This window comes from Nelumbo nucifera, chromosome 1 (assembly GCF_055504915.1).
Source record: "Nelumbo nucifera cultivar China Antique chromosome 1, China Antique-T2T, whole genome shotgun sequence".
Classification (NCBI taxonomy): Eukaryota; Viridiplantae; Streptophyta; class Magnoliopsida; order Proteales; family Nelumbonaceae; genus Nelumbo; species Nelumbo nucifera.
In genome coordinates this window covers 101,396,008-101,468,096 of record NC_142649.1, presented here as the reverse complement: position 1 = coordinate 101,468,096, position 72,089 = coordinate 101,396,008, and the positions used below count along the sequence as shown (strand labels likewise).

General features: G+C 40.9%; 2 protein-coding genes across 2 annotated transcripts in view; both read right to left on the bottom strand.

Moving 5' to 3' along the window:
- The window catches only part of LOC104611962 (dof zinc finger protein DOF5.7-like), a 1,819-nt gene extending 405 nt beyond the window's left edge, over positions 1 to 1,414 (bottom strand). Inside the window, exons 1-2 of the mRNA XM_088896490.1 lie at positions 1,270 to 1,414; positions 1 to 1,158 (exon numbers count right to left, since the gene is read on the bottom strand). The exon at positions 1 to 1,158 is cut by the window's left edge and continues 405 nt beyond it. Coding sequence (XP_088752616.1) covers positions 1 to 975 — 975 coding nt within the window. The 5' untranslated portion in view covers positions 976 to 1,158; positions 1,270 to 1,414. The remainder of the gene's footprint in view (positions 1,159 to 1,269) is intronic.
- Positions 1,415 to 16,128: 14,714 nt separating this feature from the next.
- LOC104611964 (E3 ubiquitin-protein ligase UPL2-like) lies at positions 16,129 to 47,619 on the bottom strand. Its single transcript, XM_010279270.3, has 17 exons — positions 47,422 to 47,619; positions 47,166 to 47,288; positions 31,328 to 31,423; positions 31,042 to 31,245; positions 24,325 to 30,856; positions 23,146 to 24,230; positions 22,752 to 23,057; positions 22,465 to 22,672; positions 21,819 to 22,093; positions 21,413 to 21,711; positions 18,152 to 19,259; positions 17,923 to 18,069; positions 17,749 to 17,829; positions 17,436 to 17,661; positions 17,215 to 17,354; positions 16,520 to 16,626; positions 16,129 to 16,441 (listed from the first exon to the last, which is right to left on the bottom strand). The coding sequence occupies exons 2-17, from the start codon at positions 47,259 to 47,261 to the stop codon at positions 16,339 to 16,341; spliced, it is 11,013 nt and encodes a 3,670-aa protein (XP_010277572.1). The 5' UTR covers positions 47,262 to 47,288; positions 47,422 to 47,619; the 3' UTR covers positions 16,129 to 16,338.
- Between the last annotated feature and the right edge of the window lie 24,470 nt (positions 47,620 to 72,089).

Genomic DNA, 72,089 nt, shown 5'->3' with positions numbered 1-72,089 from the left:
ATTGTTACTGTTGGCGGTGGTGGTTGGGGTGTAAGAGTTGTCAAAGAACCATTCGGTTGCTGTGATACCAGTGCCACTGACATCGTTCTTTGTTGGAGTGGTAACGCCCGAAACCTCCGATTTGGAGATACCCAGGTTCTGAAACGAAATGGGTTGTGGTTTCTGTACCTGATTTTCGAGTAGAGTTGCAGGAGGAGAAGAAACAACATCACTGTCTTTCTGATTCTCTCCACCAAAAAGCATGGCTAACCTCTGCTGCTGCAACCTCCAGTGCAAATCTTGATTGATATAACTCAAAGACTCGATCGAAGATGCCAGGCTACTGTGAACATTCATGGAACCCATCTCCTGAATGCCCCCACTGAGCTTAAAACTTCCACTCTCTCCTTGTCTACCGAGTGAAGGAATATGGTAATTAAACCCCATTAAAGGCCCTGAGGTTGCAGCCGCCCCGTCGATATCGAAACAAGAAGAATTGGTAGCCGTTGCAGTTGCAGCAATGGTAGATGGCATATGATCTCCATATGATAGAAACTGATTATTAAAAACACTACCTGCTGTTGAAGAATGGAGTCTAGAGAAAGGGAGACCACCACAGAGCTGAAACTCCGTGGATGGAGAGAGCCCATGAAAGAACTTCAGCCCACCTATATCGGACGACGGTGCACCGGAGTCCTTCGGGTCGCCAGAGAGTCTTGAACTCGATTTCCCCCTCTTATTTTTCCGGCAACCACCCCCTATCGGAACGTTGCGCAAGGCGCCTCCTTTGGTCCAGTACCTTCTACATGTCTTACAGAAGTGCCTTGGCTGTGTGAGACTGTAATTGTTGTAGTAGCAAAATTTGGTATTAGACGAATCGCATCGTGGGCATTTCAACGGCTGCTCGGGTGGCCTTAATGATGCGGTCTTGCGCCCTCCGTTCTGGCTCTCGTCGTCTGTCGCTTGCTTTGCCGGAATATTATCTGAAGACATCATGTCTGCCACCGCTATCGGGAGAGGGAGGAGGACCAAGTGATGACAGGGAAACAAAGGCCAAGAGATGGGTGGTGGGTGGTTGTTTGCTGATCTGTTCAATTTCCCCTTGGAGAAGCAAAGAGACCCAATTCATTGGTTTCATGCATGGAGTTGAGAGACAAAGAGCAGTTTTCTGCTTGTGATCTTCATCAAAGAGGGGGACTCGATCAGGAATGGAAAAAATAAATTTGTCTTGAGATGGATATATTACTTGGATTTGATAGAATAAATAAACATGGAGAAGAGAGAGTTTACCAGGAAAAACAAGTCTATATATATATAGACTATGAGAGAGAGAGAGATCTGATCCTGAACTGGTAGACTGGCGAGATCCAGAACCAGAATGACAACAAAACAAAAGCAGATTAGGTGGAAGTATGGGTAGGTGTTTGATGAGGGGCGATATGGGTATGTGATGGACCATAAACATAAATACATAAATGCATGCATGCACCTCTTCTATGCAACTATGGAACAAGGAACACATAAGATATTAACTAATTAATTAATTAATTAAAATAAATCATCAAAACAATTATATTTATAACTTCACATGTAGATGTCATTGGGTTGTTGGGACCGCTGCTGCTTCATGTTTTGAACTGATTAACACTAAACTCTCCTTATTTTCTTTTAAATTTAAAAGGGTAAATTTTATAAATAGTATATTTGATATAAAAACACTTGTTTTATCAACATATAAACTCTTCACTATTTTATTGTTATTTTCATTGAGGTTATATTATAACAACAAAGTCCTAAGTTATTATATTTGATATAAAAACACTTGTTTTATCAACATATAAACCTTGATTATTATAATTAAGGTTTTTAAAATCAGAGCAGACAAGGAACTGTTTTGGATCTGGTTCTCATGTCAAACGGTCCGATTATTCAGATCAAACGGATGTCCTGTTCTGAAAAGAATTAAAAAGAAAAAAATGGTCAAAAACCATTGTTTGAATTGACGGTTTGACCACTCAAATCAACAATTCATTGACCAAATCAATAATTTTCGGACAAAAAGCAGATTTAAGGTGAAATAATCCGGTTCTTGATTTTTTTGATCCAGCCTTCTAATCCTGTTTGGTTTTGAAAACACTGATTATGATAAATAATTATAGAGTCCAAATCTATTCCTCATAGAGTGCTCTTCACACCAACCTTACAATGCCTCCCAACTGCCCGTCAGAAACATCTTTCATGCTTTATGTTGTTATTTATATATAAGAAGATTTTCCTAAATACACGGTGAGATAGATAGGGCTGTGAGGTTGGTGTAAAATAACAACTCCCAATTGATAATTATAGATGTCAAATATAATCGAGTCCGAAAATAATAAAATTAGGGTGGTGGAGGGGAGCCATGGATCCCCACAATCCTCATTTATATCATACTTTTATTTTGGTCCTCGTCCATATTTATTAACTTTTGACCCTTCTTAAGAAAAAAAAAAAACTGACTCCACCACTTATTGATTAGACCCAATTATTCTAATTAATTAATAATTGATTTTATCTTATGGATTAGACCCTCTCTCTCAAACCCCACCAGACCCAAATGAAAAGAGTAGAATGGTATTTAAGGCTGAATTTGGAAGGAATATAAATACAAATATGTAGAGTAAAATATCTTATATTTTATACTATTTTTTATGTACTTATACAATACAAATTTGTATTTGTATTCTTTCTAAACTGAGCCTAAGCGATTAAGTTGAAGAGAGGAAGGTTGAACTAGCATTTCATTATTCTCGTGGCCAAGTTTTACATGTGGACATGAATAAATGCTTTCAGGGATGTAACGTATGGGGCCATACGTGGATGGATTCATGTACGAGTGGCTGCATGGCTGTCGTTGGACGGATATTAGATTGCAAGCAAATCAGGACAGCCATTGACAGATAGTGGAAAAGGGGTAGGAAAAGAGAGAGGCAACAGCGGCTGTGGGGCTGCCAGTGGTTGCAGCCTTGTCCATTTCTTCCCCCTCGTTAAGTCACTTTTAACAGATCAAAAAGAAATTTTGAAAAAAAAAAGAAAAGAAAAGAAAGCTAGCCCACCTCACTCAAAAGCCTCAAATTTAAACAATCTCACATGTACGTGTGAAAACTGAAAAGCAGTACTCTTATCTCTGCTTTGTTTTTTTTGACATTGGCCAACGGATTTTACATGTATAGTGCATCCAAAATTGTAAGAAAGAATTCCCTTATGTATATAACTAATTAGAATGGGTTGATGTGGTTATTCATTCACCATTAATAATCTGCCCAAATTGATGAGGTTATGGAAGAAGGAAAGTAGCGTAGGAATTGGCCCCAGCAACTATACATCTGGGGTCTAGAGATTGGATATGTTCTTATGGTACCGGCATTCTCACACTTAAAACCCAAGATTTTTCCATTCATAAAATCTATGATATCAAAAAGACATGATATGACAAGAGTTTTGATCAATTAAAACATGAATTTTGATAAATATCACTTGATTGGTTAAAATATTTATGATACTGGTTGATTGATTATAAGTTTTTCGGACATCATGTATTTTCAATATTACAATCGAACCATTTTCCATTATTTACACCAAGTAATAATGGCCTTTTGTTTCTTCATAGGTATTAAGAGAAGGGTTTTTTTTTTTTTTTTTTTTTCTGCAGGAATGCCTCTTCCTGGCCAATTGTGCATCATATTTGTTAGAACCATGAGGATCACTCCTAAGAATCTAAAAAATAAGTAATCCCACCTTTTCACAGTGCATGTTAATGCCACTTCATCCAACATTCAAAAATCAAATATTTACTTCCCCGGCAGAAGTGAATTTTTTTTTTTTTTTTTTTTTTTATGCAGGAGCGAGGGGATAGAGGTGTTACCATAGAGATATGATTAGCTGAACTCAATAACTGTTCAGCAGCATGTGGAACCAATAATAATACTCAACACCAGTCATAAAATACATGGGGCCATAACTACCATTCAACCTCAGTGTAGGTCTCATGTATTTCGGATTAGCTGAACACTATGGTTGTTCAGCAGGCTGTGGAACCAATGATGAGGTTCCACGTTAGTAATAAATTCATGGGCCCCATGTATTTTATTACTGCGTAAAACCTTATCATGGGTTCCACAGCCCACTAAACAGCCAAAACATTCAGCTAAACCTTACTCTTTTTCCACTGGGTGGGGCATTATTATTGGTACTACGGCCTACTACACGGCCAAAGCATTCAGCTAATCCAAATCCGTTACCATGTCCTATGTTCCCTGTTGTGCCATCTATCTCCTCTCTCACAAGAATGCTTTCCAACCTCCAAGTCTACATCTATTCTTTTTTAACAATGTATAAACCTATCCCCTAAACTCTACCAAGCATATCTAATTTGCCATTATTGAACTCGTGGCCAGCTGATCTGGACATTGACAAAAACACCCTTCAACACTCATAGACAAACAAGCCCTATTAATTGTATGAAAAAAGAAAGAAGAAAAACTTAGCTAGTTTGTAGCTATGTTCAACAAGGCCTACCTTGGCCATGGTAAAAAAAAAAAAAAAATCGCCCATTAACATACACATATAGCACATATATTGATGTAAAATGTCCCAAATTTTAAATGAAAAATACGTGAATAATTTGGATTTTGAAAAACATGGGACCAATATGGCATACATGGATGGATTCACTATATTTTCCTTTGGGAAGCAAGAGGTATTACTTATTTATTTTAACTGGAAAATTTACTCAATGGGGGAGACGTAAATACCTTATCCCACCCTAAAAACCTATATAAGCTGTATGCCTTAAAACTTAAAATATATTATATATATACAAAATATACCAAAGAATCCTAAAAAAAAAAAAGGAACCATCTGAATATCTGATCCAAAGAAAGGGATAGTTGTAGTATTTATTTATTTGTTGTCATTTCTATTGGCGAGAGGAAAGAGACCCATAATATAATGTAGACAGTTCCAGAATATAATAAACAACTAAAAACAAAGGGGATACTACAAACGATTGGGTAGTGATGAAATCGACATGGATTATATAGACCTCGGCAGAAAGAACTAGATTACAATTATGCAAGAATAAGGTTTCCTAAATCGGATCAATAGGATAAAGGACAGGATTCGCCATGTCTTCATCCTCAGTTCTTCTTTACCTCTGTAGCCCATAATTCAATTCCTTGAGTTACATGTGGGAGTGCCAGTTGGATTCGACTTGGTCTAATCCGATCCAGACCAGGTCCAGTCCAATTCAATGAATATTTTAGATCATTTTAGTCCGGTTCAATTTAATGTCTAGATTGTTCAATTTATTTTAATTTGGTTTGGTTCTAATTCATTGATACCTATATTCTTATCTTTTATTAATAGACTATATATTGGTTCAATCCAATCCAATCTAAATTTATTACAGATGGATCAGGTCCAATCCAATCCTATAAATATTTTGAACCATTAATTAAATCTGGACTGATCTAATTCATCCAAATTGATTTTGGTTTGGATGGAGTCCAATCCAAAACTGTTCCATTGACACCTCTAGTTACATAATAATATTATCTTGAATACTTAGGAAGAGAAGGTGTGTCAATCTATATATAATTGAAATTTTCCCACCAGAAAATTTTATACTGAACGGGTGACTGTGAATTGAGGATCCCTTGTGGCCCCAACCATTTTGCTTTGTGGGGGATTCTTCTATAGACGTGTAATGTGGGCTGTGCTGGCAAGATAAATTTATACTGAAGGGGTGGTGTGAATGAGGATCCCTTGTGGCCCCTATCATTTTGCCTCGTGGACGATTCTTCTATAGATGTATAATATGGGCTGTGCCGGCAAGAAAAAATTATACTGAACGGGTGGCTGTGAATTGAGGATCCCTTGCTGCCCCGACCATTTTTCCTTGTGGACGATTCTTCTATAGAGGTTTGCAGCCCGCCCGCCCACACTATAGCAGGTTGTGCTGAGCCAGCATACGGGCCTAGGTGGGTTGTGTCTGCCTTGCCTGAAATCCTTTAAAAGGGGAGAATACATTTCCGCCCCATAATGTCCCACAGCACATTCCCGTCATGTATTCCGATGATGTGCTAGGTCAAAAGGGAAGTTCAGCATGGCCCGTGGCACAAGCCCAGGCATGCCCGTGTTGTGCTAGGTTATGGGCAACACAATTAGTTTTTTAGAAAATTTGACAAAAAATAAATTAATAAAATAAACAAGAATTTGAAAAAAAAATCTTAAAATTCCATTCCATATGAATTTCAATGCACATAATTGTTTATATATGAAATAATAAAATAAAATAAAATAAAATTACAATAAAATTGGAAAAAAAAATAATATAGTAAAATTGAAAATAAAAATTTATATGCATGTGTATATGATATATATATATATATATATAATTATTAAATATATAAAAATAATATATTAATATATGCAGGCGGTATCGGACTGTGCCAGCACAGCCCACTTTTTTGTATTGTGTCGTGTTGAACCATGGGCCTCAAAACCCAAAAGCCTGGCATAGCATGGGGGTTTGGGTCGGGTCTGGCATGGCCCAGCCCGTGGGTGGCCGGACCCACTTTACAGGTCTATTCTTCTATTAATTAGATTTTTTTTTTTAATTATCTTTTTCTGTAGATGACCTAGCTAGCAGACGACCTATATCATAAAGAAAAGATGGCTAGTTTTAGCAAAGAAGTCTAAACAAACCAAATATTTTATTTGCCAAAGATGATTTAAGCTGGAAAAGATGGTTTGGTAGTCATCTTATCATTTGGGTAATCTTCATTCATGGAGCAAATTTCAGCTTAAATACTCTTGCCACATGGCAAACTTTGGGCTCTCTCTTAAATAGAGTAGTGTTGTTAAGAGCATTTAATTTGTATAAATAAGGGCATTTATGCTGGAGCTCTCACCTCTACACACGCACACACACAGAACCCCATATATGCCACCAACCCTAATACAATGTTCTTCTTGCTCAGTTCTAGCTCCACTCATGCTCTCTAGGAGTGGATATGAGCTGAGTTTTTCACAAGCTATTCGAGTTGGGTTTGTGAAATCTTAATTCGGCTCAGTTTAAATTGAGGTTTTAGTTGAGTTCGAGTTTAATATATAGGTTTGTTTGCTAATTAAGTCAAGATCAAGCCTAATGAAATTTGGCTCATGCTTCATGAATCTAATCAAGCTTATATTATAAATAATATATTTTATCTTTTATATGTACAAATTTATTATATATAAATATGATATTTTACATGTATATATATATTTTTTATTTTTTATATAAATCTTGGCTCACTATTGACCTCAAACCAAGTCGAGCTCAAACATGTAAGCTTTTGAGTTATTTCTACCGATTTGAGCTTGAATAGCTAAATATTCAACTTGACTCGATTTGAATCCATTCTTAGTGCTTTCACCTGTCTGATCTATTTGTTGTTGGGGCTAGGTATTAAGGTGGGGCCTCCTTAATTGCAACACATATATGCATGGGCCGGCTGGGCATGATTGTTTTATTAGGGAGCCTAGATTTGCTTTCACACTTCTATATATCAGAAGCAAGGTTTAAAATTTCAACACAATGTATTTGATATCATATTGTATCAATGGGTGAATGATATACAAAATACAAGCCTGCTGGCTTTTTCAAGGGATAGGCAGGCCTAAGGTCTACTTCTTAACCTATTTTTATAAAAAATAACTAAAAAAGCCTTACATTAAGTGAAAGTACGCATATACCCCTTCCAACATAATAGGGTGTATCAATACTTTGAACCTTGATCGATTGCAGGTTATGTAACTAATCCCCATATGTATAGAACATGGAATATGGGCATATTCAATAGTGATTTGTTAGACACTACAATACACAGCAGTGCGTGCATCAAATCCCAAAGTGGTTATTCTTACTTCTTAGGGGCGTTTTTCTTTTGGATTTAGAGAGGGAGGGGGGGGGGGGGGGAAGTTGGTCAATGGGATTTTGGTTTCCATTGATCAAGAATCCCATGTTCATTTTTCAGATTTATGTGGGACCAAAGAAAGTTTATTTTCTTGAGTAAGTGATTAAGTAATACCCATGTCCAAGTGGATACATAACTTTCCCACTTAGGGGGAAAGTTGATAATACTTGAATGAGACAAAAATACCCCTTTTAATAATAGATTTTTATGACTAAAATAGTCATTATCTTATTTATCTAGGACATAAAAGAACATAGGTATTGTATTTTCCCGATAAATAACTTACCAAAAAATGAACGAGGCCTCAGGGTTGAAAATGATCCATAACCTAGTGGCAACTATGACACAAAGCATGCTGATTTCATCCTAGTACTGCACTTACATTGTATCATGCTCTCCCATGTGATCTATCTTTTTAGGTCCTTTTCACCACCCACCATCCATTTCATCCAAGGTCCAGAGCCTTTGGACGAAGGACTATGTTTGGGCAAGTGTAGGTGCAGAGCTTTTGTCACAAACGACTTTGTTTGGTCAAGTGCTCTCACCAACAAAATTTCAAATCTTTTGACAGCTTTTGACGGAAATTTGATATAAAAAAAGGTTGGCAGTGGCAGATATAAACTAATGGGAGTAAGTGAATTTGTGGCTCATCTACAAGTAGAAGGTCCACTATCCATTGATTACATGAAAAGTGACAAGATAGAGTGCACTTACCTCAAACCTAGTTTGTAAGTACTTGTGTATTTAATTTCAAGAATAGACAAATATAATATAGTTCATTTGGCCAAAATTAAGGAAAAAAATTTAGATACAGGGGGCGTAACACGGGCCACATAGTATTTTAAAAATCGATCTGTAAATGGAATCGCTTTAAGTGGTCCACTGGTTTTGATATCGGATCGATCGATTGATCATATTAAAATTAATTAAAAATATAAAATCAATAAAAATAAAAAAAAAATTATAAAAAAAACTGAAATTTTGTAGGAAAAGAACTATATATGTTTTTAAAATTATATATATATATATATTATGTTAAATAAAAATAAATGTGAAATAAGAATTATTTTTAGTAGTGATAAAAATGCAAAAAAAAAAAAAAAAAAACAGAAGAAAAAACAATTAATATCTCACTCATGACCTTTTAACCAGGTCAAATGATTCAATAGTTTTGCAGATTGGGTCACTGTCACTGGATTATTGGTTTTCCTACACAAATAATTTGATGGTGCAACAGATGTAAAATTCTAGCTGAGTGATGGGCCAATCAAACTGACCTGCTGGTTCAACCATATATTGTATACACAAAGTCCATGTTAGATTCAACCAACACATACAAACACAATTAGATTAGTCAAGCTGGATTTGGTTGATTTACTGACCACAATACATTGTTGGCCACGTTCATCTAGTCATCCTCCAATCATAATATCAATGATATAAAGTTCTAGATTGAACGTAGCCAACAATGTGTTATGGTCATCAGACCCCAATTTGGCTGGTCTATGCTTCTCAAGGCCCTGACCCTAACCCAATCCAGTTTTAAATCGGGTTGACATTTTATGACCGACTTACAACGTATGGTTGAAACAAACCAACTTGAATTTTATACTCTTTGTCAATTTTAAATTGGCCTAATCCAAGTTGTTTTCTATATTACATAGGAGCAAAGTTCTAAATATTGAGGTATCAGCTTGTATCTGTGCCTTTTTTATGTTTTATTTTCTTTTTAAACTGGTTTAGCGGGGTTAATTTAAGTGTTGACTACCCTCTGAATCATGGCCTGACCCGATATAATTCCTATAGGGGCCTTGCATAGTGTGGCAGTGTTTTGAACGTATTTGTGATTGAACCAAGCTAGATACGAGGGAAACACCCATATATGAATACTTATTCTACACCCTTTCTCATCCCTCTAGGGTTTGTAGTTAATTCTCAAGATCCAACTCCTTTAAGATGTGATCATAAATTTGAAGGAAAAAAAAAAGATTACTTTGGTTAAGTAAACAAAATACTATTTACATATAAGTTTTGGGCTCTATTTGTTTCAATTTTGCATCCATTTGTTTGTAGATCATGGTTTGCATTCCTAATTGCTACAAACAAAAGTTGTACTTTTTTTCTGTGTTTGGTTGCAGTGCAATTTTATTTGCACCAGTACAAATGCATGAGGGTGCAAATGTAAAAAATGTAAATTCTTGTTTAATTTTGTTTTGGATTTTATGTCTAAAATTTGAAACAAAAATAGGTTAGAATTTACACTCAAATCATTTACACTATCGTAGTTTTACATCAATACAAATTTATTTGCATTGCAACCAATGATACATATTTTGTATCTCAAAAACTAATACAAAATTTACACCACCTTCTTTCCAACTCAATTTTCTCTCATATAAAATGGGGACCGTATCTTCCTATTTATGCCACTCCAAAACAAATAACTCCCCCCACCCATTTGGTATATATAAAGCAGAACCACAACATTTTACTTTATTTATACTATTTTATATATTACAAACAAATAAGACAAAACTAAATAAAACATCAATTGGTAGGATCTCTGAGATCTGGGATCAAATCAGCCACATGAAGCAAAAAAAGGGGGAGGGTTGGCTATGATGCCGGGAAATACATGATACCAAAAAATATTGTAATCAAACAATCCGCATCATAAAAGTAGTAATCAATCAAATAGGTTTTCATCAAAATTCATGTTTTATGTGGCATCATAGATTTCAAAAAAAAAAAAAAAAAAATTAAGTGAAACAAAAGTTAAAGTAGAATTTACACTCAAACTATTATTTGCATTCACATGCATTTATACTAATTAGATATGTTCACGGATTGGGCTTTGAACCTGACTTTACATTGTATGAGTTTAAATTTCGAATTGGGTTTATTAAAATTTTGACAAAAGCCAAACCTAAGCCCGGACCATGAACAGACCTAATACCAATGCAAATGAAATCTGCACTAAACAAATGTACTGAGCCTAGAGCAAAGATCGAGTGAAAGGCCCAACCCCCAAGTGATGATGGTTGGATTGGTTAAAAATCACGCGGGAGCGAGAAACTGCAGCGGCGTAACAGAGAAGGCGGGGCTCGTGAGACTCAGAGAGGGAAGGGGGAGGCTGGATTCCCGTGAAACCAAGACACCGAACACCAAATCCTTCCTGAGGCATACGCCTGTCACGTGACCCCAACCATCTATTCAAACCCAACGCAAGTGGGACCGACGACATCTTACATGGATACCAATCCCACGATTTCAAAGCGGTGCCGTAACTACATACTCACGGGATTTGAGATGATGTTGATTGTTGATGTTGAACCAATAGTTGATTTGATTTTTTGGATCATTTACTAAATGCCCCCTAGAATTACCAGAATTTACCTTATAATCTTTCGTTTTTTAAAGGGATTATAGCCTAACCTCAATAAAAATAATACTTTTAATATAATTTTTAGAATATGTTAATTTTTTTAAAAATATATCAAATAAGGACAAAAACAATGTTCATTTTCTTCCTCTTCCAAATCACTTCCGCCCTAGCACAGCCCTTCAAACCTCAATGACCACCATCCTCCAGTGCCGCCTCTAACAACGCCTGCACCCATCTCTGGCAACGCTATCGGCCACCTTATGTTGTCTTATTGGCATTGCCAAAGGTGGGCAGTGGCAGCGGTGACGTTGGTGAATGGTAGTCATTGATATTTGCAAGGTTGGGGCGGAGGTGGAGGCGGCACCAACGATGCTGGTGGATGGTATTCATTGAGATTCGTAGGGTTGGGGTGGATGGTATTAATTTATGTTTTTTTAATTTGATTTAAGATATTAAATGAGATTTTATTAGTAAACAATAACCCACTTTATTTGGTATTTATTATTTATCTAATAAATCTATTTTGAGTTATTTATTTTTAAAAGTTAAATTAGGTTGCTTCATAAAAGTTAAATCAAGTTTGTAATTAATAAAGTATTTTCTTTTTGAAAAAAAAAAATCATTTAAAACAAATGTGGGTTTATGGTAATCTTTTAATGGGTTCCACCCAAAGTTCAAAGTATCGAGACAGGTTGATATGTCGTTAGGGTGTATCGACCTGTATCGGTATGTTGTTTCTAGGTTTTATTTTTTTATTTTTTTAAACCAGTTCAGAGGGGTCGGTTTAAGGCCCGACTACCCTCTGAACTAGTGTTTGACTCGATACAACCCCTGGAAGGGCGTATCGGGAAGCCATCGGCACGATACATATCGGTCGATACGGGCCGATACGTATCAATACTCCAAACCTTCGTCCCACCATTTGTATTTAATAGACTAGATAAACATGTGTTAAGCTAATAAGTAATTATTATTGAGAATGTTTAGGAGTGAAACTACCCACTTTATGAATCCTATTTCTTGAATTAATAGGATGTCATGTGTATAAATGGTGGTGAAAATTTTCAGAATTTATCACATGTCTAGCTTTTTATAAAATGAGAAAACCACTTATCTAAATAGTGACAGTGGATTATGGGCTTTAATAGCAACTTCTCCGAAAATATCTTATATCTAATTACAGAATGTAACACGATAGGGGACTGTATTCTAAAGACCTTACATTAATATATATTATATTATCTTCAAGAGACATCGTTGCAGTGTCAACAGGTCCCGTCAGTATGGGCGTGCCCCAACCCGAATCAGACCCGAACCCCAAGAAGTACACGATTTGCTGATCTAGTGGCGTAGGCTCCTGAAGCAGCCAGCCAGTAGTAGTACACGATTCGCTGCTCTGGTACGTGTTGGGAGCAGGAGAGCAGAAGAGAGACGTAGGAGACAGCAACAGATCCAGACAGAGAGAAGAAAAACGCTACTGCTACTACTAACTCTACAAGGACAGAGGACTGAAGGAGTAGTGGGTGGGGTTGGGTAGTGGGTAGGTTAGTGTTGGTTGTATAACGATATATCGCTGTCAGGTGAATATCGTCGTTTGGGACTTTGGGTGGGGGAGGTGGTGGGGGAGGTGTGGCCTTCTTGGCCTGATAGAGTCTGAACCCACTCTCTCTGCCAATAATTGAATTAATGGCATTGATTTATGTCGTTGCTTCTGCTCCTGCAACTGCAACTGCAACTCATCTGCTCGAGCTTTTTTTGCTGTCTGCGTCGTCTTCCTTTAAAATAGATGCAATGCAGCACAGGTATTAGAAGAAACGTATACCAGAGAGAGAGAGAGAAGTTGTGTACGATAATCGTGCTTTATGTGTACGAAGAAAAGCTCGCTCTTCTAAGAAGGTTATTCTCGTCATTTTGGCTCCTCTCTGGTCGCTGTCTACTACGTACACATACATACGGTACTCTATGCTCTCTCTCTAAACCCCTCTCTGGTTCTTCTGGGTTTTTCGTTCGTACGTGATAGCGCCTCTCTCTCTTTATTACTTCAATATCCACCTGCACTCCTTTCTTTTTTTTCTAGTGAGATTGCCCCCACCCAAATCCCTATGTCTGGTGTTATATTTGCATCCCAGGCTTCCCCACACAAAGTGGGTCTCTGTCCTACTCGTTTCACCTACTTTAAAAGATTATATTTACGGTATTGAGTGATTTGCAGAAGATTATATTTGAAGAGTTGTACAGAAAGAATTTAAATTTGAATGGAGACATACACACCCAGAACCTCTAATGAATGTCATATTGGTTTTGTCCTTAATACACTTCCTGAACCCACAAGTCACCCTGGTCAGCTAGCCAGGATCGTCGGCACACAGAACACTGGCCACAGCCCATCGTACAGTCCTGGGTCTCGTCTGGGATCACCGACCAAGGTAGTTGGGTGGTGTGGATCCCTCATAACTTACGAGGTGTTCCCTGTTTCATATGGAAAGCGTAAGGTAAGGCCCATCATTAACAATTTAACATTAGATGAGTTCTAAGTTCTAACACAAATTGAAGAAACTTTTCAGATATGGTTTACAGTTTACTGACATGTGGCTGGCTGCCCAAGAGTTGTATGTAACAGAGATTTCTCTGTGTACACCATGCACTACTCTGACAGCAAAAACAGAGGGTTGGCCTCACGTTTCAGGCTAATTTACCAGCCACCGAAACACCAAGGTTTGCACTTTTCAGGGTCCTTAGCCCTAACGCCTTACGGGTCATTTTGTCGAGGATCATTTGGCCCCGTCAACATCCAAAATGACTGATTTGTTTTCTCTCTGCTCGTCCTTTTCTATTTGCTATTGGTGCGATGTTGAATCGAGATCGAGAGAGAGAGAGAAAAAAAAACTTCGGCTGTTCACGTCCGATGGTCTGTACTGCCCTGCCCACACAGGCTCCCTCCATGTGACACCATAGTTCCCACAGCCATGCCTTCGCTCTTGTAACCGTTGCATTGCATGAAGGAGTTGGGATCTCCTACCAACAGAACACGTTCCAACCATTTACTAATTTCATCTAACACCATACATCTCACCATGAGACCCGCCCTGAAATGTGATGTGTGGACCGTGCGGTGTCAGATCATGTTTGTAGGGGTTGGAACGTGTTATGTTGATAGGAGATTAATTCGGACTGCATGAAGAACTGACGTGTCTACGTTTGACAGCCTGAGCTCTATACACAGGCATCTCTCCTGTCCTGTGTGCACATTAGTTCACTGTTCGTATAAGACTCAACGCAGTAATAATGGTGATGGCATGGCTTTGTGGCTTAGTGTCACGGGGAGAGAGCCTGTGCTTGTAGACTGAGCCTGTCGGGTTTGGTATTCCCTATTTATTTATTTGGGTCGGGTCGGACTTGGGTTAAAGCAAATTCATACCAAATCTGACCCGTTGACAATTTGACATCACATCTTATTCAATATTTTAAAAACCAATTCAGAAACGAAACGGTTTTGGCCATCGGTTTCTGGGTCAGTGATTTAACTGTCCGGATCAAACGGTTTAAACACTTTAACAGATATATCATCTTACCACTTAGATTGAAATGATAAAATGCATCTAAATATCATGAGAAATAATTTGAGATGAGAGTGTGATTTGTGAAGTCGGCTGAGAGAATTTAGAAGAGAAAGAAGACAGAAGAAGAAGAAAAAAGTCACTTGCAGCAGCGACAGCGACAGCGATGGCGGTAACGAATAACAGCGGCAACGGTGGCGGCGACCTACAGCAGCGATGGCGGCAATGAAAATAGATCTGAAATTTCTCTTAGAAGTCTCTCTCTCAGATCTCTCATCTAGATTGCTCTCCCAAATCTCTAAACCTGAGATCTCTCAAATCTCTTTCACATATCTCTCATCTGATCTCTCTCTAATAGATCTCAGATCTGAGAGATCTTCTCTTTTCATTCTTGTTGTCATAAGTAATAAACCACGAACTATTTCCCAGGTCAAACGATTCAACAGTCAAATTGTTCAGGTCAACGGTTTGTTGACCAATTCAACAATTTTTTACTAAGGACCAGGTTTGGGATAAAGTGGAACCGGTCACTTAAACGGTTTCCGGTCTAATCGGTCCGACTGTCTGGGTCATCGACAGTTCTATTCCATATTTTGTCTTCAAATGTTGCTTTCAATTAAACAGCTAATAAATATGCATGCTTTTAAGCTTTAAGCAAATTCAACTTCTTGAAATCATGAATCCAAAATCATAAATTAATATGCATAAACAGACCCATAAAAATAGTTACAAATTAATAAATATAAAAAATAAATTATTACATTATCTATACACGAACCATTATTGTTGACCATTGAAAATAAATGTAAAATAATTAATAAATAAAAAATAAAATTAATCAATTGAAACAAAAATGTTAACTCATTTTATCTTAATATGCCAGCTAATGACACTATATGGCATTTTATAAATAATTAAATGTATATATATCCAATAACATATTATTTATTTTAAACGCAATGATTAATTAGTAATTGCAAAAAAGAATATTAATTCAATGAAAAATGTAGAAGATCCTAGGCGCAAATAGCAGGCAATTCATATTTTTAATTACTAAATAACTATTCTATATTTTTTTATTCACGTTTTATTAACCATCCTAGAAGAGTTAATTTTGATATTTCATATAAATGAAGGGGTTCGCGCAGCAAGTACAAGAGTCAACAAAATCTTTTAAAAATATGAGATTGGAAGCGAAAGATCAGAGTGGATCGATCAAGAGAAAGATGAATTGGCAAATACAAAACTGCCACAGCATTTTTCCCAATAAACAAAAAATAAGAATACTGTACAGTAAATTAGCATACATCAATTCTAATTCTCTTTTCTCACTTGCCTATTTTACCTTTCCTTTTCCTTTTCTTTTGCCCTTTAAACACAATTATCTACATGACTAATACTTCGATACCGTATGTTTTCAACCAAACCCAAAACCCTCGTTAGCTTCATGAATCGCAAGGAGCAGCTTCTCCTCCAGATGTTGTTTAGATGGATACTCTGGTAGATCCAATTGATTGAAGCTGCAATTTTCATAGAACAAGAGATGTATGAGAGAGAGATAGAGAGAGAACCAAGAATAATATATGCAAAAAAGGTACCATGTATGAGCAGAAGGCAAGTGATCAGGAGTCCCATAAGCTTTATGAATCTGAAATCTCTGTGAACCTGAAATTCCTTGCAATGCACTGAAACCTTCCAAAGGTACCTGCAGGGATAGGTGAGAGGAGCATGTCAAGACAACAAGTTTCAAGGTCGCCATAGAAGTCTTCCTCTGTAGTCTTCTTGAATTTTATGCCTTGATTTCTATTTTATATGCTATCACCCAATCATGGGCCATCACATATATGTAAAGCAAATCCATGTATTGAATAAAATAAAAGCATAATCCTTTAAATAATTGAATATAAAGACAAAAAAATAAAGTTCTAAAATGTCTTTGTGGTTGTCAATTGTTTTGTCATCCTAGTCAACACATAGTCAACTGAATAGTGATGTGGTCAGCTTGGCCCTCAAGTAGTTGGCGACTAGTTGGCACTGATAAAACTGCATGCCTACGGGAAACAAGTTCTGATGTGAATAGAGGAATTTCTTTTTGAAGAGATTCTCAAGTTGTTGGCTCAATGCAATCCCATTCAGAATCAACAGCTTGTTCAGATGGATTCCAATAAATAACAACAATAACAATCACGGATAATCTTTTGCTATGTATCAATTATGAGTTAATCGTTCAAATTTCTTCAGTTTCAAAAGGTCAATAGATAAAAAATGCAGAGGTCAATGACAAAAAAGGTACCTTTGAGGTGCCGGTCACAAATTGCAAGAGACGAGCTTTATCCTCCTTGCTGAAACCTTGCACAACCTCCCAAAACCACTGAATAACAGGAGATGCAGCACTGTATCCAGAATACTCGGTATTCGCCCTCAAGTCATCCACTGGAAGAGAATTATGTATGAAATTTAGTTAAAAGATGGTTTCATTTTAATGTCATCAAAAAAATAACTCAGGTAACTCACAGTCAATATCCGGAAGCCCGCTTATCAATAGCTCCAGTTCTTTATCATTGAAGATAGATACCAAATCCCGAGGAATCAACTCAGTGAAACCTTCTAAAAATGCATTTATTTGAGGACGAATAGCAGTGGTTAACCGATGTTCAGCAACAAGATCAACGTATTCATGCTTATTTTCCTCGGTGACTCTAATGTTCCGGCCACCGGGGATCAGCTCATAGTCAGTTACCTGAATTTCATACCAATTATAAGTTTGACCAATAAAGTATCTTATTCCTAGTTTATATAATGGAAAAATGACAAGAATTATAATTACCTCTGCCCTTTCATACAATATCAACTTCTCTTCATCAGCATCAATGCTAAAAGTAAGGTCCAAAATGTCACTTATGTCATTCTGCAAAGGACAAATAATAAATTGAGAATGATATTTGACAGACAATCCCCCCCCCCCCTCTCTCTCTCTCTCTTTCTCTCTCTGGCAACATACCTCAAGCATCCACTTCAGATTTTTGAAGTAAGCAGGATCTATAGCCTCTATATCATGATAGCTGACTTTAACCCCCAAGATATGCTTGTAGAAAGACCGAGTGAAATGAACATCCAGAAGCTGTCCATCAAACAGTGCTTTTCCAACCTTAAGGAAAAGAAATGGATTAAGTAAATTGTAAGCATGTCATCAAGCATTCAAAACAATTAGAAATAGCGAAGGCACATACCAGCCGTCCAACAAATTTGAAGTATGACAGATGTTCTGTTTGGTAAACAGAGTTTGGATTTGGTTGAAATGTTGATTCATTGCCCACTGTTGTGAAAAGCAGTGCCCCCTTGTCAAATATAACCCTAGACAACAACTGATACCATTCTCTTGTAAGTCCACCAGCATCAATTCCTTCCTCCCCTTGGAAGTGAACAGTCAATCTTCCCTTCAGATCATGAGTTGAACGCATGCGCAATTGGTTATAGGAATCTTCAAGAATATATGCTCTTCGCACTGAAATTCTCAGAGGACTATGATGATGATCATGTTGGTGCTTTATTTTTGAGCGGAAGTGAGCACACTTGTTATCAAAATCAATAAACCGTGGAACCTTAAGCATCAGAGAGAATGACTTCTCAAGCAACCCTGGGTTTTGCCTGATGAAGGCATTTAAGAGTTTCCTGTGCTTTTCTGAGAACTTCACAAAAGCAATTTGTTTCTCATCAACTTTTGTAAGGGAACCTGAAGTCTTCTGTTGGCCAACAGTAGTTGCATCTTCAATATCAGTTGCAACTATGCTGAAGTCTTGACCTGTGCCTGACTGCCCAGGGTGTAACTTCTCACATGTCACAAAGAAAGATTCTATGTATGGTAAAATGTTCTGGGTACCTGCTGGAAGTGGAGGCATTACACTTGGGGTTGATGTTAAATTTCGAGATTCAGTGAAGTCAAGTGCAGAATCAGAGTAACTTTCGATTTTGCTTATGCAAGTGCTCAATTCCTGCCACAAGGGTTCCAAAGCAGTATTTATCGCTAACACCTGAGAAAACGCATCTTCATTCTCTCTTTCAGGTGCGAGTTGGTGATCTTTCTCTTTCTCATTCAATGAGGCAACTAGGGAGCTTAATGCCTGCAAAACCCTCAGGATTGCAGTTCCATCAGTAGAGTTCGTACTCATGAATGCTTTATCTGCTTCTCCAAATATGTGCAGCTCATCCATTGCAGATCTGGTCAATTTTTTAACAGAATCTGCTAACTTGGTAATAAATAGATGGCAATGAGTTGGAGTAATAGCCACCAACTTTTTCAGTACCTCAGCCACAAGAACATAAGCTTTGTCAGACAAGCTGCAGATTGAAAAATGGGGACAAAAACTAAGATAAGAAACAGCAATGGAAAATAATTAAGTTGCAAAGTTAAAAATAGATATCCTCGAAAGAATAATAAGGATGTAGATCACCAATGAAAATCAAGAAATAATAGTAGATTAATATATCTGTTACAGGTGCCTATCTGAGTAATATATGAAGTTATAACAACTATTGGGGGATTAAACTTGTGAGCCACAATATGAAACTTTGGGAGAGAATAATTGAGCAACGATTACAACATGAAACAAGTATATCAGAGAACTCATTTGGATTTATGCCAAAGAGATCAACCATGGAAGCCATCTTTCCTTTGCTATTATTGATAGAAAGGGGTTCTAAATAGGTATATAAACCTAAGTAAGAATATGTACAAGGGTGCAACAACCACTGTTAGAACATCTACGGGAGACACATCAGGTTTTACAGTTGCAACGGGTCTTCATCAATGTCCAGCACTTAGCCCTTATTTATTTGCACTGATCATAGATGAATTGATTATAACAAATTCAGGAGGTCCAATGGTGTATGTTGTTTGTTGATCACATTGCTTTAATTGGTGAAATTAATGAAGGATTCGATGCAAAATTAAGCTTATAGACAAATGCCTTAGAATCAAGAGGTTTTAAAATAACCAGGACTAAACCAAAATGTATGATATGTAAATTTAATAATAATAGAAGTGAAAATCTTGGAGACCAAGAGATAACTCAATGTGACCCTTTCTAGTACCTTGGTTCAATACTTCGATAATTCATAATAAGGGACAAATTGAGGAGGGTGCTGCCCACAGAATGAGAGCAGGATGGGCAAACTGGAGGGGGTGCATCCGGAGCTTTATCTAATAGGTGAAAGACAACTAGATTAAAAGGAAATATCTGTAAAACAGTTGCAAGGCCAGCTATGCTGTATGGAGAAAAGTGTTGAGAAGTCAAGAAACAATATGTCCAAAAAATAGGTGTGGCACAAATGCATATGCTGAGATTGATGAGTGGAAAGACTAGAAGGGATAGAATAAAAAATGAAGTCATTTGAAAGAAACTTGGAGTAGCTCCAATAGGTGATAAAATGAGAGAAAGTAGCCTAAGATGGTTTGCACACATGCATAGAGGACCACCAACATCACCTTACGAAGAAGTAATTTATGTAGCCAATCCCATATAGTTGGGATAAGGTTTGGATGATGATGACGAGGTGCCTACCTAGGGAGTGCAATACAGAGGGGGCAGCAAGAGATTGAAGAATGTGTATTCAGTTTAAAATATTACAAATAAGAACCCCTTGAAAAATGAAGACAAGCCATGCAATACAGCACATACACAAAGAATGAAAACGCCAATAACATCAAACAATGCAACTAACACGCAAAGGCAGCTTAAGAATAGATACATGTTATCCAAAGTTTTGGCATGGTGAGACTAAGATGGAGAAACATTGACCAAAAAACAAAAGCTAGAATTGGGAAGTTATTACTATCCCTCCCAAAGGCTCCCTTATTCTCACTTTTCAGGGGAAGGGAGGCCAGTTCACCTCATGGTTTTTGAGTTTCATATGCCCTTTACTTCCATTTCTTTCTTCAATCTATTGTATTGGTTCAAATGTCCAATACTAAGAATGCAACATATTGTTGTCAGTGCACAAAAGATCATAATAATCACAGAAGAAATCAACTGGAACTAAATAATGGATGGGGTATATTTTCTGCATTCTTGATTCTGCTACATGTCAGAATGTGCCAAGCCATGCTAAAAAAAATTAATAACAGGACCTTGACAGTATTTCTCTGTTTCCTCAGACAACAAACTGACTAGTACTGTCCTTCATGTTCAGAAGATAGTAGTCAACCAATGGGTCATCAGGCATTACCAAAGCAACCCAAAATCAGTAAAATTCAAACCTCCCTAACCCACCCACCCCTCCCAGGAAAGAATAAAAGAATATCTGGTTGGCTTTATGCAATAATTACAGAAGTATGTAGGCAGTCACAAAATAAGCAGTTTATCAAATTCAGTTACTGATTATGGTTAGAAATAAATAAAATAAATAAAAAAACAACCAACCAACCAAACACTAAAGATTGGTAATAAATAAAATAGCAACTTAATGAGGAATTTCAGTTCCCTCTATCTTACCCCTCGCGTGCAAGCAGAGAACATAAAAGTCGAAGTTCTGCTTGTGGCAGTTTCACTAGTACAGCTTGAGAACCAAATTCATTATTTACACCAGAAGATGCTGGTTTAGAGCATTCAACAGTATTGGATGATTTAACATCTCCGGTAGAAGAAGACCCACCAGCTGCAGTATTTGTTTCAGCATCTGGAATGGCAGTCTGAGGACCAGATTGTTGTTTGGAAGAGGATAATGCAGGTTTACTGGATAAGCTAGAAGTGCTTTCAGCATTATCAATAATAACCTCTAATAGACTTAACAACTGGAGCAGGAAACAAAAAACAACACCAGCAAATTAGTTAGTATTTCAACAGCAATTTCATTAAGTGACTCAAGTTCTAATCTAGATTCTAGAACTAGAAGTAATACCTGTTCAAGATGAGCTATACTCCTCAGATAGAGTGGCTGATTCAACAGACTCAAAAGCAATACAATAGAATAATCCCCTCCCTGCTGTGTCTTTCTTTCAAATTCCTCATCAATAATCATAACAGCCTTTCCACGATCCTGATCAGAACTTGTCAACTTTTGTATGGATGGCCGTGCAAGCTCAAACTGAAGCAAAAGCTTTGCCACATAGGGATGGTTCTGAGCCAAGTATGTCAAGGTTTCTAGAATACGCCGGGACACAAGAGGAGGAACTCCTATAAAGTAAGAGATACAGCAAGCTAGTAAGCATCTCATATATTGTCAACAACTGTTCCCAAACATTAAAATCCAATCAAGAAAAAAAAAGCCCCTCCAGTTTATACATGAACAAATTTGTCCAAGTTTTATCCATGTAGTAGAACCTTTCTAATAACCATACATATGACAAATAGTTGGTGTCTCTTTTATCTGTCTTAGGTGTCATTCTTGTCTATGTAAAGACCGAAAAAGTATTGAGAATTGTGATCATTATCATAGATTATAAAATGTTCATTATCATAAGACACAAGAACTGATATCAAGCTTATTAGATTATAAAATGTTCATTAGCACTTGAAGCCACATGAAAGGTTGAAATAAACCTTACCATCCAAAAACTGAGGACGAGAGTACATGACATAATTCTGACAAGCATACAGTCGATATGATGTTTCTGGAACACTATTTAAATTATTGACTGGCTTCTGAGAGTCCAGCATAAGAATGTCCATCAAGAGTTGCACCATAGTGGTTCTAGTTTCATGGTGAGAACATAGGTTCAGGAGAAGCCTCTGTAGTTGGCCCTTATAGAGTGGCTGGAAAAGCATAATCATCAATATGTTGGTTATATAGAAGCACATACTAAAAGGCTATTTTCACTTTCCAATTAAGTACCTGAACCACACGAAGCAGTCGAATCATGGCTTTAAGAGCTTCTTTATCTACCAGAGGAGCCCCATCTGCTTCTAGTAACTTACCTCCAACAGATCTGCGTGATGCAACTCCAATACCAGATCTGTCCAAGGTGGATCCAACAGCTTCACCCTGTCTAGAAGATTCACCTCTCCGGCTCCTTGGATACATGCCGAATAGTGTACGACTGTGATAACGATGTGAAAGTCTTTCACGTAGCATGTTTGCTTCCGCAATAAGAGCAGGTGATAAGTGGGCTAGAATAGAATCAGAAGATGTTAAAAGTACCTGACAATGAAAAACATTTAACATCTATGAAGTTGAAAAAAAGAGCTTTCTAAAAGACCAAAATAACAAGTCATAGTAAATTGGCAACCTCCTCACGTAAATCCGAGGGGAATGTAGCAATTATTGAGACAGCATCCATTTCAACAGGTTGGCCTTCCAGTTCCTGTGATTGATGAAGTCTTTGAGCTTGTTGTTGTGCTAGAACTTCTGCACGGATATCTGGGGGAAGAGCTGCAAGGAATTCAGGATCAATATCTCCAACAGATTGAGGTTCAGAATTTGAAGGTTGTACAGCTTGACCCTGTTGAGCTGAGAGAACTTCAGCACGCAAATCCTCAGGAAGAGCATCCAAGAATGCAGGATCAATTGCTCCTGAATCAGATGCCACATTGACTTGCTGCTCCTCATCTGGACTACTCTGATCTTCTCCTTGGCTGGGATTTTCTGAGACTTCACTAACACTCTGAAGAGATGCATCTCTATTACTAACTACCATGGTATTTCCTGATGACATATTTGTTCTTCTCGTTCGAGTTGGCTGCAGATCACCTAAAGGTAACCTATCAGTGGAAGTTTGCCTTTCACCTCCATCATCATGACCATCAGCACTTCCAATTTCAACCTCCAGACAACGTAGGCTTTCCCCTAAGGTTGCTCCACTTCCACCACTTTCCTGGCTCACTGCTTCAACATCCCTTATGACTGCATCACTGTGTTCATACTGTATGTCAACAACTTGAGATTGAGTAACTGATGCCTCTGTTACTTGGAAACTGTCAGTCACTGGTCTGACATCAGCATTGCCACTGCCATTTGTAGCAACAGGAGCAATAGAAATGCTTCCATTGTTTACATTGCTTTCTAAAGGTGTTTCAAGCCTTACTCCTGATTCTTGTAACTGACTGGCCTCCCCTTTACCTTGAGGTTCTGCTGTAGTTGTATGTTGATCAGAAGGTTTCTCAGGGATTGGTCGTCTCAGCCGAGAAACAAGTAACTCCTCAAGACCTTGGGGTATTGCAGATGCAGTTGATCCACTATGATGTTGGTTATCGTCTACCCACATATTGAAACGGTGTCCATGTCGTCCATTCCTCAATGACCGGAAAATTGTATCTAACTGTGATGAAGTATTCTCTAAGGTTCTCTCTGAGAAGAGGGCATCACCCACATTTTCTGGAAAATTTTTTATGCAAAATAATTAGAAATTAGGAGAAAATAATAGATATCAAAATGGAGAATAACACATCAATCCATCAAAAGTATTCACCTGATTGCCTGACAGGTGTTGGATGCAGTGTAGAAGCAGGTTCAATCAGGAGAGGATGCTGAGAAGGAACCCCATGGTCACTAGTCCTTCCTAAAAGATTGTAAATAGACGTTGTACGCCCATGCCGCCGAGAGCCAAAAACTTCAACAGGCATCACACGGAGGGTATCATTGGCAAAACTGTTTTCTCTACCGAAAACCTCAATATGGTCGAAAACATTTATTCCATTGATACCCTCCTCCAGCCTAAGAATAACTCCCTCCTCATCATCCTCATCATCTTCATCCTCTTCTTCTAACACATCTTCATCAAAATCATCCTCATCAATTTCATGATCATCCTGATCTGTATCAGGATGAGACATGTGATGAACTTCATCTTCCTCCAGATCATTATGTTCATCATCTTCATCTTCATCCTCATCTCCATCATCTCCAGACATCTCCTCATCCTCATCTTCATCAACAAGATTGTCTTGCACATTGTGAGGAATGTCAAACCTTATCCCCACCGATTCCAGACTATTTTCAAGAGTCCCAGCTTCCCCAGAAGTTTCATGCATAAAATCATCTTCAGTTCCAGGACCATCAAGATCACGGTCATGCTCCATATCATCCGTAACTGACTCTGAACTGCCAAGTGTTTGGGCTGATGTAAAAGGACCAACGTTGTTAGCAGCAACTTCAATGTGGTTGGGCTGGGACATGGTTTCCAATGATTGTAACTGATCATCACCATTATCTACTCTTCTGGCTGGGTTTTGATCAGATGGCTTCTGTGAGTGCTCACCCTTCCCAGAATTAAGACCAGCAGAGTTGACATGTTCCTTGGTTACTGACTCAAGAGCCTTGACAATTCCAGTAACAACCTTAGGTGCATCAGCATGATCCAGGTCCAAGACTCGAAGCATTCCAGTCATGGATTGGATTAGCCCAACATCTATAAAGGTTGCTGAGGCTTCTGCCAAAATACTTGAACCACTAGGAGATCGAGCAGCTAGAACATCATTGAGCAGATCGACAAAAGCATGAATATTGCTACTAGGTGGCCTAAAAGCATTAGATGAAACAACAAAGTCGTTGAAGACATTACTGATCTCAGTAAACACCCTTCTCCGCCCTTCAACAGAACGAATGCAAGCTGCCACCAAAAACTGGCTAGCCCTGGTGGCTAGTTTCTGCCTCCAGTCACTATCTGATTTTTTTTCCTTCCTGTAGCTACCAGCATTCGGAAGAAACTTGTGAAGAATGTGATGAAACATTCCATCACTATAGTTTCCAGTGGAAACTCTTTGAGGAGGGGCTCTGGAGCTACTAATCTCAGCATCTCTCTTAAGGAGAATATGTACAGATGAGGAATATGTCAAGTGTATCTCAGTCAACAGCTTTAAAATGAAAACAGTCTTTGCAAGAGATGCAGAAGCTTCCTGACTATTAGTTTCACTCTCTTCAGAAGCAGTAGCAATTGCTTTTCCTTTCCCTTTAGTCACAACATCATCAACGTCCATGTCGGTTAACGATGACCCCTCTATCACACCATCTTTTACAGGAGGCACAAAAGTCGTAATAGAATCCAAGAGAAGCTCAATAACATTTGTAAAACTGTGTGCTGTTTTTCTATGAGATTTGACATTCTTAGAATTTGAATCTGCAATTTTTCCATGCCCACTCCCAGGGGCCATTGGGCTCATATCACCTGTTGCATTCTTTCCATCAGCCATTTGTTGCTTTTCTTTCTCTGATGCTCTCTCTTTCTCCTTATCCTTGCCCTTGTCTTTGTCACGGTCTTTTAACAGGACAATGTATGGCCTTTCACCTACCATCTCAATTTGGCATACAGACTGAGCAGCTTGGACAAAAACCACTGGATCTCTAGAAATGACAGAAGCCAAAGTTTGAAGAAAGTTGCGTGGAGTAATTCTCCCATTGGAATGTCTATTGCTGGCAGCTACTAGGCTGTGGCGAATCTCAGACTCCATTGCTTGCTGTAGAGTTTGAGGATCTTCAAGAATATGGCGGATTATAGTAGCAGCAACAGTATCAAATCCAGAAAACAAAGAACCTGTTGGTAAAGACAACAATGAAGGTACACCTCCAGCATCAAGGAAATTCACTGCCATAGAGTGAGTTCTGGTAAGTGTAGCACAAAGCTGAAGAACAATGTGCATTGTATCAGAAGGAAGCTGGCTCTTGATACATCTACATGCGATGTCAATAAGCCGCTTCTGAGCATGTTCATCCATATAGTTTGGAGATCCTCCCAATGCAGACTGCAAGTTGTTTGGCTTCTCCTCATCAACCATAACAGAACTTTGTAGGCGACTGAGATTGTCCTTCAATTGCTCAGGAATCTCAGAACACAATTTTGGATCTACCTGCAACAGTCGATCAATTGCAAGAAAAGCTGCTGTCACCCACTTTGGCACATCAGATTTACCCCTATCATGTGAACTAGGGTCCCACTGAAAAAGCAAATCCAAAGCAACCTTTGCCAGCCCATTTTGGGAGGCAATTTCTCGAGCTATCACATCTTCATGAAGAATTAATGCAAGAACATGAAAAAGAGCAGATAGCAAAGCAGAATTTCCACTGTCAGAAACAGAAAAGCCAAGCTTCACATGGTCAATGATAAAGGAGATAACTTTGGGCCTGCATTGACCATCATTTTTGGAACATATCATCACAAGTAAGTCTCTAACTGGAAAGGCTAAAGGTTCCCTCATCTGCAGAAGCCTGGTACACGTTGCTAACAACTCCTCAACAGGAGGAAGCTGGATTGTTTCTTCTTGATCTATATTATTTGCATCAGCAGCAACATCTTCCTTTGTTGATGTGTCAGAATTCCCCAAGGACATAGCAAGTGCACGTGCCAGTTCATCATCTTCTTGGACATCCTCTGGATGTGAAAATAACCACTCCATTGCCATCTCCACACTATTTGTTCCTACTTGTCTTAAAGCTTCTTCTGCCCTAGACCTGGAAAAGCCCATCTCCACAATTGTTGAAATAGCTGATTCATTAGGAGGAGAACCAGTAATGCGAGCTCCAGAGTTTCCATTAACACTTTTCACCTCAACTCCAGAGTAAATGTGCCGCATGATAGAGATAATTGTTGTAACAAACTCACAATTGCAGTCAGAAAACTGAGGATGAGTCCAAACAGGAAGCACCGTTTTCAGTACCATGGACTGGAGGACCTTTACAAATGTCTCAGCATCTCGTGGAAGAGGAACATTCACAATCATGAGAGGTTGGGTAAGCAAATGCTTTGTAGAAGCAGATAAGATAAGGGATGATGTCACCAAATGGTCCATAAATGAACCATAGCTGGCCAAGGGGCCATATATCCATGAATCACCTGTTTCTTCCTTCATACCTTGTTTTAAATTCCCATCATCAGTATCCATTGGAGATGCTGGAGGTTTATTAACAGCAAAAAGCAATTGACTTGTAGCTTCAAAAGTGGTCAATACTGCTTGAAAAACCCCATGGCCATAAAAACAGTTGACCAAAATAGGGTTGCAGGAATCTGGCCTATCAAGCATAATACCATCAATGAACTCAATCACCTTGCCGAGATAGCGACATTTTGTTGATATAGACACTTCTGATCTACAAGAATCTGCATGCCCCTCAAAGTTCAAGTGCTCTAATACAATAGACGCAAAAGTTGAAACTACAGATTTTGAAGCAGGGGAAACAGTCGGTGAATCATCCCGTCGACGAGAAGGAAGCAACATTGCTTTTCCCAATTCCAGAAATAGATGGCTGATGTGGAAAGAAAGTGATCTTACCATATCACAGCAGGATGAATGATAGGATCTCTGGTTATCACCTTCCATTTTTCTAGCAGAATCTGAAGAACCAGTGCGCTGCAGTTGATGACCAGAACCAAGACGCAGACTAGATGGTCCATCCATACTAAATCTCTGCTGAACACCGGTAGCACGACCAAGATCACGGTACAGGCTTATAAGATCAAAAAACTGAGACTCAATACTCCACCCTGACATCCTTCTTCTCAGTAGTGGATCAAGAAATTGTCTAAATGAGTTAAATCTTTGGTCTTCAGTTTCATTTGAGTTCACATCTAATTTCTGTGAGTCAGTAGTAGAACCAGAACCGGCATCCTGTGTCTCGACTTTTGCATCTTCAAGCAAAGCAATTTGCCATAGAACCTCCTGGTGGACATGTCCAATATCTTCCAGGACATCCTTGCTTCCATTTCCAAATTCCGTAAGCAATGCATTTACCCAACGGTTATCCTTAGAAGCAGCAAGAAATAGAAGAAATTCAATAACAAAAAGTTCAGAAAAGATCCCCCCATCTGGTGAAATCCTGGGGTCCAACAAAAATGAACCAGAAACCAAACTAAATCCAGTTAAAGCCCTCTTCAGATGGTCCCTCAATGAAGAACAAAAGGCATGTGCCAGCACAGAAGAGTGACTCTGTGTGAAACCCTTAAAAACCACAGTGCTATGCAAAGCAATAGACATTCCTTCAGATGATTGAGCAACACTAGGTCGTAAAAGAAGTTTCATCAGAGCATCAATCCCCTTCTTTTCCACAAACAACCTACAAGTTTCAGAGTTTTCCATAGTTCTATGAACCAGTACCATCACATGAAAGATGCATAACTGAACAAATCGTTCATTAGTAATACCATCAGCAGCTGAATCCATTGCACTAACCAAACATGCATGCCCATCATGTTCTTTCTCTTCAGAATCAGTGTCCATTGCAGTAATCCCATCTTTGCTTGATGATCCTGGGAATATATCATCTCCTAATGAAGCAACTTTATTAATAATCTCAATTATTATATCAACACCAGTGCTTCTCAACGAAGAAACATGTCGCAGAAGCTCCTCTACAGCATTTGCCAGAGGCACAACACCTTCATTCATTGCTACCACATATTTCCTGGTGGTGAAAATGCGCACAAGGAACTGTAAAGCCATAGTTTCTTTCACTGCCTCTAGGCCTTTGGCATTAAGACAGATGGCACCAAGACCACTAGGAACACATGTAAGAGCTTTTGAAGAAGGAAGTACTCCAGTTACTACTGAAGATAAAAATGCCTCTGGAAGACCCAATTCATGCAAAGAATTGAAACAAGTTGGGTCCTTGTGGATAATTTCACTCATAACAGTCACTGCTGAGAAATATATATCACCTCCAAATCTCTCTACATTTCCAAATATCAATGACAAAGAGGCAGGCAATGAACTATCATGGGTGTTTTGAGACCTTGAAGAGTTTGCAGGAGCATAAGTAGCAGACCCAAGTGCCTTCAGTAAAGCCTTGATGAGCCGCTTCTGGGAGTACAACTGATCATCATCATATCTTGAGAGATCACAACTAACCATCGAATTGTCATCTGCACCACTCAGACCTATGACCCTATGCACTTCTGTTTGTAATCTCTGAGACAGGAGTTCCACACCACCAAGATCTTTGAACAGGGAAACAGCTGCATTACTGTAATCCATGAGCTTTTGTAGAGTTTTTACAGAACAACATACAAGATGCATATGAGTAACATTTACATCCTGTAGCAGAGGTAAGAGTGTAGGAACCATCCCTGATCCTCTTATAGAATTCCCAGAACTTGAAGAAGATATAACATGAAGATGGTAGAACTGTAGAAGTGCTTCAACAAAAGAAAGAGATGAAGGATCATTGGAATTATTCAATGTCAAGACAGCTTTCTGGAGTACATTCAGAAGAATCATTCGACTCCCCCCGGCAGAAATGATGCTTGATCCACTCAATATCCTTGCTCGCTCATGAGATGATGAATATGCAGCTAATTGTGCCCCCAATGCAAGCATTGCAAGTGTTCTAATAGTTCCAGAAATAGATTCCTCAGACTGCACAATCCTGATTAACTCATTAGTATACTCTGGCTCATTTGAGAAAAAAGATACAAGTTCATCATGAGCATCATTGGACTGAACAAGCACAATGAATGCAAGAAGAGAAATCCTGCTGTACAGCCTGCAGGTTCTAGGAGAACGAAAAGCCCGGGCATATCTAATTCGAGTCAGCAAAGAGAACTTGTGTTTTGGAGGCACACCAAATTGATCAATACACTGTTTCAGAAGGAGCAAATCATCCTCCTTCCGCAGATGCAAATCTGGGATGTTTATTACTTGCATGTTCAAGGATTTTGTCCTGGAACTGCTTTCCTCAGCACTCCAGGCATTTACCCCATGAAATTCATAATATAGGGTTGAACCTAAACGATAGTGAGACTTGTCAGATTCATTGTCTGTGTCAGATGGGAATAAACTCAGTCCTTCATCTTGGATCCTCTCATTTTCCATAATACATGAATAAAGACCAAGGCCTTCTACTTTGCTTCCCCACCCCTGTGCTAGAGCCAAGAGATAGCTGTTTATTGAACCACATCCAATCAACTTCCCACTCATATGTAACTTTGAGGGATTAATTTTCACTAAAGCAGAAAGGGTCTCTAGTGTAGGTATTACAATCTCAGGATCTGTTGATGCAAGAAGGTGCTTGAAATGCTGACAAGAACGAAAATATATATAAACTAATATCAGACAAAACACAAAATCATATTTAACAAAAAAAAACAAAACAGCACTTGACTCTTGCAATAAATCTCTAAGAGCAAATGCCAAATGCAGTCACAAAGGACTCTATAGATAGCAGAAAAGAAAGACCACTTATTTGTCATTTTCCACCATACCTCAAGACCATCAAATGAACTCTTGTTATGGCAGTTCTCTAATATTATTTGCATCACTCTCAAAATTTGCAGGACTGCATGCTTTGGAAATGGACCATCTTCCTCTGAAATATTATCCAATAAGAGATCTTTCCTACAGGAGATATATGTCTTGAAATATGTATCAAAATGTAGAAAAAGTGGTCTCCAATGGTTAAAGTTTCCCTGAAAGCAACCTCACAAAAAAGTGAGAAAGGAATAAGAACAAAGGCAATTGATAAGCATGGTAACAGTGGTATGTCATCACCTTATTGTATTCCCAGTGAAATCCTGAAAGAGGTATAGCTATATCATGTAATGGACTGTTGATCACCTTGTCAATGAATGCTTTAATTTTAGGTGGCTGCAGTTAACCATACAGTAGTTAGTACTTAGTACTATCTCTTCATTTAATTAAAAACAGATTGAGCATTTTTTCAAAAGGTAAAAACAGATTGAGCATTTTTTCAATAGGTAAAAACAGATTGAGGAATAATTCTTAGAAAACAAAGCAACAAAGTTTGTTGAAAACACTCCAGGTAGTTTGTTGGCATATCTAAGTTATGAAAACACTCCAGGTACTACATAGCCATATACACATGCAAATCAACTAATGCAAGCAATGATACATTTTCAAACATTGCATATCAGAAACCTCAGTTCCGCTCAATGTGTTTAGATGGACAACAATTTCCCTATCCAAGTAATCTTGATTGTGACTCATATAGGGCTGTTTGGAGTTTAAAACACATCTAATTTTTCTGCTCAAATATTTTATATCCACGAGGCCAAAGGTATGTATCTTATCCCTCCAGACTAAGATATGAACTTAAAACTGCATCACCCTTGTATATTAAAAAAAAAAAAGATTCCATACATCCTACTCACTCAGCAAGTAGTAACAACAGAAGATTTTTTCCTGGACTTGAAATTGTTCAACATGATAAAGTTTCCATGTATCATGTAAGTAGGACCATTTTCCAATTACTGTTCCTACTATCTGGGGTCTTGACATGTAGACTGGCATGGACCTAATATCTGGATTTTTTTTCTTTTGCACAAAGTGGCCACTCTCAGACTCAAACCTGCATTCTTGTTAACCTGATAAAAATAGCCCCCTATTTCCATGCATCATGTAATGAAAAAAAAATGAAACACAATCATGGAATGTAGTAACTTCCAAGTTCCAACATATTTTTTTGATAAATATTGTATGACTATTACTATAGTAATGTAAAGAGGGTGAGAGGCCCACATAAAATGTATATCAATAAGAATTCCAACAATTTTAGTGCGTCCAGTTGAAGGTTTTAAAAAAATATTCTTGAAGCAAGGCATAGCTGATACATTCCACAATGCAAGCATGAAGGAAATGAAAAGACATATGAACATGGGCATAATTAGAGGTGGAAATTGGATGGGTTTGGGCGGGTTCGATTTGGGTTGAGCTTCAACCCACCCATCAACCTGGTGACCCGTTAATGACCCATTTAGAGAAAAATAAATGGGTACCCGTCTTGACCCAACCCAATCCATCCAACCCATTAATTTTTCAAGTCATTAAAACACAAAAGAAATTCAGAAATTATGGAAAATTAAATAAAATGCAAGGAAAATTTACAGGAAAACATAGCAAAATTTATAGAAAAACGTAGAAAAATGGAAAAAATGAAAATTGTAGAAATAATACATAAATTATAGAAAAATATAAAGAATGCACAAAAAACAACAGAAATTACAGAAAAATATTTAAAAAACATTGAAAAACTAAAATTATAGAAAAATAACAGAAATTTCTGGAAAATATGACAAAATTATACAAACACAAAAAACTGAAGATAAATAACAGAAATTAAAAAAAAAACATTATAAAGTAGAGATTACAAAAAAATAATAACAGGAATTGTGCAAGAACATATAAAAAATTAGAGAAAAACATAAAAAATGTAAAAAACAACAGAAATTGAGTGATTTAAAAAAAAAAACATAGAAAATGAAAAATCTCAGTGGTGTCATTGATGATGGTGGTATTGATTATCGACTCCTCTACTACTTGCAATCAACATGTGCGACCTGAATCAAGCAAAGATCAACGTTTTGGTGTTGCCATGTCAAGTTCTTCAAACAGAGACAAAATCAACAATGAGGATTAGATTTTCTGCTTCTACCGCAACTGACCGATGTGGTTGAACTATGCTGCTTTGATGTGCTCTTTGATGGCAACTTCGCAAGTTTGATTCAATCGCCTCTACTCTATTTGATTGGAAAGAGGTCGGTTGAGTGATGAAGAAAATAGAGAGGCGGAAGGGATGTAAGTAGGCGTGATCATGGGCCGGGCCGAGCTGGGCTTAGCACCAATGATAAGGACTTTATGCTAGGCCCGGTCCGCACCCCAGGCCTAGATTGCAAGCCCAAGCCCAAGCCCAAGCCCAGCCCTACACGGACCCATTCCAGGCATACAGGCTTTCCGGGCCTAATTGTTAATGGCTTTGGGCCCATGACATCAAATAAATGAAGTTTTAATTATTTAATTTTTTTTAAACTAAATAACATGTAAATGTAATGCATGCAAAAAATACACAAAGCAAAGTTAAATTGGGCTTTACTAGGCTTTAGGACTATGGTTTGAAAAATAAGGCATGGGCCTCATTTAATTGCTAGGCTTGATTTGGCTTGGGTTACCTATCCTTTTATAGATGAAGGTAAGGCCTTCATTTCCATTCTTGAGCAATGTGGGACCTATAACAACACTAAATAGTTAGTGCAACCATTAAGTGTTTTCCCAAGTCCCACATTGCTTATGGAATGAGAATGAAGGCTTTGCCTTTATCTATAATATAAGGGCTTGCTTAGGAGGACAGTTCTCATACTTGAATTGATTCAAGTGTTGACACATGTGTTGACACGTTTCAATTCATAAATATTTATTTATATGTTAAAATAAAACTATATAAAATACAATACATATATTATAATATATAAAAAAAAGTATATTGCAGGCCGGACCTAGGTCGGGCTTGAAGTATTAGGCCCAAGCCTGGCCCTGAATTTTCTGGGTTTGATGCGGGCCCAGGCTCGAGCTGGGTCTGCACACAAAATTTGGGTCCAAGCCTGAAAATTTGCAGGCTAGGCCAGGCCAAGAATGATCACCCCTAGATGTAAGAGAGAGGTGAAGAGAAATGAAAAGAAGAGAAAATAGAGGGTGAGAAAGAAAAAGGGGTGGCACTTAGCTATTTGCTTTAATTCTTTTGGGCTAGAAAGAGAGAATACAAATCAAAAAGAATTTCATTCTTTTTTAATTTCCAAGGTTACCTATACCATTAAAGTTTTCTTTCTTAGGTTACCCAACCCGCTAATGACTCAGATTAAATGCATACAACCCAACCTATCAATTAATGGTTGGGTTGGGTGGGTTAACGGGTTCGGTTGATAAATTGCCACCCCTAGGCATAATCAAGGGCTCAAGGCATAAATAATTGAGGTGTGGGCCTCAAAGGCTCAAACTAAGCACATTCTTTTTTATTGGTAGGTTTGAAGATTGCAAATATGTAAATTAACCCTGGTTGACATTGTATAATACAGAATAACAGAAACATCAATTAATAGACAAACGCATGCTTACATAACGCACATTTCACCCTCTTTTCCTGTCTAGGCTATCTGGAATGGTCCAATGCCCCCTAAGATTACAACTTTCTGCTGAAAGGTCATGCTTATGCATAAGAAAGTCACCACTTATGGGATCCTTTTGAAGAGGAGGCCTTAACTAATACCTGACGTTGCATATTTGTTTCATGTGTAGGGAAATCTGTGAAAACACTGACCAGCTACCCTTCATTTCTGGTATTTGGCACCGTTACTTTTCTTTGTTCAGTGGCAGGTGGGTCAACCTTGGGGATATTAATATCTTGTTCAGTACCTTTCTTCTATTTTTTGTTGTGTGAGAAGAAATAAATGCAAGAATGTTTAAGTGGAAGATGCAACCAAAAGAAGCCATCATTGAAAGCATCTTTATTATGGTGGCTCATTGGTGAAATCTAGGGATGTCTTCATTCCACTGCTGTTGCTTGTTACTCTTCAACCTTCCTGGCAGTCAGTCCCAAACCCTACTACATTAAAATTAAATGTTGACGGATGCAGTTTTGGTAACCTAGGCATTTCAGATGTTGGTTGTATTTTCAGAAATAGTAACGGACAGATGTCAACACTATATTCAGGACTTGAAGGTTCTGTCAATTCCTTAAGGGAAGGACCATTGGTGGTTTAGCAAGGACTGAAGTTGGCAAAATACTTAAGTTTCAGAAACATGCTGATAGGTCCCTACTCCTACTGGTTTGTTGGTGAGCTGGTTCGAGGGAGCTCGCCCTCCTGAAACAGACAAAGGTAGAAGACGAGAGGAAGAAGAGGGAGAGAGAGAGAGAGAATGAGAGAGAGAGATAACGAGAGAGAATAATGGCTGATTCATTCATGCCTTCTGCGCAATACATGATTGGCCTTTATAATGCATGGCCGTACAACTTATAATATCTCATAACAAACTCTAAGCATGCCTGGCTCTACTCTATACGCGGGCGATGCGTGTACACATAGATAAGTGGGGGAGTGACTCTCGTGAGGTTCTGGGTTTTCGGTTGGGCCCGATGGACCAGAAGAGCTTCGTCTGGAACCTCCTTCTTACTGGGCTTGGGACTTTCCGACTCACTGGGCCTAACAATCCCGCTGTCTTCAAGAACGACCTTGTCCTCAAGGTCGAGTGTAGGGAACTGCTTCTGAAGTTGAGTGTAATCTTCCCACGCGGCGTCTTCCTGAGGCAACCCATGCCATTCTACCAGGGCCTGTTTGATCACCTTCCTTCCCCAGCGAACCCAGCATCTCGGATCTTCGCGGGCTCAAATATCACCTCCCCTAACTCGGTGAAAGGAGGGAGAGTGGGACTAGTAGTATCGGTAGGAGACACACAGGGTTTGAGGAGGTTGACATGGAACACTGGGTGCAATTGGCATTTAGCTAGTAAACAGGCTGACATGGGCCGAAGAATCGAGGGGATAGCTTCTGCAATACCCTCCTCGCCACTGAGCTCTACCGATATGGCTGGAGCCGTAGGTAGAACCAATCTCCCATTGAGAACTCCAATTCTCGGTGCTTCTTGTCATAGGCCAACTTCATGCGCTGTTGGGCCTGCTGTAGATGGAACTTGAGAAGCTACAGTGTAGTATCTCTAGCCTGTAGCTGTGTGTCCACCTTGGCTACCGGCGACGTGCCCTCTCATAAGGCAATATGGAGGGAGGATCGTAATTGTATAGCACCTTAAAAGGGGTGGCGCCGGCTGACACCTGAAAGGTGGTGTTGTACCAATACTCAACCCAGGGCAGCCACTAGGCCCATTGCTTGGGCCTATCACCCACAAAACATCTCAGATAAGTCTCCAAACATCGATTGAGGACCTCCGATTGTTCGTCCGTCTAAGGGTGGTAACTAGTGGAGTGCAACATCTGGACTCCTTGAGCTGCGAAGTACACCTTCCAAAAGGTGCTCATGAACAGTGGATCCCGGTCCGTCAAGATGGACTGTGGTGTTCCATGGAGATTGGAGCTTGGCCACCTCCCGAATGTAAGCTTGGGCCACCGTGGTTGTTGTATAGGGTCGTGAGAGGCTTAGAAAATGTGCATACTTACTCAGCCGGTCTACCACCACCAGCACTACAGATTTCCCCTGGGATGTGGGTAACCCAGTAATGAAGTCCATGGTCACCTCTTCTCAAACTCGCTCGGGTACTAGCAAAGGTTGCAGCAATCCGACTGGGTTCTGGGTGGTGTATTTTTGTTGTTGACACACGATGCACTGGGCCACAAACTCCCGAACCATCTACTTCATTCCCTTCCAGTAGTAATGGGCTGCTAGATGTTTGTAGGTCCGTAGAACTCCAGAGTGTCCTCCCTGGGCCGAGTTATGGAATAGCCCAAGTAGCTCATGATGGTATTTGAATCCACTCAGCACCACCATTCTTCCCTTGTAGAAGCCCATTCTGAAGTGTGTACCCAGGGACCTGGGCCGGATCCTCCAAGACTTGGGCCCGTATTCTGGATAGTTGGGGATCATCCTAGGCCTCTTGCTTCAGTTGTGTTGACAGTGGATAGCTCAGTCGGGACAGGCCCAGTAAGCACAAACTTTCAGCTCTGGAGAGGGCATCAGTTACTGCATTAGAGGGTCTGGGCTTATATTCAATGGCAAAGTCATACCCCATAAGCTTGCAAGCCCATTTATGCTGGTCCGGGCCCAATACTTGCTACTCCAACAGATGCTTGATACTTCGATGGTCGGTCCTGACTACGAACCGTCGGCCCATCAAATAAGCCCTCCATTTTTGGACTACCAGGGCAATGGCCATGAGCTCCTTCTCGTAGGTGGATTTGGCTTGGGCCTGTGGGGAGAGAGCCTTGCTAAAGTAGGCCAAGGGCGGCCCTGCTACATCAGAACCACACCAACTCCTGTACCTAAAGCGTCGACCTCTACTACAAATTCAAGCTCAAAGTTAGGAAGGGCTAATGTGGCTGGTGAGCAAGGTTCAAAGTATTGATACGATACGCCCGATACGGGGTGTATCGTATGGTATCTTTTGAAAAAGATACGATCCGATTCGGACCCCCAATTTTTTTATTAATAAAAAGCATGCTAAAAGCTTCCCAAAAAACCAAAATGTGAAAAAAAAAACTAAAAAAAAGTAAAGTTTCGGCCGTTTTTAAGTGATACATTACAACCAAAACTCGTATCGTATCGATACTTTGAACCATGGTGGTGAGGTGATGGCTACCTTCAGTGCCTAAAAGGCTTCTTCTGCCTTCGGATCCCATTCAAATGCATTTTTTTTGGTAATCGCGCGAGGGGTGCTGCAAGAACTCCGTATCCCTTAATAAATCTCCGGTAGTAACCTGTTAGCCCAAGGAACCCTCTCAGGGCTTTTTGGGAGTTGGGCCGGGCCTAGGAGAGCATACATACAATCTTTTCAGGGTTCGTGCATACCTGTCCTCCAAAAATAATGTGGCCCAAATAACTGATTTGGGTGTGCCCAAACAAACACTTTGAGGGCTTAGCAAGCAGTTGGTGGCGAAGTAGTAAATTTAATACACATTGCAAATGCTCCAAGTGAGAAGCCCAGCTAGAACTATAAACTAGTATATCATCAAAGAACACCAGAACAAAGAGACGCAAGTAAGGTTCAAAAATACAGTTCATAATCCTCTAGAATGAAGGGGCGTTGGTCAGCCCAAATGGCATCACGAGGATCTCAAAGTGTCCATCTGAGATTCTGAAGGTCGTTTTGTGGATGTCATCGAAGTGGACCCGGATCTGATGGTAACCTGACCATAGGTCCATCTTAGAAAAATACCTGGCCTGGCCCAACTCATCAAACAACTCTTCAATCAGGGGTATGGGGTACCTGTCCTTGACCATGATGCGGTTCAAGGCCCTGTAATCCACGCAAAATCTCTAACTACCATCTTTTTTTCTCACCAAAATCACGAGTGACGAGAATGAGTTGCTACTGGGCCGAATTAAACCCCTGTCTAATAGCTCTGTCACCATTCGCTATACCTTCACTCTTTGGTAATGGGGGTAACGGTATGGTCTGACGTTGGCGGGTGGTTCTCCGAGCTGAATGGGAATCCGATGGTCATGGGCTCAAGGGGGAGGCAATGTCATGGGTTCTTGGAAAACAACTGAATAGATTTGCAGCAATAGCTAGAGTTGCTGAGTTTGGATTGGTGTGGGTTCACTATCTCCTGTGAGCGTAGTAGGCCCAGTGTGCATTGAGCCCATGCTCATCAACAAGGGTGTGGAGTCATGCTGGCAAGCCTTGAGTACGGTTTCCACACTTCCAGCGGCAAGGGGTTGGGCCTTTAGTGAGTAATGTTTGTCATCATAGGTGAACTGCATGGTCAATTCGGCCCAATCACACACCACCGGGCCCAACATCCGTAGCCACTGGATGCCTAAGACTACATCTGCCCCGGTGAACTCCAATGGGTGCAAGTCCACCTTGAACTGGTACCCCTGAATCCACAACTCCACGTCTTTGCACCTCCCATCACAGGTGCTAACCCTAGTTGTTCAGCCAGCCTAGGTGTAATGAAGTTCAAAGAGCTCCCACTATCAATCAAGACAGCAACACTCTTCCTGGCTATCAACCCCTTTACCCGCATGGTTCTGGGGGCCTAGTAACCCGCCAAGGCCTGTAGAGATATGACGTAGTACTCCTCTTCCGGTACCACCTCCATCTGTTGTATACCTGGGTCTCCCATTTGGATTACAGTGTCATCTTCCCCTTCTACTTGAAGTAGGAACACCTGTTGAGTCTTACATTTGTGGCCAGGAACAAACTTCTCATCACAGTTATAGCAGAGACCTTTCTCTCTACGGGCCTGCATCTCTGTCCACGGTAACTTCCTGTACGGAAGGGACATAGCTCCCGACTTCTTGCTCGATGGGGCTGGTAGGGGAACAGGCTTATGAGTGGTAGTGGGCATGGGTAGTGGGGTCCCAGTTTGGGTTCAGCCTTGGGGCAAGGTCCCTTCTGGTTTAGGCCCACCTAAGGCCCACTTAGCTTCCCCAACCTCTGTAATCGGTCCAGTCTTTCTTCCTGAAGCTTGGCCAACCCAATAGCAGCCACCAAGATGGTCGGCTGCATGGTGTTAACTTCTATGGTTATCTCCTCCCTTAAGCCGCCTATAAAACAACCCACCAGGGCTATCTCCGGCCAGCCATGTACTTGTGTTGCTAACCTTTCGAAGTCCTTCTGGTAATCCCTCACTATACTAGTTTGCCTTACTCGGGAGAGCGACTCATTAAAGTTCTTGTACCCTAAAGGCCCGAACCTCACACGTAGTGCTTCGGTAAGGTCTAGCCAGGTGGTCTGAGGGTGGGTTTTCCGATACCACTGGTACCACATAATGGCTTCTCCATCCATGTGTATGGCAGCGATGGAGATCCTCTGTTCTACGGGGGTTTCATGAAATTCAAACTAACGCTCAACCCGGTAAATCCAGGGGATAGGATCATCACCTGAATACAATGGGAAGTCGATTTTAGCAACCTTGACGAGGTAGACTCCTCGCCGTATGCCACTGCTGCTCGATCCCTCCGCCTCTGAGGTTCGAGGTCCTAAAGAGATCCTCTCGAACTGGCCTACCAGAGCTGAGAGGGTCTCCCTGATTTCCCTCAACTCACTGGTGGTCTGGCAAACTTCCCCTTCGATGCGATCGATGCGTTCCTCTGCCATCGAGGACCTGGTGGTGGGCATCGTAGCTAGGCTCTAATACCAACTGATAGGTCCCTACTACTGGTTTGTTGGTGAGCTGGTTCGAGGGAGCTCGCCCTCCTAAAACAGACAAAGGTAGAATACAAGAGGAAGAAGAAAGAGAGAGAGAGAGAACTAGAGAGAATAATGGCTGATTCATTCATGCCTTCTGCGGAATATGTGATTGGCCTTTATAATGCATGGCCATACAACTCATAATATCTCATAACAAACTTTGAGCATGCCTAGCTCTACTCTATACGCAAGCGACGCGTGTACACATAGGTAAGTGGGGGAGTGACTCTCGTGAGGTTCTGGGTTTTCGGTTAGGCCTAATGGGCCTGAAGAGCTTCGCCTGGAACCTCCTTCATACTAGGTTTGAGACTTTCCGTCTCACTGGGCCTAACACATACATGTGGAAGGAGATTGATGTGGTTGTAGACCCACTGAGGAATAACAATTTGAGCCCTTCTGAGCATAAACATACAATTAGTAGACATACAATTAGAGGGATAAAGCAATTAGCAAGGACTATGGAAATGACATTTACTTGGAGTCAAGGTCAGCTTCAGCTAATTGTGGAGGTGATGCCTTGTAGGCAACATTGACAGGCCTATAGTCAGGGTGTTTGCCACAGTATACATGTACAACATTCTTCAAAAACATTTAATATAACTATTTTTTATGAGTAAAAAAATCCAAGATTCAAGAAAGAATGCAGATAAATTAGATTTGAGCAGGAAAGAAACAAAAGTTCTGGATCTTACATGAGAAGAAAAGAGAAGAATAAAAAATAGAAAACCCTTCTTTTTTTTTGGTATTTGGTGATACGCACCACTAATTTACCTCCCCCCCCAAAGTCGGTGGTTGTGGGAATCGAGTCCACGTCTATGCTGGAGCAAACCAGCTAAGATACAAGACCACCAATTCTTGAATTTGAAAATTCAATCTTTATTGCATTTATCAATCAGTCGATGAGTCAAACAGCCTGCTTTTCTGATGGCTTTACAACTACCTTTTCTCTTGATCAGGGCTTTACAAAAACTTATTTAATAAGAGAAGGATGGCCAACCCATAAAGGCATCTTTCTACTTCTAATACAACTCTAAAAAATAAAATAAGACTCAGTTCTTGTCACCAATTGAGACTCTAACACTAAAATGACCATAACTCTCTCACAAACATATCAGATTTACAAGATATTGGTACTGTTAGATAGTTAACTTGATTATCTATCTAATGATGCATTGATGCCAAAACCACTGAAAACACAGAAGTTTTGGAATTGAAAAAATAGGCTGAAAGAAAAGTGATGAACCTACAAATTCAATAAAAGAACATCTTAAGCAGATCCCACATGCTAAGGCAACTTAAACACTTTTTATAGCATTACCCAATGTTTTAAAAGCGCAAAGCTCAAAAAAAAAAAAAAGCAAAGGGCAATTTGTGCCTCGTGCCTTTTTGAAGCAATGCGCAAAAATACAAAAAAAAATGCAAAAAAAAATATTAAACATAATATTAATAAAAAATATAAACTTAAATTTTAAAATAAATGTTTTAAAAACCTATCATCTAAAATTAAAATACATAAACAAAACATGTAAAGCGTATTCAAATGAAAATTTATAAATAAAACCAAACATATAAAGCGTTTTCAAGCATGTAAAACCCACAATGTCTTTTTTTCCTCAATTGCATTACTTCAAGTAGCTAGTGTGATGTAAAACATATTGCATTCCTGATTCTATGCGCTGCCTTTGTACCACACCCCTCGAGGCAAGCCCAAACAAGTCCATGTGTAGGGTCTTAAATTCTTATATCTCACAAAAAAAAATGATTTTATAACTTTATTGCCTTTTAAGAAGATATTTTATATTTTTATTATAATGAATGAATGAACAATATTAGCAAATAGGGGGTTCTACTCCACTTTGGTAAAATCATTATTCTTTTATGTGAGAATTAAGAATTTAAGACCCTAACATGGACTTATTTGGACTTGCCTCAAGGGCGTGGTAAGGGGTCCGGGGATGGAGCCCCTGGCCCAGCCGCTAGGTTCAAAAAAAGCAAAAAAGCGTAAAATTTTAAAAAGGCACACGGCCACACACTTGGGCTGAGGCACTAGGCGCACCAGGCGTGCACCTTTTTGAAAGGGCTGCGCCTAGGACCTAGGCGAGGCGCATACCCAAAAATGCACCTCGCCTTTGTGCCTAGGCACGCCTCAGGCACACCTTTTAAATCACTAGCATTACCCTACGCCATTGACACTTTGAGAAGCAAAAGAAAAGCCACCAGAGTAGAGAATTCCTTCAAACACATGGCTAAGGACTAACTAAATTTTAATTCTAAAGAAAAATGTATAGTGGTGGGGGGGTCCCCCTCTAACTTAAACATAGCGTTGTCTCTCAATTCAAGTAAAAAGAAATGACTCATTCTTCAATGACAAATCAAATCAAATTTAGTTCCCTAAAACAAAAACTCAGAAAAAATCTTTCAAGAGATTGTACTAGTGTGGACCTCATCCTTTTAGATAAAGTGAGTTGTTTAACTACAAATCAAACCTAATCTGATGGGAGGGGAAAAAATGGAACTCAGACTAAATGCTTCAAGTCTCACAAATGGATAGTGGGTTATAGAAGTAAAGGATGTTGGTAATCTGATCAAGAGATTAGAACTGCTTGGCCAATGTCTAGTTGAAATATTCTTTTTTTTTTTGAAGTATTAACAATGATCTAGTAGAAGGATTATTAGGAACATCATGTTGAGCCTCACGGGAGTGGAAGCTAGGCTATCCAGTTGAGGTAAGATCTAGAGATGGTGGGTTCTTGTTTTGATTGCAGACAAACGAAGATGCTTTGGACATTCTAAATTGGGAATGATTGCAGTATTGGCACCTTGAGTCCCAAGTTGATTGTTGGGTTAGTTAGTGGGTTGTATAAAAAATGATAGGCGCTAAAAGTTATATTGGACCCTCCACACTTGGTGTATTCAGACCTTCAAGTCAACCAGAGGTTTTTCTGGCAGGTTTATTGCTGTGGTAGGAAAAAATTTTTTGGAGTTTTATTAGAAAGGTGAGGATCCTTGTATAAACAGAATATATAACTACAATACCTTTAGATATCAACTTGATATTTCCTAGCAAGAAGTATGAGCTAATTAGACACTCCAGGTCCATGTAAAAAACTCAAAAAGGTTTGTAAAAGCAAGGGCAGCAAGGCTAACTGTCAGACAGTTGGATTAATCTCAGAACACTCGAATACAGTTCATATGACCATATCTGTTGGAGTGAAGCTGACAAATGATATAGGTAATGGTAATTTGTTATGTGCGCAGGCTCAAGGACTGTGTCAACTAAAAGAGGGTGATCCTGTTTTGGAGGAGGAAATGATGGTTCAGTTATCATAAAAACAGAAAAGGGAACTACGGAAATGAAAGAACCAAACATAGCCCTGAGAGAAGGCCCACATCTAATATAATGGTGGATAACTATGTAAAATATAAGGACATAGATAAAGAAGTTCATGGGGAAGAATTGGAAAATATCAAAGAAGTTGAGAAGCAGGATGACAATGCTAAAACAGTGGTCAAGGAACTAGAAAGAAGTGATGAAGTAGCAGCTGATCAGCTGATGATTTGTAAAAAGCGTTTGGCATTTGGCAGTGTATTAGGGTGATAGAAAAGCCTAGATATGAGGATTTTGGGTGTTTTCAGTAGTGGTTGTTTCACAGTGAGGGGAGGGATGTGAATTTGTTCATTATTTGGGAGAGAATAAAGTTGGACAGTGGATTGCAGGTTAACTAAGGGCTAAGGGGATGGAGATTAGTTGAGGGGTTTTATGATTTATGGCATTGGTTCCTCACTTTTCTATTCAGCAAGGTGGATGGTTGGTTAAGTGATGGATTCCATGGTGGTGGGAAATTTAATGTCGTTTATCTTTTTGTTGGCAGTGATATCTTATCACCTTGTCTGTGTATTCTTTCTCTTATTCTTTTAACAACTACTTTCCTTCTTTGCTAATGAAACAAGCAAATTACAAAAGTGCCACTAAAATCGGAAAAAAAAAATAGAATTCAAATATTTTCCGTGTATACCAATTGTGGAACCCACTTCACCTTTTCAGGTCCTTTCTTCCTTTCATCTCAAGCTGATCTGACCACGCAGATATTCATGCAGCATACACATATATGTGTTTATATGTTCTCTTTTTAGGCATTACAATGTGTAAAATATGTATTAAGAATGAGAAAGGTACAATTAACAGTTTGCCTACTTCCATAGAACAGGAAGTGAAGCCAGGCAAGGTATTCAAAGCTTAAACATTGAGCTCAACTATTTGCTTAATGAGAATTATTAAAAAATGCAATAGAATCACCACAAATAAAAATAAAATTGCAATATGTTATTAACCTCATAGAACAAGCAAGGTACCAACCAGCAGGTTGGTAAGGTCTCATGCCCGCCTGCACCTGGGTTGGGGGATAGAAAGAGAGAGAGAGAGAGAGAAAGAGACAGAGAGAGCATAGAACCGTACAGCATACAGAACAGACAAGTGATAAATCCTAATCTATCATGTAGCATATAAAACAGACACAAGGGCCATGCTTCTATATGTAGCATATAGAAGAGACAGGTGCAAGAATCCTGAAAACCAAAGATCCCTAGAATAACCATATTGCAGAGGAAAGAGCTTCTGTTTCTATAGTGAACTGCTTGTTCGATGGATCTTTAAGCCTGCTAATCTGCTAGTAGACAATTTATCTCGGAGTGGGGGGTATAGGACCAAGGAATATTGAGGTTCAGAGCTCCCGAACTAGATTAGGATGCTTTTTTGAAAGGGCAAAGGCCATTTTTTCCCTACTTAAGGCTCAGTCTGTGATTCATTTTGGGTGGCATTGTTTCTCTTTTGTTGTCTTTGGCAGCCCTTCATCCCTAAGGGCTTGATCTCTAATTTTTCTATAATTTCTAATGCCTTTTATGCGATACTCTCAATCCTCACAAAGTAACCAGTACTAGCTGCATGAGAGCACATCAGCATCATCTTTACTCACCTAAAAAATCAGGAAGTTCTATTAAATCCAAATTGGAGATCCCTCAAGATCACCTCAACAACAGAAATAAAATATAGACAAAACAATTACTTATTCTCTGAATCATTCTGTGAATGCTTCCTTTCCGCTTAACTAGTTCCACTCAAGAATCATGATATTAGACCTCACTGTGATACATTCACTTCCCAATTCATGATTCCTTGTTGCACCAACATGCAGTTGCATAATCAAAATTATCCAGTCAGTCTTTGCTGTTACCACACCATACAGATTGTGTAGAAAAAAAAAATGTTGCAGGATCATTTAATTTAAAAAAAAAAAGAAAGAATGACATTGCAGCTTCTGGTCACCCTCCAACCCAGCAGACATATCCATTATCAATTTAAACATTAAATCCTTGTGGCCATCACCTACAATGTTGCCAGAATCAGCTATCTGGAAGGTCTCACAAAATTCAGTGACCCATTATTGGTAGCTAAAATGATTGATTGAGGACCTTCTCCATGGAAATCAATTAATTAGTTCTATGTATTAGGTAGTAATTATCTTATCAATAAAAATGTAAGTAGTCATCCTTAATCTTGTAACACAGTCTACTTTATCCTTCTCAAGGGATTCATTAGCCACATTAAAGCAAGATCAGACAAATGAAAACTATTCTAAGCAACACTCTTTAGCAGATGCTGCATCACTCAGAGTACTTCCCACGACAGTGGAGTTTCCAGAATTGGCAATAAAATCATAGAACGTTCATGTTTTGACTTTGTCCACCTTAATGCTGCAGTTGAGAGCAGCACAAACCAGAGTATTATGCTAAAACCATCACTTATTTCTGCTGACAATATGATTTTAGGGGATTACTCATAGAGCTACAGAGGGCATGATGTAAAGCAATGTGGATGCGAGAAATTAGAAAATGGCATATCGTGGACTACAGGATCCTTGAATATCTTCACAGTAACAAATCAACAGAGCACCAAAAGAAACTTCTTCCTTCCTAGCCCTAAATAATATTATCAATTATTCGCTTGAACATAAACCAACTATGATATCAAGAATTTGGAAGGGTCTCCAGAGCTGACTTTTAAGAACTCCTGTATTGCCAGGCTAGATTCTGTAATATTTCTCTTAATCCTTGAGTATTAGAATTTTGCCTTTTGGTTTTGGTTCATTTTTGTGATCTGCATATGTGTCTTTTGATCACTTTTGGACTCAGCACCTTTTCTTTTGCCTGCATTCTTCAATAACTTTGTCATTCATCCATACAATATCAAATTGTTCTCTTCTACGAGGCTTGCTCATTTTCAAGATTTCTTTTTCCCAATTATATTCAATTATTTAGCTTAATAACAAGTTATTACTTACTAACCAGATAGAAAGCATGCACTTCTAATTATCGGGAAAAAATAAATAAAAAAAAAGGAAGCTTGACTGAGTTGGCACCACTATACAAGAGTTTGAACGGGTAACAACAACGTTTAACAGGATTTTGCGCCGTAGAGTAAAGAAGTTAACAAGAGCAACTAAAGATAGCCCCTAGAATGAAACCCACAGGATACGGCAGAGATATAATAAAATATTGACTGTTGAGAAATCAAACTAAACCGGAACTTTGGAGCAGCTATTTCTAATTCTAATATTTGGCAACAAAAAACCAAACTTTATCCAACCAGAGCACCACTAATTGCTTAGTAATTTCAATAAACCCTAAGGAAGAGATACATCAAAATCACATGAGAAGGAACGCATGAATCGAAACTAACCGGCTCGGAGTCAAGTTTGAGAGAAGGACCAACGGCTCCTTCACCGGATAAGAGATGCCGCAGCCGCAAGGGCAAGCTCGATCTTAGGGTCGCCATTTTAACTCAACTTCTGACTTTCAAAGTCTACGACAGATTAAAACAAATACCAGAAACAAAGAGCTCAGATTAAATAGGTAAAACAAAACCGGTAATAGTAAAACAAGTTCATTCAATAAAGATTAAAAGTTTATAGAGATTGACAAGGAAAACGAGAGACCTGATTCTGGAGAGAAGGGAGAAAAGCGACGGATGAATACACATCCGATAATTCGAGCATACGGAATCGAGAAGAAAAGGAGAGAGAGAGGGGGGGGGGAGAGACGAAACCCCAAAGAAGAAAGGAGTCTCTTTTTAACCCCGTAAAAGAGAAGAAAACGTATTTATGATTTGTATAATCACACATTCACTGATTCACACACCAAGGCCCGACCCCAAGCTTGAAAAGTAAAAGCGACTCTGGACGAGTAGTCATCTACTAGGGAGTAAGAAATAATTCACTGCCACGAGGATTTATTGCTGACGTTGGACGAGCGTTGTATACGTGGCAAACTCTAGCTCATATTGCTCTTTCAAATAATCATCCACGTGGCTAGATAACGTAACGGACTTGTTTAAGGAAGGAAAAGCAACAAAGCATATTCCTGAATCGTGAGGATTTGCCGAAGCATATCGGAATTTCTCTTATGCAGGAGTCACGTTGGTTGCGGGAATTAGTGCTGTCAATGAGTCGGGTTTGGTGGATAAGAAGACGTACCGAGCCAGTTCCAAACCAAACCCTGTAGGGTTATAATTGCGTGATTCAGACTAGACATGTAAGTAAGCTCAGCCTATTGAGCTCGGCACCTGGCTCAAGCAACTTACGAGCCTCATCATGTATATAATAAAGAATTAAATTTTAAATATATTTTTAGTTATATAATATAAATAAATAAATTTATAATTGAATTTCCTAATATATTTTTATGGATAAATTACAAAGACTCCCTGTACTTTGTTTTGCGACAAAGACCCCTATACTATAACCATGAGACAAAGATCCCCCTTGACCGTTAAGTCAAATGACGGAATGCGTTAAATTATCAAAATATTCTATTGAATTTTTTCTGTTTTCTTTTTTTTTGCCTTTTTTTCTCTTAAAACCTATTTAACCTATTATTTTCCCTTTCTTCTCTTCTTTTCCCCTCCCTCACCGTCTTCTCTCATTCTTTCTCTTTCCCAACTCTCCGAAATGAAAGGACAGAGGAAACCCATTTCTCATCTTCTCTTCTCCGTCTTCAATCTCATCTTTATAGTCGTCGCCAACGATGCCATGATCATGGAGAACTACAATGCTTAGCTCAACAACATATGTTTACCCATATCACTGAGAAAATCGCCCAACTTTAATCTCTTAGAAAGCTTAACTTGCACGATAACGTTATCACAGGGGCGAGAGGGAATGGGGGCAAGAGGGACTATATCTAGGATCTGCTTTGATGTAACCGGTCCTGGTCACGTACCATTTTTTTTTTTTTGCTAAGTACCTCATCATTTGACCTGCTCCCAGGAGAGGATGGTGGAGCTCCCTGGTGGCAAACTGTCTGGGGGAGAGCTATGCCGAGCTCCCTGATGGTGAACTGCTTGGCTATGTCGAGCTCCCTGATGACGAACTGCCTGGGGGAGGGCTATGTCGAGCTCCTTGATGGCGAACTGCCTGGGGGAGAGCTATGCCGAGCTCCCTGATGACAAGCTACCTTGGTGGACTCGTCATTTGACCTGCTCCTAGGTGGTCGGTGACTCAGAGAATGGGGGAGCTCCCTGGTGTAGCGCAACCCAACTGCCCTCTGCATGAGGTGATCTTCTCTCCTTTGTAGGCGGCGGGAGCTGAGGGACCTGCGAGAACTGAATCAGGGGACCTGGGGGTATTTACCCGACGGGGGTTCTCCGATGCTTAAGTTAGCACTCTGATTGTAGAGAGCTTGAAGATGATATTAGAGAAATGAGAGAGCTAGAGAGAAGGGATTACCTCCATTTTTCTTTCTCCTTGGTCTTTGGGGGTCGGAGTCCTTATATAGTGGTGTCCTGTCAAATCAGGCGTAACTGCCTCTGTCAAGTCAGGCATAACCGCCTCTGTCTCTCTATCACAGCCGTTACTGCCAGAGCTAAGGTGGCGGGTGCAGGCAGCTGTTGTAGAGTACGGCTCTGCCAGGCAAAGGACAACTCTTAGGGCTGGAAGGCACGGCGCCGCCTGGCGAGAGACGTGGGCGCAGGTCTCCGAATCTGTCAGGTACGGTTGTCAGGCAGGAGATCTTCCTGCGATATGCCAAACGCTCTTCCACGAGCTACCCTGCAAGTGGCGAGCTGCCTGGGGGAGAGCTATACCGAGCTGCTTGTGGCGGGTTGTGGCAAGCTCTGCCGAGCTACCTGTGACGAGCTATGCCGAGCTGTTTGTAAGTGGCAAGCTGCCTGTGACAAGCTCTACCGATCTGCCTGTGGCAAGCCATGCTGAGCTGTCCGTAAGTGGCAAGCTCTGCCAAGCTGCCTGTGGCGAGCTATGCCGAGTTGTCTGTAAGTGGCAAGCTCTGTCGGGCTACCCAGTTGCCCTATCTATCTATCTACCTCATTAAAACCCCCAAAATAGAGTGAAAACCCGAAACTGCCTCTTTTCATCCAATAAAATCACGCTAAGATCTTCTCCTTCATTCCCAATATCACTGAACACTGTTAGACAGTTGTATACCCTTAACTCCAATCAGTTTGATGTACTTATGACATTTATTGTAAATGAATAAAGTGCATAATCGATTCATGTTCTTGTGGTGTGTTTCTGTGTAATACCCTTAAATTGGACACTTAATAAGACTCGTGTTAGTTTAGAATGTTCGCAGCCGTTGGATAAGTCTGGGGAGATTTATCCTGCTAAGGCTGACACTGATGTGCCGCCAAGTGTTGGGGTGGCTTGTCTTAGCTGCCAGGGTGAGACCCAAAGCACATGCAGTGTAGGTTTACTTGAAACCCTGAATCGAACCAAATTTCCAATATTGCCCTAGACCTTGGAGATTAGTGGGCAAAACTGGAAAGTTACACCTAACCCCTTGTTGGACAGTTTTGTATGCCCTTAGCTTCAATCAGAATGATGTACATTATGAGTTTATTGTAAATAAATAAAAGTACATATTTGATTCATGTTCCCTTGGTATGTTTCTATGTAATACCCTTAAACTGGACACTTAATGAGACTTGTGTTAGTTTAGAATGTTCACAGCCGGTGGGTTGGTTTGGGGAGACATATCCTGATAAGGCTGACACTGATGTGCCACCAAGTCGGTTGGGGTGGTCTGTCTCAGCTGCCAAGGTGAGACCCTAGGCACATGTAGTGTATGATTGATTGAATCTTTGAACTGGACCAGATTTCCAGTATTGCCCTTGACCTTGGAGATTAATGGGCAAAACTGGAAAGTTACACCCGACCCCTAGACTCGATTATGATACTGCACTAGGTGTCGGATTGGGCTGTCTTTGATGTACCAATCAGTGAGATCCTTAGCGGGGGTCAAAACCTGGGTATGTTGGGACAGTCTAAGAATTCATCTGAGTGGGTAATCATAGTGACAAGATCAGCCCCTTTGTCGAACAAAGGTAATGATTGGGGATGCACTCTCTTTGATGGAAACCAAGACTGCCGGCGGCCGATTTCAATCGTTGAGATTTGTTTTTGCAAAATAAATTTTATATGAGATATAAAAGTATATATATTATGGTTTCTAAAATGTTTGCAAAAGGTTTTAATTCCCGGGATCCATATAAGTAGAGAGTGCAACATTGTTCCTTGCAACCGAGGGAGAGGTCCTCTCTTGTCGGGCAGTGTATGATCATTATGGGCTGAGAGGTTGAGTGTAAGACCATTGAGGGTAATACCTGATGGGCTAATCTTGCATCTGCCCACGGTCCCTGGGTGTTACAAGGTGGCTTGGCCCAAGGACCACTTAGGGTAAGTGTTGGGCCCATAGAGCCCATTTGATGGGTTTCAGGGGGTGCACTGTCCATAGCAGTGTATTCGGCCAGGCCTTGTAACAAAGGCTGGGCTGAACCCATGTGGCTAATGTGTAGATCAATGCTTGGGTCCCACGCCATACAAGGAAGCCCAACTGGGCAGCATTTAGGAAGGCTAAGTGAGCATATGACCTTAATGGGCCTAAAGCCCATTTCGAACTGGGCTATTTAATTAGTTAAATGTGGGGTGAATTCTGAGAAGGATTAGCAGATAGGATAGGGTCTAAACCCTATCCACTTAGAGAGTCCAGATCTGAATGTGATTCAGATCTAGAAACCTCTTAATGAGATTAGGAGAAGGCTAATCTAATCTACAGATAAGATAAGGGTTTATCCTTATCACCAAAAGGGATGTCTGATCCAAATCAGATTTGGATCAGCAGCTCCTAATTGGATTAGGAGCTGATACTTTAGGGTCACAAAAAAGAAGGAAGGGGCGGCAACCTTTAGAGACAGATAATCACATCCTCTTCAGAGCTGAAATCACAGAAGAAGAATTAAGCAACCCTGTAGAATTCTTTCTTACCGCCCAGTTTTCCAGTTCGATCTCCAGTTGTGGGAGAAGTCAAGATTGGATCTTGACATCAGTTCTTTGTGAAAGGATTGATACGAAACTGTGCTCACGTGCCATCCTGTTGTTTCTTGCAAAGGACAGAGTTCTTGGAGAAGAACGCTACTGATTCTGCTCCATCCTACATTGTGCCATCTTCAGTGGGAGCAGTCTTTGGATCCTTCCTTGGGCGTGAACACCTTCATTGAGAGATAATATTTCTCTGTATCAGGTATACCTCTCTCCTACTCCTTTTGGTTCAGATCTGGTTCAGTTTATGGTTCAAGATTGATCCTTGAAAATATGATTTTCTGAATAGGGAATGCGATTCCCAATTGAAGGAAGAGAAAAATTTTTGAAATTCGCCCACCTTATTCTGCAAGATTTGGGCGTCCATATGATGGATCTCTCATCCCTTCAGTGGTATCAGAGCCATGGTTCAAATCTTGAACCAATTTGTTTCGAATCTGAACCTGCGCAAATGGGCAGAAGGTGTTCTACCCGATTTGCGCAGATAAGGGTTTTGGGAAATTTGTTCCCAAAATTATGGGCGAATAATCTAAAATTAATTTTTATATAAATTTGATTATTGTTTAGAATTGTTCTTTATGATTTTCTTGATTTATGGGATATTCGTACAAGAGGAGATCGAAATCTTGGTTTGTGCAGGGAACCTGCAATTTTGCAGATTATGGATATTTTATTACATTTGGTCAGTAAAATAAATTTTTTTTTTTTTTATTTTTAGACTGAATGTATAGACATTTGATCTGATGTAATTATTAATAGAAATTAGGATTTTTATTTATTTCTATTTATTTTATCAAAGATGGCGGCGCAAGGAAGGAGATTTTGCAGATGGGAGAATCGCAATCTGCGATTTGCAGTTTATGAAACTACAAACTGTGATCTAACCTCTGTTTTGCAGGATGGATTGTGCGAATAGCCCTGTTTGACTGATTATTGCTTTTCTATTATCAGTATTTAATTTTAAATTATTTTCTTGAATTAAAATTTAATTAAAGATCAAACCCTAGACCCATTCGAACCAAGATTGGTTCAAATTGTTTGGACCAAATCTAGGGTTTGATCAAGGCTGAAAGTCAGCCCTAATTTTCCCACTAATGGGCCTGAGGATTGATATTTAATTAAATGGTTAATTTGGCCCAACCTGTAAAGGCCCAATTTTAAATGGTTAAAACTGCTAAAAGCCCACTCTGCGGATAAAGCTATATGGGTCAAACCCCTCAACCCTAATTCGGCCCATATACCTAGATAATTTTAATGGTTAATATTATGGATTTACAATGGGCTTCAAATGGGCTTTACAGATAATTATTTGATTGGATCAATTTATCCTAGCATGTGATGTATGGATGTGTGATGTGCTACGTACATGGGCCATAAGTGGCTCTTGCACACACCATGGCTGAATGCACATCATTGCCATGGCGTCCCTTTTGGTCATTGGATGACCTCTCTTAGTGGTGGGCCCCACACCTTATGGAGAGGTTACGTGCGAGACCCTAACCGATTTGGGCCCACCGAAATATGACTTTATGAAAGTCAGTGGGAGCCACTTGGGATTGACTTATATCAAACTAGGGCGTAATTGATTGTTCCCTCCAGCTAATATGAGTGCAAGTGATAGGGAGATTCATATGATGAACTCTCTAAAGGCCTTCCATCATTAGCATGAGGATGAGTCCTTCAGTAATGAGGAAACGCACCAGAAAATGGGCTATCCATTTGTTGTTGGGCTTGTCTAAGTGTTTCATAAGATGATAGGGGCATCATAGACCAATGTGGGAGGGGCTTCACCAGAAAATGGGAACTCTTTCACGGTACCTTGGCTTTCACGAATATGATGGGTAAGCACTCACTGGACAGAAATGTTTACTTAAAAACGACTCTGAACCTTGTTTGACAGAGGCCAAAGGGAAAACTCATATGATGAGTGGATATGATCCTTCACAGAAAGGTGGTTGCAGCTGAAACAGTTGGCCCCATGCACCTTATGTGATTTCCCACATTTCCAGAGACAACTCGCAGTCTCCATCACTGAGAAAGGAGGGAAATCTCAGAGATGAATAAATGGGAATGAAACGTAGATTAAAATCCATATCTATGTAATGAACATGAATCAAATTAGGTTGTAGACTGATGTTTGCTCTATTATCAGAAAATGACAAACAGACAATTTTTAAAGTTGCTTGATGACAACAAGCTGAAGGGCCCAAACTATGCCGACTGGCACAGGAACCTTATGTTGGTCTTAACCTCTGAGAAATTGGATAAGGTAACCAAGAATCCTGCCCCAGATCGTTCGGGAGATAGGGCTTCTGAGACCCGGAGAAGAGAATACCAAGAATGGGAGGAGAAAAACTCCCTTGCCCGCTGCTATATCATTGCCTCCTTGGACAACCCAATTCAGAGGCAGTTCGATCAGATCGAACTTGCTAAAGATGTATTGGACAGTCTCAAGACAATGTACGAAGAGTAGAATCATTCTACTCGGTAGAAAGTCTTGAAACAGTTCATGACCGCGCAGATGTCCAAGGGCCAACAGGGTCACGACCATTGTCTTCGGATGATGGGTTATATCAACGAACTGGAGGCTCTTGGATCTGGGCTGGATCTGGTAACACAAATCGATGCTATTCTCAACTCTCTGCCTCCATCCTTTAATCCATTCATCATGAATTACAACATGAACAAGCTAAACGTCAGCTTGCAGGAACTCAGCAATATGTTGCAGAGGGCCAAAGAATTGATTAAAAAGGATGAGCCCATTGCCATGCTTGTTGAAACTGGCAAATCGGGCAAGAAAAGGAAGGCAAAGAGAAAGCCCTAGAAGAAGGCTGCCAAACCCAAGAAGCAGAGGAAGGACAAGGCATCGGATGCCTGTCACTTCTGCCTTCCTGGAATCCAAGAAAGGTAATTTCAAATCTTGTGTTATAGAAACCAATCTGATTAGACTGAATCAAGGGTTCGATCAAGGCTGATTGTCAGCCCTAATTTCCACTGATGAGCCTAAGGATTGATAATTAATTAAGAGTTTAATTCGACCCAACTTGTAAGGCCCAATTTTAAATTGTTAAAACTGCTAAAAGCCCACTTTTGTAGGAAAGCTATGTGGACCGAAGTTCTAAACCCTAATTCAGCCCATATACCTAGATAATGTTAATTGTTAATGTTTTGAATTAAAGTGAGCTTTATTTATGGGCTTTATAGATATTTAATTGATTGGATTAATTTATCCCTGCATGTGATGTATGGATTTGTGATGTGCAATGTTCATGGGACATAAGTGCTTGGCCCATGCAAATACGATAGTGGCTTTTGCGCACACCATGGCTGAATGCACATCATTTCCATGGTGTCCCTAAAGATCATTGGATGATCTTCCTCAGTGGTGGGCCTCACACCTCCTGAAGAGGATATGTGTGGAACCCTAGCCGATTAGGGCCCACCTAATTCTGGCTTTATGAAACTCAATGGGAGCCACTCTGGTTTGACCTAAATTAAGCTAGGGCGTAATTCTTGTTCCCTCCAGCAATATAAGTGCATGTAATAGGGAGATTCATATGATGAACTCTCTAAAGACCTTCCATCATTAGCATGAAGATGGGTCCTTCAGTAATGAGGAAACGCAGCAGAAAATGGGTTATCCATTTGCTGTCGGATTTGTCTGAGTGTTTCATAAGATGATAGGGACGTTATAGACCAATGTGGGAGGGGCTTCACTAGAAAATGGGAACTCTTTCACGGTACCTTGGTGTCCACGAATATGATGGGTGAGCACTCACTAGACAGAAAGGTTTAACCTAAAATGGCTATGAACTTTATCTGATAGAGGCCAAAGGGAAAGCTCATATGATAAGTGGATATGATCCTTCACAGAAAGGTGGTGGGGTTTTGCAGCTGAAACAGTTGGCTCCATGCACCCTATGTGGTTTGTGGGATAGGAGGGAAATCTCAGAGATGAACAAATGGGAATAGAACAAAGATTAAAAGCCATATCTATGTAATGAACATGAATCAAATTAGGTTGTGGGACTGTTGTTTGCTCTTTTATCAGAAAATGGCAAATGGACAATTTGCAAAGCTTCTTGACGACAACAAGCTTAAGGGCCCAAACTATGCTGACTGGTACCGTAACCTTATGTTGGTCTTGACCTCTGAAAAACTGGACAAGGTGGCTAAGAATCCTGCCTTGGATTATCCGGGAGATAGGGCTTCTGAGGCCCGGAGAAGGGAATACCAAGAATGGGAGGAGAAAAACTCCCTAGCCCGTTGCTATATCATTGCCTCGTTGGATAATCCAATACAGAGGCAGTTCGATCAGATTGAACTTGCCAAGGACATATTGGATAGTCTCAAAACAATGTATGAAAAGTAGAACCGTTCTACTCGGCAGAAGGTCTTGAAGCAGTTCATGACCACGTAGATGTCTAAGGGCCAACAAGTTCACGACCATTGTCTTCGAATTATGGGCTATATCAACAAACTTGAGGCTCTTGGATCCGGGCTGGATCTAGTAACCTAGATAGACGCCATTCTCAACTCTTTGCCTCCGTCCTTCAATCCATTCATCATGAACTACAACATGAACAAGCTGAATGTCAGCTTGCCAGAACTCAACAATATGTTGCAGAGGGCCGAAGAATTGATTAGGAAGGTTGAGCCCATTGCCATGCTTGTTGAACCTGGCAAGAAGGGCAAGAAGAGGAGGGCAAAGAGAAAACCTTAGAAGAAGGCCACCAAACCCAAGAAACAGAGGAAAGACAAGGCATCGGATGCCTGCCATTTCTATCATCAGGCCGGCCACTGGAAGAGGAACTGTCCTCAATACCTAGAATCCAAGAAAGGTTATTTCAAATCTTGTGTCATAGAAACCAATTTGTTGGTTGATTCTGCGTCCTGGTGTATTGACTCCGGGCTTCAACTCATGCGTATAACTCACTACAGGGGTTCAAGGTAAGTAGAAGGCTGAGTGAAGGAGAAGTAACGCTTTACTTGGGGACTTCTGCAAGTGTTGCAGCTGCGGCCATTGGAACCGTAGAGTTAATTTTTAGAGAATGAACTATTGTACTTAAATATTTATCTTTTTGTACAAAACTTAAGAAGAAATTTGATTTATGTCTCAAAACTATGTGCTGATGGTTATTCTGTCTTCTTTAGTAAATGATTACTATTAAACGAAACAACAGATTCATCGCATACGGGGAATTGGAGAACGGTCTCTATGTTCTACATCCTTCTCTAGAAACTAACATAGCTGAAACTACGTCGGCTGATATCCCCCAAAAAAGAATCTGTGATATAGTTAATCCCACGTGCCTGTGGCATTACCGACTTGGCCATATTGGTGTTGACCCTATCACAAGGCTGGTAAAGGATGGTCCTTAGGATTTTCTAACTATAAAAGATCTTCCCACTTGTGAGCCTTGTTTTCAGGGTAAGATGACAAAACGGCCATTTAACGGTAAGCCTGAAAGATGTACAGGCACGCTTGACCTTATACATAGTGATGTATGTGGTCCCTTGAGTGTTAGGTGTTAGACAGTTTTGTATGCCCTTAGCTTCAATCATTTTGATGTACTTTTGTTATTTAGTGGAAATAAATAAAGTGCATGTTTGATTCATGTTGTTTGGTTTAATTCTGTGTAAAACCCTAAAACTGGACATTTGTAGAGACTCATGTTAGTTTTAAATGTTCACAGCCGCTGGATAAGTCTGGGGAGATTTATCCTGCCAAGGCTGATACTGGTGTGCCACCAAGTGTTGGGATGGCCTGTCTCAGCCATCAGGGTAAGACCCGAGGCACATACAGCATGGGATTACTTGAATCCTTGAACCGGACCAGATTTCCAGTCTTGCCCTGGACCTTGGAGATAGATGGGCAAAACTGGAAAGTTACACCTGACCCCTAGACTCGATTATGACACTTCACTAGGTGTTGGATCAGGCTGCCTTTGATATGCCAATCAGTGAGATCCTTAGTGGGGATCAAAACCTGGGTATGTTGGGGCAGTTTGAGAATTCATCTGAGTGGGTGGTCATAGTGACAGAATCAGCCACTTTGTCGGACAAAGGGTAATGATCGGGAATGCACTCTCTCTGATGGAAACCAAACTGCCGGCAGTTGATTTCAATCGTTGGAATTTTGTTTTTGCAAAATTAATATATTTACATATATATGTACGGTTTCAAAATGTTTGCAAATGGTTTTAATTCCCGGGATCCATGTGAGAGGAGAGTGCGGCACTGTTCCTTGCAGCCGAGGGAGAGGTCCTCTCTTGTCGGGCAGTGCTTGATCATTAAGGGCTGAGAGGTTAAGTGTAAGACCATTTAGGATAATACCTGATGGGCTAATCTTGCACCTGCCCACAGTCCCTGGGTTTTTATAAGATGGCTTGGCCCAGGGACCACTTAATGTAAGTGTTGGGCCCATAGGGTTCATACGATGGACTCAAGGGGTTCATTGAGATTTTCAGTGAATTTGGCTGGGCCTTGTATTAAAGGCTGGGCCGAACCCATGTGGCTGGTGTGTAGATCAATGATTGGGTCCCACGCCATACAAAGAAGCCCAACTGGGCAGCAGATTGGAAACTAATTAAACACTGAATACTTAATGGGCCAAAAGCCTATTTCGAAGTGGGCTGATATGATCACCCATCAATGGGGCGAATTTGAGATTGAAGTTAGCAAAAAGGATTGGGCTCTTAGCCTTATCCACTCTTAGAGACCAAGTTCAAATCAGATTTGAATCTGGTAACCTCCTGATAAGATCAGGAGTAAGCTAACTCCATCTGGGAAAGGGATTAAGATTATCCCCTATCCAAATACTGATTTGGATTGGGATAACTCCTAATTAGGAGATTTCTTAATCAAGAAGAAAAGAGAGGAGATTTTCGAAAGAACCAAGAGAGGGAAATCAGATTTCGATCCAAGAGGTTCTGGTAAGCAAGAAAGGTTCCTGCGAATTGAGATTAGATCTCATTCTCTCCAGAAAAGAAAACAGTTCAGCCTTTTCGTTTCTGGAAATCTCCTCCTACCGCCGCCATCTGCATTGTTGCAAGATTTGATCTTTGCAGAAAAGAAAGTCAAGAAACCAGTTCTTGACATCAGTCTTGCAAGAAAGACTGAAAGAATTCAGTGTTTAGTACATCCAGGGGATTCTTGTGAAGGATCCAGTGTGTAGGACGCACCCTGCTGGTTCTGTTCCATCCACAGCTGTGTCATCTTCAGCAGGGACAGATCTTGGAGCATTCTTTGGGCGTGAACACCAACTTTGGGAGATACTGCTTCTCCGGATCAGGTATAATCCTCCCATTTATCTTTTGGTACAGATCTGGTTTGATTAGGGTTCAAGTAGATCCTTGAATATTGTATTCTAAATTCAGGGAATATGATTCCCAGTTGGGAGAAGGTAGGAAATTTTTGAAATTCGCCCCACCCATTCCGCAACCTTTATGGCGTCCATTAGATGGATCCTACCATTCTTTCAGTGGTATCAGAGCCACAGGTTCGAATCTTGAACCAAAAAGAAAATCAGATCTGACCCTGCGCAGATGGATAGAAGGTGTTCTTTCAAGATTTGCGCAGATTGTTTTCTTTTTTTTCAAGAAACTGTTTCTTGTTAAGGGCGATTGATCTGAAATTAATTTCTATTAAATCCAAAATTTATTTGGAATTGTTCTTTATTTATTTTGATTTAATGGACTGTTCAAACCTGGAGATCGCAGTGCAGTTTTAGCGCAGATGGTCTGCGCACCCTTTTTCTTTTCTATTTATTTATTTCATTCAATTCGGTCTGTAAATAATTTTTTTTTTATTTTTAGACTGAATGTATAGGATTTGATCAAGAATGTAATTAATAGAAATAGGATTTCTGTTATTTTTCTTGATTAAAGAAGATGGAAGAAGATGGCGGCGCTGGAGATTTGCAGATGGAGAAATCGTTTTCTGCGATTTGCAGTTTATGAAACTGCAACCCTTGTGATTAACCTCTGTTTTGCAGGTGGTGCGAACAGTCCATAATTGTTTTGTGTTTGCTAGAAATCAAAACTATTAATTTCAGATCATTCAATAATTAATTCTTGAATTGAAAATCAGTTTTGGACCATTTCGGACTAGATTGGACCAAAACTGTTTGGACCAAATCTGGGTTTCGAAAGGGGCTGTTCTCAGTCCAATTGTCTCACACTTTTGTTCCAAATCTGATGTTCAATTACAGGGATTAATTCGGCCCACCTGTAAAGCCCAGTTTTAAAGGGTTAAAACTGCAAAAGCCCATTATTGTGAGATAAGCTGTATGGGCCGAACTGCTATCTGCGATTCAGCCCATACACCTAGTGGACATTAATCGTTAATGACTTGGTTTTTAAATGGGCCGTTGAATGGGCTTTACAGCAATTAATTGATTGGATCAATTCCTCCTTTACATGTGATGTTTGGATGTTTGATGTGCTGCGACCATGGGCCATAAGTACTTGGCCCGTGATGACTCGTTAGTGGCTCTTGCGCACACCATGGCTGAATGCACATCATTGCCATGGTGTCCCTGAAGGTCATTGGATGACCCCCTCTTTGCCTGGTGGGCCCCACAACCCTGAAAAGGGATGCATACGGAACCCCTAGCCGATTAAGGCCCACCAGAAATCTGACTTTATGAAAGTCAGTGGGAGCCACTTTGGTTTGACCTAAATTAGAACTAGGCCGTGATTTTGTTCCCTCCAGCAAATATGAATGCAAGTGATAGGCAGATCCATATGATGGACTCTCTAAAGGCCTTCCGTCATTAGCACAATGATGGGTCCATCAGTAATGAGGAAACGCACCATAAAATTGGGCTATCCATTTGCTGTTGGATCTGTTAGAGTGTTTCATAAGATGATAGGGGCGTCATAGACCGATGTGGGAGGGGCTTCACCAGAAAATGGGAACTCTCTCACGGTACCTTGGTGTAACCTGAATATGATGGGTGTGCACTCACTGACAGAAGGGTTTACCTGAAAACGGCTCTGAACCTTGTCTGACAGAGGCCAAAGGGAAACTCATTTGATGAGTGGATATGATCCGTCACAGAAAGGTGGTGGGGTTATGCAGCTGAAACAGTTGGCTTCACGCACCCCATGTGATTTCCCACATTTCCAGAGACATTTCGTCGTCTCCGTCACTGAGATAGGAGGGAAATCTCAGAGATGAACAAATGGGAATGGAACATAGATTAAAAGCCATATCTATGTAGGTAAACATGAATCAAACTAAGGTTGTGGACTAATGATTTTGCTGTTTTATCAGAAAATGGCAAACGGTCAATTTGCAAAGCTTCTAGACGATAACAAGCTTAAGGGCCCAAACTATGCCGACTGGTACAGAAATCTTATGCTGGTCCTAACTTCTGAAAAGTTAGACAAGGTAGTGAAAAATCCTGCCCCGGAACGTCCGGGTGATAGGGCTTCTGAGGCCCGTAGGAGGGACTACCAAGATTGGGAGGATAAGAACTCCCTAGCCCGCTGCTTTGTCATTGCCTCATTAGACAACTCAATACAGAGGCAGTTCGATCAGATCGAACTTTCCAAGGACATATTGGACAGTCTAAGGACAATGTATGAGGAGCAGAACCGTTCTACTCGACAGAAGGTCCTGAAATTGTTCATGACCGCGCAGATGACCAAAGGGCAGAAAGTTCATGACCATTGTCTTCGGATGATGGGATACATCAACGAACTTGAAGCTCTTGGATCCAGGCTAGATCTTGGCACGCAAGTGGATGCCATCCTAAATTCTTTGCCCTCTTCCTTCAATGCGTTCACTATGAACTACAATATGAATAAGCTGAATGTCAGCGTCCAGGAACTCAGCAATATGTTGCAGAGGGCCGAGGATTTACTCAAGAAGGATGAGCCTGTGGTTATGCTTGCTGAAGCTAACAAATCGGGCAAGAGAAAGAGAAAGGCAAAGAAGCCCCAGAAGAAGACTACCAAACCCAAGAAGCAGAAGAAGAACAAGGCATCTGATGTCTGTCACTTCTGCAAGCAGACCGGCCACTGGAAGAGGAACTGTCCTACCTACCTGGAATCTAAGAAAGGTAATATCGAAACTTGTGTCATAGAAACTAATATGTTAGTTACTTCTGTGTCCTGGTGTGTTGACTCCGGGGCTTCAACTCATGCGTGTAACTCACTGCAGGGGTTCAAAGTTAGCAGAAGGCTGAGTGAAGGTGAAGTGACACTGTTCTTGGGAACAACTGCAAGTGTTGCAGCTGCGGCAATAGGAACCGTAGAATTAGTTTTTAAAGAAGGAGTCCTTGTACTTAAAGATTGTCTTTATGTACAGAACTTGAGAAGGAATTTAATTTCTGTTTCAAAATTGTGTGCTGATGGATATACTGTTTACTTTAGTAATATGATTACTGTTAAACGGAATAATAAATTCATCGCATGCGGGGAGCTAGAGAACGGTCTCTATGTTCTGCATCCTTCTTTGGAAACTAACTTAACCGAAACTACGTCGGTCGAAAATCCCAAGAAAAGGACTCGTGATACAGTAAATCTCACGTGCCTCTGGCATTACCGACTTGGCCACATCGGTGTCGACCGAATCACAAGACTGGTAAAGGATGGTCCTTTGGATTTTCTAACCGTAGAAAATCTTCCCACTTGTGAACCTTGCCTCCAAGGTAAGATGACTAAGCGGCCATTTGACGGTAAGCCTGAAAGATGTGCATGCACACTTGACCTAATACATACTGATGTATGTGGTCCCCTGAGTGTTAGGACACGGAATCAACACGTGTACTTCATCACCTTTACAGATGATTTTTCACGATATGGTTACGTGTACCTAATGAGACATAAGTCTGAATCATTTGAAAAGTTCAAAGAGTTCAGACAGGAAGTCGAGAAACAGTTAGGGAGAGAAATTAAGGCCCTTCGATCAGATCGAGGTGGCGAGTATCTCTCTGACGAATTCAGGGACTACTTAAAGGCCAATGGGATAGTGTCACAACTAGCTCCTCCTGCTACACCTCAACTCAACGGTGTTTCAGAGAGGGGAAATAGGACCTTGTTGGACATGGTCCGGTCACTTCTCGTACGCTCAGAATTACCCACATCCTTTTGGGGATACGCATTAGAGACTGCTATCTACGTGCTGAATAAGGTTCCAACCAAATCAGTTCCGAAAACTCCATATGAGCTTTGGACCGGAAGGAAGCCAAGTGTGAGACACTTGAAGATTTGGGGTTGTCCTGCACACGTTAAAAGAACAAGTGCGGACAAGTTGGAATCTAAAACCAGCCGTTGCCTGTTTATAGGCTACCCAAAGGATTCGGTGGGTTATCTATTCTATGACCCAAGTGAGCAGAAAGTGTTCTGCAGTCGAAACGCCCGATTCTTAGAATCCGATTACATCCTGGACACCCATCGTCAGGAAATAGTTCTTGATGAGGAGAGCTCAGGAGCAGTGGGAGATGACCCACAAGTTCCAGGTAATGACCAACCTAGAAGGTCCACCCGGGTATCCAGACCACCAGTCCGATATGGTTATGACCAGGATAGTTACCTGGTGGAAGCCTTGACTAGTGAAGAGGATCCCGTGTCTTACGCGGAAGCTATGTTAGACATAGACTCCCAGAAGTGGGTGGAGGCCATGAGAGCCGAGATGGACTCAATGGAGACCAATGGAGTCTGGACTCTAGTGGATCCGCCCTCCGGGGTAAAAGCAATTGGTTGCAAATGGATCTACAAGAGGAAGAAGGGCCCCGATGGCAGGATTGAGACCTTTAAAGCTCGTTTGGTGGCGAAAGGGTATACTCAGAAAGAAGGCATCGACTATGAGGAAACCTTTTCACCGGTGGCCATGCTTAAATCCATTAGGATCCTGCTAGCTGTAGCAGCGTACCATGATTACGAGATTTGGCAAATGGATGTCAAAACAGCGTTCCTGAATGGAGATCTTAGTGAAGATATCTACATGCAGCAGCCGCAAGGCTTCATTGCTGCTGGTCAGGAACACATGGTATGTAAACTTAATAGATCCATATATGGACTTAAGCAGGCTTCTAGGAGTTGGAACATCCGTTTTGATTCTGCAGTCAAAACGTTTGACTTTGAGCAGAATCCGGATGAGCCCTGTGTTTACAGGAAATCCAGTGGGGATAAGATCACCTTTTTAGTCTTGTATGTGGACGATATCCTACTCATTGGGAATGATGTAGGAATGTTGACTTCGGTCAAGGTATGGCTATCACAGCAGTTCTCCATGAAAGATCTTGGAGAAGCTTCATACATACTGGGTCTTCGACTCTATAGAGATAGATCGAAGAGGATAATTGGATTATCCCAGGCTGCTTACATTGACAAAATTGTCAAAAGATACAGCATGGAAAACTCCAAGAAAGGAAACGTTCCTTTCAGGCACGGAGTCACTCTCTCCAAGAAGATGTCTCCCAAGACTTCTGAGGAGATTGAGAGCATGAGAGACGTTCCCTATGCCTCAGCTGTGGGGAGCATCATGTATGCCATGTTGTGCACTCGCCCGGACATAGCTCAGGCGGTGAGTGTGGTAAGCAGATTCCAGGCAAACCCAGGACAGGAGCATTGGACTGCTGTGAAGAACATACTCAAATACCTTCGAAGGACGAAAGAGTTTTGTCTGGTATTCGATGGTAGTTCACTGCAAGTTCTAGGGTATACCGATGCCGATTTCCAGTCGGATCCAGATGATAGAAAGTCTACATCTGGGTATGTTTTCACGATAGGATCGTGTGCTGTTTGCTGGAAAAGCAGCAAACAGGGGTCCACTGCAGACTCCACAACCGAGGCCGAGTACATTGCCGCAAGTGAAGCTGCCAAGGAAGCCGTGTGGATGAAGAAATTCATACACGAATTGGGAGCGATTCCATCCAGCACATCACCCATCCCGTTGTTGTGTGACAACAATGGAGCGATCGCCCAGGCTAAAGAGCCTCGGGCCCACTCGAAGTCAAAGCACATCGAGAGGAAGTACCATGTATTGCGGGAGATCGTTGGTAGAGGGGACGTCCTAATTCAAAAGGTAGCATCAGCGGATAATGTGGCAGACCCATTGACTAAGCCACTGACACAGAAGGTGTTTGAGAAACACGTGGAAAGTATGGGACTCCGGCTTGTACCAGATTGGACCTAAGTGCAAGTGTTAGGTGTTAGACAGTTTTGTATGCCCTTAGCTTCAATCATTTTGATGTACTTTTGTTATTTAGTGGAAATAAATAAAGTGCATGTTTGATTCATGTTGTTTGGTTTAATTCTGTGTAAAACCCTAAAACTGGACATTTGTAGAGACTCACGTTAGTTTTAAATGTTCACAGCCGCTGGATAAGTCTGGGGAGATTTATCCTGCCAAGGCTGATACTGGTGTGCCACCAAGTGTTGGGATGGCCTGTCTCAGCCATCAGGGTAAGACCCGAGGCACATACAGCATGGGATTACTTGAATCCTTGAACCGGACCAGATTTCCAGTCTTGCCCTGGACCTTGGAGATAGATGGGCAAAACTGGAAAGTTACACCTGACCCCTAGACTCGATTATGACACTTCACTAGGTGTTGGATCAGGCTGCCTTTGATATGCCAATCAGTGAGATCCTTAGTGGGGATCAAAACCTGGGTATGTTGGGGCAGTTTGAGAATTCATCTGAGTGGGTGGTCATAGTGACAGAATCAGCCACTTTGTCGGACAAAGGGTAATGATCGGGAATGCACTCTCTCTGATGGAAACCAAACTGCCGGCAGTTGATTTCAATCGTTGGAATTTTGTTTTTGCAAAATTAATATATTTACATATATATGTACGGTTTCAAAATGTTTGCAAATGGTTTTAATTCCCGGGATCCATGTGAGAGGAGAGTGCGGCACTGTTCCTTGCAGCCGAGGGAGAGGTCCTCTCTTGTCGGGCAGTGCTTGATCATTAAGGGCTGAGAGGTTAAGTGTAAGACCATTTAGGATAATACCTGATGGGCTAATCTTGCACCTGCCCACAGTCCCTGGGTTTTTATAAGATGGCTTGGCCCAGGGACCACTTAATGTAAGTGTTGGGCCCATAGGGTTCATACGATGGACTCAAGGGGTTCATTGAGATTTTCAGTGAATTTGGCTGGGCCTTGTATTAAAGGCTGGGCCGAACCCATGTGGCTGGTGTGTAGATCAATGATTGGGTCCCACGCCATACAAAGAAGCCCAACTGGGCAGCAGATTGGAAACTAATTAAACACTGAATACTTAATGGGCCCAAAGCCCATTTCGAAGTGGGCTGATATGATCACCCATCAATGGGGCGAATTTGAGATTGAAGTTAGCAAAAAGGATTGGGCTCTTAGCCTTATCCACTCTTAGAGACCAAGTTCAAATCAGATTTGAATCTGGTAACCTCCTGATAAGATCAGGAGTAAGCTAACTCCATCTGGGAAAGGGATTAAGATTATCCCCTATCCAAATACTGATTTGGATTGGGATAACTCCTAATTAGGAGATTTCTTAATCAAGAAGAAAAGAGAGGAGATTTTCGAAAGAACCAAGAGAGGGAAATCAGATTTCGATCCAAGAGGTTCTGGTAAGCAAGAAAGGTTCCTGCGAATTGAGATTAGATCTCATTCTCTCCAGAAAAGAAAACAGTTCAGCCTTTTCGTTTCTGGAAATCTCCTCCTACCGCCGCCATCTGCATTGTTGCAAGATTTGATCTTTGCAGAAAAGAAAGTCAAGAAACCAGTTCTTGACATCAGTCTTGCAAGAAAGACTGAAAGAATTCAGTGTTTAGTACATCCAGGGGATTCTTGTGAAGGATCCAGTGTGTAGGACGCACCCTGCTGGTTCTGTTCCATCCACAGCTGTGTCATCTTCAGCAGGGACAGATCTTGGAGCATTCTTTGGGCGTGAACACCAACTTTGGGAGATACTGCTTCTCCGGATCAGGTATAATCCTCCCATTTATCTTTTGGTACAGATCTGGTTTGATTAGGGTTCAAGTAGATCCTTGAATATTGTATTCTAAATTCAGGGAATATGATTCCCAGTTGGGAGAAGGTAGGAAATTTTTGAAATTCGCCCCACCCATTCCGCAACCTTTATGGCGTCCATTAGATGGATCCTACCATTCTTTCACTATAGATCTAGGGGCATACTGATGCCGACGGTAGCTCACTATAGATCTAGGGGCATACTGATGCCGTTTTCCAGTCGGATCCAGATGATAGAAAGTCTACATTTGGGTATGTTTTCACAATAGGATTTGTGCTGTTTGCTGGAAAAGCAACAAATAGGGGTCCACGACAGACTCCACAACCGAAGCCGAATACATTGCCGCAAGTGAAGCTGCCAAGGAAGTCATGTGGATGAAAAAGTTCATTCACGAATTGGGATTAGTTTCATCCAGCACATCACCCATTCCGTTGTTGTGTAACAACAATGGAGCCATCGCTCATGCTAAGGAGCCTCGAGCCCACTCGAAGTCTAAGCACATCGAGAGGAAGTACCACGTACTGCGGGAGATTGTTGGTAGAGGGGACGTCCTGATTCAGAGGGTAGCATCAACAGAGAATGTGGCAGACTCATTGATTGACTAAGCCACTGACACAGAAAGTGTTTCAGAAACATGTGGAAAGTATGGGACTCTGGCTTATACCAGAATGGACCTAAGTGTAAGTGGGAGATGTTAGACAGTTGTATGCCCTTAGCTCCAATCAGTTTGATGTACTTATGACATTTATTGTAAATGAATAAATTGCATAATTGATTCATGTTTTTGTGGTGTGTTTCTTTGTAATACCCTTAAACTGGACATTTAATGAGACTCGTGTTAGTTTAGAATGTTCACAGCTGTTGGATAAGTTTGGGGAGATTTATCCTACTAAGGTTGACACTGATGTGCCGCCAAGTGTTGGGGTGGCTTGTCTCAGCTGCTAGGGTGAGACCCAAAGCACATGCAATGTAGGTTTACTTGAAACCCTGAACCGGACCAAATTTCCAGTATTGCCCTAGACCTTGGAGATTAGTGGGCAAAACTAGATAGTTACACCTGACCCCTTGATTCGATTATGATACTGCACTAGGTGTCGGATTGGGCCATATTTGATATGCCAATCAATGAGATCCTTAGAGGGGGTCAAAACCTGGGTATGTTGGGACAGTCCGAGAATTCATCTAAGTGGGTGATCATAGTGACAGGATTAGCCCTTTTGTCGGACAAAGGTAATGATCGGTGGTGCACTCTCTCTGATGGAAACCAAGACTACCGGCAACCGATTTCAATCGTTGAAATTTGTTTTGCAAAATATATTTTATATACAGACATAAATATATATATTACGGATTCAAATTATTTGCAAAAGGTTTTAATTCCCGGGATCCATGTGAGTTGAGAGTGTAAAACTGTTCCTTGCAGCCGAGGGAGAGGTCCTCTCTTGTCAGGCAGTGTTTGATCATTATGGGCTGAGAGGTTAAGTGTAAGACCATTGAGGGTAATACCTGATGGGCTAATCTTGCATTATCCACTCAGAGGTTAAGTGTTTGATCATTATGGGCTTGGCCCAGGGACCACTTAGTGTAAGTGCTAGGTCCATAGAGTCCATGTGATGGGCTTAGGGGGGGTTCACTGGGCTTTCAGTGAATTCGACTAGGCCTTGTAACAATGGCTGGGCCGAACCGTTGTGGCTGATGTGTAGATCATTGCTTGGGTCCCACGCCATACAAGGAAGCCCAACTGGACAGCAGTTTGGAAGGCTAAGTGAGCACATATACTTATTGGGCCTAAAGCCCATTTCGTACTGGACTGATTTGATCAGTTAAATAAAGGGGCGAATCTGAGATTGATTAGAAGATAGGATAGGGTCTTACTTTATCCACTCAGAGAGTCCAAATCTGAATACAGATTCAGATCTATAAACCTCTAGATAAGATTAGGAGAGGGCTGATCTAATCTACAGATAAGATAAGGGTTTATCCTTATCTCTTAAAGGGAATTCAGATCCAAATATGATTTGGATCAACAACTCCTAATGGGATTAGGAGTTGATCCCTTTAAGGTTATAAAAGGAGAAGGGGGCGGTAGCCTTTAGAAGATCATCACATTCAAATCAGTGAGAGAACATAGCACCCAGTGAGACTGAGTTATTTTCTCCTTGCCGTTTCCTTCCTGCAACCGCCATTACTGCCAGTTCGATTTCCTCTTTCAAGCCGAAACGATCAAGATTGGATCTTGATATCAACCTTTGGAGAAAGGCTGATATGAAGTTGTGGTCATAGCCTCCAGCGAATTCTTGTGAAGGATTCGGTTCGTTGGATGAACATTGCCGACTCTGCTCCATTCTACACTGCACCATCTTCAGTGGGAGCAATTTTTGGTTCCTTCCTTGGGCGTGAACACCTCCATTGGGAGATACTGTTTCTCCGTATCAGGTATATCCCTCTCTTGCTTCTGGTTTCAGATCTACTTTGGTTTATGGTTCAAGATTGATCCTTGAAAATGCAAATTTTCTAAAACAGGGAATGTGATTCCCAGATTAGGGGAGGGGAAATTTTTGAAATTTCGCCCAACCTACCTGCAGGGTTTGGCCATCCATATGATGGATCTCTAATCCCTTCAAACACCACTTCAGAAGCGGTTTCTGTCTCTCCCATCTTTCTTCCCGTGAGCGTCTCAAAGGTGGTTTTCTAGGCATTCTTTCCCCTTTCGGGGTTTTCTTGATAGGAATGGAACAACGTCGGAGAAATAGAGGTTTGATTAGGAGGAAAAAAAAAGTGCACGTGAAGGTGAAGGAATGTAATAGGATTTCGGAGACAGAGATGATGGGGATGATGAGGTGGGGTGCATGGAAGGAGCTCCTCCTCGGAGGTGCCGTTCTTAGACACGGGACCTGATGAAGGGTGATTTGGCCCGACCTAGTAAAAAGGGGACACGTGGACGTGACCTGACTAAGAGATGACAGCTTAGCCTGACATGACTTGTTCGCAACAGTTGGGTCGAACACCCAACCACCTCGACACAGGGTCACTTCGGGACAAGGTCTCCTCGGAACAAGGTCACCTCGGGACAAAGCCACTTCGGCCCCAAGGCACTTCGGCATTCAGTCCAGTTCGGAACTAAAAAGTATCAGCTCGGGATACCGACCCAGACCACTACGTGATGATCCCGAAAATCTCTCCAACAGACCCCAAACCTCGCGGGATCACGCCGCATAACGGCAAGCCTTATCTCCTCCCCGCCCGGTTCGGGAGGAATTGATAAGGTTTATCAGTTTATAGCGTTATCTCCCAATTAAAGCAGAAACGGATCCCATCGTGACGGAGGTCACGGAACTGATCCGCAAGACCCGCGAGGACTCAACTATGTGATTTTTCTGCTCTCTAGCTCTCTACATTCTCAAAGCTCTTCAGGTCACACCAAATTACTAACTTAAGCATCGTAGCGACCTCGCCGGGTTAGCCACCCCGAGTTCTCTGATCTTGTTTTGCAGATTTACCTAGTTCACCGTCTGACTGGAAGCCAAATCACCCTCCAGCTGGGAGCAATCAGATCGTGCTACATCAATTAGCGTCGTCTGTGGGAAGACGATCAAAAAGCCTTCTTCACAATTAACAGATTTCATCTGAAATCAATGGCATCTTCCAGTCACGCCGGATATAGCAGTGAAATGAACGTCTCTGGGGGGCAACCTCAGTTTCCATCAGTGTGCATTGGTTAGTTCACCATACCGCCTACTATGGCTAGGGTCCCAACACTGACCGTGCTACAAAACGCTACACAGGTGAACGCCCCGCTCCCTCTAGTGGTGGGCGCAACCTTTGCTTAACCGTCTGTGGTTCCCCCCGGAGTCGGGCAATCCCAGTTCGACGACCTGTTACATTGCATGTGGGCCATTTAGGTCCAAATGCAGTAGGTCTGAAAGTTCCAGTACTACCAGCAGCAGTTCCTTCCACTGCTGCAAAGCCAGTAGCTGGTTCCACCCCGACACCCAACAACTCAGCAGAACCGACCTCGCGTGCAACACATCCCTCGATCTCCCCACCGAGGTGAGGAGACTTCCTAGGTCCCACTTCATCTCGGGAGCCAAGTCTCACCTCATGGCAGGAGAGACGGACAAATCACCCTGCCTGCTTCACAAGGCAACATCGGAAATAGGTCCGGGGACACTTAGCCCAACAGGGCCATTCTTCCTCGGCGTTCGCATCAAGAAGGCGGATCGCTCGCAGGTAACCGGTTTGTGGTTCTGGCCACGAACTCAAGGCAAGGTCCTTCCATCCCCGACAGCCAGCCCCAAGATCCCACAAGGAACCAAGAGCTACCTCACGACAGAATAGTACCAGATCATACCGAGGTTAGTAGTACCAATGCAGAGCCCATGAAGAAGCAATAGCGAAGGCATCGCAAGGCACGCTGAACTTCAGTTTAGAACAGCCGGCTCGCAAGACCGAACCAACAGGAACATGTGAAAAAGGTAATGAGGAGGTGAGCTCGGTAGCCACAAAGACTGCTCCTCTACTCTCCGAGTCATCCCCTCTCTCTTCCGAGCTCTTGGCGACCTCGATGCCCAAGGACTTCAAGATGCCTCCCCTGGATAAGTATGACGGGTCCTTTGTTCCTAATGATCACGTGGACTCCTTCCAGTCCCAGATGCACCTAGCTGGGGCTGATGAGTCCTGCATGTGCGTAGCTTTCTCCACCACATTCAAAGGAGTAGCTCGCACATGGTATCGGAACCTCGCGACAGGGTCAATCAAGAGTTGGGCATAGTTCGTGGAGTTATTCACCTCGCACTTCATCACCAGCAAGAAGTGTCCAAGGTCCCAAGAGAGTCTCTTTAAAGTAGTTCAAAGAGAAGGGGAGTCCATTAGAAGCTACATCAAGCGCTTCAATGACACCTACCTGTAGATCCCCGACCTAGACCTAATGGTGAGACTCACGGTGGCCCAAAAGGGCATAACTCATAGGGAATTCAAGTGGCATGTGGTGGCTAACAAGCCTAAAGACATCACAAAATTCCTCAAGCTCGCCGACCAGTTCATCAGAACCGAGGAAGAGATGAACCCGAAAACTGACAATCCAGCTGAGAAAAGAAAAAGAGACGGTGACAATACCGATAACGACAATCATAAGAGAAGAAAGAGCAAGTCTCCGAGTAGGGAAGGAAATAAATTTGGGAGCCGGTCTCTTTCGCGATCTCACATGTCAGGTCAGCACTCCAGAACCCAACCTGTTGAAAGAACGAGTTACACACTCCTCAATGCTAAGCGAGGTGAAATCCTGATGGCCATCAAAGACT

What these genes read in the sequence shown, in the direction of transcription:
- LOC104611964 (XM_010279270.3), bottom strand. Translation starts at nt 47,261, where the DNA reads ATGGCGACCCTAAGATCGAGCTTGCCCTTGCGGCTGCGGCATCTCTTA. An exon ending in TCTCTGCTTGCACGCGAGGG is followed by an intron (nt 19,260 to 21,412) that starts GTAAGATAGAGG and finishes TTCAATCTGCAG; the next exon opens with CTTGTCTGACAAAGCTTATG. An exon ending in TTGTGACCGGCACCTCAAAG is followed by an intron (nt 16,627 to 17,214) that starts GTACCTTTTTTG and finishes CTATCCCTGCAG; the next exon opens with GTACCTTTGGAAGGTTTCAG.